This window comes from Nesoenas mayeri (genome assembly GCF_963082525.1).
Source record: "Nesoenas mayeri genome assembly, chromosome: 8".
Classification (NCBI taxonomy): domain Eukaryota; kingdom Metazoa; phylum Chordata; class Aves; order Columbiformes; family Columbidae; genus Nesoenas; species Nesoenas mayeri.
Genome location: NC_137554.1, coordinates 6,967,110 through 7,035,991, shown reverse-complemented (window position 1 = coordinate 7,035,991; position 68,882 = coordinate 6,967,110). Strand labels below are relative to the sequence as shown.

The 68,882-nt window shown below is 39.0% G+C and overlaps 1 protein-coding gene across 1 annotated transcript; it reads left to right on the top strand.

Moving 5' to 3' along the window:
- Window positions 1-25,018: 25,018 nt before the first annotated feature.
- LOC308043093 (vitellogenin-1-like) lies at window positions 25,019-66,768 on the top strand (the record flags this gene model as incomplete). The annotated part of the gene is made up of 35 exons (XM_080348973.1): window positions 25,019-25,058; window positions 25,372-25,392; window positions 25,618-25,769; window positions 28,398-28,649; window positions 30,797-30,958; window positions 31,647-31,798; window positions 34,487-34,637; window positions 34,738-34,895; window positions 35,009-35,174; window positions 36,233-36,355; window positions 38,016-38,234; window positions 40,286-40,503; window positions 40,589-40,686; window positions 43,680-43,804; window positions 43,891-43,992; window positions 44,078-44,197; window positions 44,443-44,632; window positions 44,721-44,814; window positions 44,927-45,112; window positions 50,155-50,299; window positions 51,848-52,067; window positions 52,944-53,113; window positions 53,749-54,663; window positions 54,750-54,803; window positions 55,634-55,810; window positions 56,773-56,979; window positions 57,771-57,913; window positions 58,417-58,555; window positions 59,746-59,881; window positions 60,577-60,763; window positions 61,197-61,294; window positions 61,912-62,006; window positions 62,110-62,269; window positions 63,473-63,634; window positions 66,650-66,768. 35 exons carry the CDS (start codon window positions 25,019-25,021, stop codon window positions 66,766-66,768), a joined length of 5,856 nt encoding a protein of 1,951 aa, XP_080205099.1.
- Between the last annotated feature and the right edge of the window lie 2,114 nt (window positions 66,769-68,882).

The window sequence follows — 68,882 nt, the reverse complement described above, 5'->3', positions numbered from 1 at the left end:
ATGCTGCAGCTTCTGTAAAGGTTTGGATCACTTGTTGGGAGCATTTGCCAGGCACCTGTCCATGAGCTGGGAATCAGCAGAGTAGGGGCTTCTTTTTTTTCCTGACAAATCTCAGCTACTGCAAGCAAAACATCATAGGGGCAAGAAGGGCCTGAATGTGTCTCCCTTTGGAAGTGCACTGAGCCAGGAGGTGGAAGTCTGTGCTCTGACAGCTCCTTCCAAGAATTATTTTCCTCTTCCCCTCACTCCTCCCCATTTATATTGTCCAGCTGCTAGGGCTGAGCAGGAAAAGAGCAGGAAGAGCGAGACAACAGAGACCAGAAGTCAGGACCCACCCTGGTACTGTCCCAGCTGAGCAGCTTTACTGCCTGTCAAGTGCTCCAGCTTTCCTATCTGCAAAGATGTGTCAGGGAAGGGACAAGCAAATCTCTCCTTCTCTCATTATGTTAGGAGAGTCAAATTAACACCGTGGTGGTTGTGAGGTACTCTGCCCTGGTGGTGATAGGTGTTCACTGGCCTCTCGCTTTGAACGATGACAGGCAGAGGGCTTGGGTACCACTCGGGCACTGTGTTGCTGCAGATCCCCATGTAACCTGCTCCACTCTGTGCAAAGGCATAGGCAGAGCTGGAGGTGCCTGCACAGCTTGGGGCCAGGCAGGGAGACATCTGGAATTGCAAGAGAGAGACCGAGAGCAGATTTGGGGGTCTTGTTTTTGGTGTTTGCTTTAAAGAGCTCATTGATGTGCCTTGAACCTCTATAAGACCCGACCCTAAATATTGATCTAGAAAGTGTTAGATTTATTTTGGCAATATGAGCTCCATTCCCAGGATGTTAAGTAACATAGATCTTCAAAGCCAGAAGGAATTAAAAGCTTCACCTCCCGTGTAATGAAAAACTAAGAACCTTATTTGAAAATGTCTACCTCAAGCTTGTAGCTTGTGATGAGATATTGCAAGACTCTTAAAATTCCAGGGTCTCAAGAATTCTTGCCCATTCAGCCCCTTTCCCTTTCTCGAGTCTGCTGCAGTTCTTGAATAAAAAGCTCCTGAAAAAAATGTATGTAAATGCAGGGAATTTTACAACATGCTTGCAAGGCAGGCAAATGGGTTAGGCCTTTGAGGAAGCATGAATAGGTTAGGATTATAATTCATTGTAATGTCATGGCAAGCTGCAATTTCAAAGGCATAAGTCCTCCATTTTGTAGCCAATAAAAAATTTAAAGGGACAAAAACCCAATTTGCTTTATAATCAATAAAATGTACGACTTCTTTATCTTATTAGAGGAGGCTGTCGGTTGCAGTCAACCATTGTCAACAGACCATTTGATCTATCAGTGAAACAAATCATTACAAGGAACACAGTGCTGCTGCTGTGGCTTTTGTGGTGTTTTTAATGAGGACTGGCAATACTTCTCTTCCATTACAGGATGCAAAAGTGAATTTATTGGAGTCACACCCAGGCTTAAAGTAGGATAGTGGGGTTTAAAAATAATTAACTGTGCTGTTCCAAATAACTCAATAGATTAAGGAACCGTTCAAAATAAAGCAAGTCCCTGTCTCTACGAGTGGTATTTAAATCAAAGGTGGTTTTACATGCAGGTCTGCTTCAGCCTAACCTTGGGACTGTACAGGATTAAAGAACACACTTGCCTACTGTAAAGTGGGCTAATCAGGGGGAATTAAGAGTCTGGGCACTGATAGGAAAAGAGACAGGAAGGAGGAGAAAATATGACAGTGGGAGGGGATTTGGGCTGTTGGGCAGGTGTTTCCCACCATGGTTGTGGCAGTCTCCATACACAGTGACCCTGAGGCTCATGCTGGCACCCAGCACCATTGCATCCCTGAGGCGTGTAAGATGGACACCTCCTTGCCATGCGTGCACTGCTGGCTCAGGCCTTCCACACCTGTTCTCTACTTTCATGTCCCCTTGGATATTGAGCCCTATAGTAAGATGATGAAAATGACACAGGGCAGGCTGAAGCCATGGCTGTGGTTTCTTTAGACATGTTTCCCCACTAGGAGCCCCCCAACCCCATGGCATCACTCCTGTAGTGCTATGACTTCTCACCCAACAGCTGCTGACACTTGAGGGTCAGGACGGGATTTCCTTTCTCCCAGCCCGCAGGGAAAATGTGCAACCTCGAGAGGAGGCATACCCAGGGATTAAATTTGATCTGAGGCTGAGATGATAAACGTGGGACTAAAGCTCCTGTGAAAGGCATCTTCCTAACTCAAAGGTGATGCTAATGGAAGACATACCCTTAGGTCACATAATTCCTGAAATAAACTACAGAGTGGCCCAGTAAGTCAAGGAGAACCGATTTGCAGCTCCTCCTCCACTGCAGACTGTGTCTTAGGCACTTAGCTCATAAGAAAAATATCTCATCCACCTGGCAAAATACACAGGGCTGGGAACAGCAGCACCTCTGCTGTGTCTCGTCTATTGTTTGTACTTTGGGATGGGGGTGCAGTTGGCAGAACAGGTAACTCTGCCCCTGGGAAAGGGTTGTCCTGGGAAGTGGCTGTGAGCAGTCAGCCTTGCCCTGGCCGCGTTTCCCTGAGGAGCTGGGTTTGGGAGTCCCCTCTGTGTTTTTTGGAGCTGCTTTAGAAGCTGCTTGAAACTGGATGGGACCCAGAATCGTCAACAATCTGAGTAGCCTCTTGCAGTCCTGCTGTGAACTGATTATCACATCTAACAAAATAATTTGCTGGAACAAATAACACTTCAGGCTCTGTTGTTTCAGGTGAAACTTAGTCCTACTAAGTATAAATTTATAATAACAGCCACAGCATTATGAGTTTCCCAACAGTCAGGCTTAATTCATATGCGTATTTCAGACCCTTATGGGGACACTCTCATCTTTGTACACTGGGATTTGGGGATTTACACACATAATTCCCATTAACACTAATAGGAGTTACAGTATGCACATATATTCCCCTCTTGATGCAGAGATTTCCCCCTGAGGATAATAACTACGTTTTAAATTCTCCTTCCATGACGATTTGCTGTGATATTACATATGCTTAGACATAAACCCTGACTCCTTCCAGGAGGGATGCACCTCTCAGCCCTCCGGCTGCACAGCCCCCTGGGCTGTCCCTGGGCTGCCGTCCCCTGAACGACATGAACGTGCTCACAACAGATGCTGCTAATAATTTAAACACAGAAAGGGCCTCTTTGCCTCTACCCCAGCGATAAAATCCGTGTTTGCAGCCGCCCCTTCCCTGCTGCCGCCCGGGCCGGAGCGGCGGGACCGGCAGCGGAGCCCGAGTGCCACCTGCCGGGGACTCGCTCGGCAGGGGCAGCGGCTGGCACAGCTGGACACCGCTGGACACAGCGGGTCCCGGCGGAAAATCTCAGCCGGAGCTGAATGGGGAGGCAGAAAGGGCATAAGGTTTGGACCCAATGGAGTCATAGGCACAAAAAATCGTACAAGTATACGGTGGTGGTGGTCACATCAGAGCATGTGACATTCGGCAGGAGAGGGAGAAGGAAATAAATATTTCCCTTTAAGTCCATGCAGAATTAATGCCTCTGGGGGAAGAAAAAAAAAATAAAATGAGGACAAGGTTTCTTAGGGTGGTTAGCTGAAAAGGGGAAAGAAAATGAGAACTGACTTCATTCTGTTTCCTGTCATTTGTTTTTTCGCAGCCATTAAGAGCACTGCTGAAAAACTTCTATAAGGCACTTCACTTAAGCAGGATTTAACCTGATGTTTAAATGAGCTGCCCAATCAAGGCCTGGAGGGTGCTAGAATATCCTCTCTGGAAGTGTACTTATTATACTCTGTTGCATTTGCAATGTTTTGCAAATGCCTGCTTGTCTAACGAGATCTACTCACATAACATGCATAACAGCAACAGGGAAAAAAGGTCATAAATATTGTACTGTGCCTGACCCAAACCTATTCATTGTGTCCCGTTCCCTTTTAGTGAGTGTGAAGTTGACCCTGTTGAAATTAATGGGTTGATGTTTTTACAAAGCATGTGCGACAGATAAATAAGATTGCATAGAGGTTGACAGGGCAGTTGCTTTTGAGAGAAATTTTTGAGTTTAGTACTTTGATGCTGATAGCTTCTATGATATTCAATGTACTGGTAGCCATAGTGCTTCTCTGACAGGCCGACTATGTTGTTAGAGTCGGAGTAGGCTGGTCACCAGCTTGCACAGTGTAGAAGAGCTGAAGGCAGAGTCTCGCTGATCCAGACAGCCGCATGTTTTGCCTAAAGCTGAGATGCTGACATAGCCCCTGTATTTCTCTGGTTGCTGAAGTAGTCTTAACTACAATTATTCCACAAATTCAGAACTGTGATTCTGGTGTATGTATGAGTTACTAATAGGAATTTGCCATCATGCTGTACGTACAAGGCAGGACGCACATTTATCTAACAGAATGTCGAATGCCCAAATCACCTTTTTAATAGCTGTATTTTAGCCTATACTGGACTATAAAGCCACAACTGTTTTGTCAGTTTTTTTCCAGCTCCTTCACAGATCTATCCTCATAGAACTACCAAGTGGTACACGTAAATAATGTGTCTCCAATGCACACACATGCACACCACAGTTTCATCCCTTCTCCATACATTAAGCTTCAGTGCCTTACGCAAGCTAAGAATTTAGCCTTCTGTGAGTTTCCGTATCTGCAAACAGAAAAATCTTTGTTAATAAATCTCTTCTATATGCTGTGAAATGCTGGAGGATCTCCCAGCTCATTGCAATTATGTGTATTTTAGATCAGAGAGGTGATGGCTCATGCTTGGAGGCTCTGCAGAGAGTGTTGCATGTTATGCTAGCGACACAGCTTTGGCTACAGGCCCTGATCCGGAGCCAGTTGCAATCAAATAGTCAAAGGTCATGTCTACACAGCATAAAGAAATTGTAATTGTAGCTTGTCCTAGAATTACCCTTGGTAGTTTAAGCCAGCTAGCATGAGAAATAATAGCACACGCAAATGTATAGTTGAGAGCTACCAAAATACAGAAGTCTCTAATGTGTATTGTTGGTGCCTCCTGGAACCCATCTCCATACACAGGCAGGAACACACCAAGTCCATGTCATGTTTGTGCCCGGCACCAGGCCTTCAGTGCGCCCTGACACCTCCGTTCCCAACGTGGCAGCCCTGGCCTGAGGGTGACAGGACCTCCAGCCACCACCCTGCTCCCAGGACGATGTGGCCAGGAACTGCCTCTTCCCTGCCCCGGCTCCTTCTGCAATCCCCCATGGAACACACCAGGCTATGTGTGCCAGGACAAGTGTCCCAGCTGCCCCTTGTCCCCAGATCTGGATAAGGTTATCCACATATCAGCTAAAAAAGGCCAGCTGCTGGAAAGCAAGGATTTCAGCATGGTGCCAGCTGCCATTAGAATGGAGAAAACTCTAAGATTCATAACCTGGAGAAGGGCAAAAACTTAAGAATGTGAATGAATTTTCAGAACAAGCGACAAGAGGTACTTTAGAAGAATAAAACTTATATTATTTGTATATATCTATATTTCTGTGTATAAATATACATACATATATACTTGTTTTATAAAAATTAGTATATAGGTATCTGCATACACATGAGCTTAAAAAGCACAGATATAAATTAATATTTACACATATAGCCATGTAAAGGTATACATGTAACAAATTTAGATGTCTCTATAAATCCTTTGCAGTATTTGCATGATTTTTTTAGCTACCCTCCCTATTTTAGGATTTTTAGCATGTACCTTCTGTTAACAATATGGGAGCTCTTCTTGCAGTAGTGAGAAGCAGAAAGAAAAAGTTGGTGAACTGGAGTTCTCTCATTCCAGTGTCTAAACTTTTCATCTTAGAGGAAAGTTACTTACTACTATCTCTCCAAGTTACTGTTCAGAGTGTATTTTATTGTAATTTTTTAATACAATGGCAACGGCTTTTTATACCATTATGCAAAATTAAGGGTATCTGGTACTACTATTTAAAAAAATAAAGATCATACATTTTTCCTACACCTGCCTTAGAAATGAAGTGGTTTTCTATGAACAAAGTCACTGATGATTTTAGCTCAATATCTGTGAATGCTGTTGGGTCACTCTGAAATTTAGGAGAGGAAGAGAAAGCAAGGAAAATAAAGAAGTAGAAGAAAACAAAGGAGGAAGAAGCTTTACATTGCTGGCCTTTCTTAAAGGCGGACTTCCAGCAAATCACTTTGACCCGTCTCCTGTCTACCTGTCAAAATGATTATTTGTTCTTTCACAGTGCCTAGAACAATTGCAGGGTAAGGGTTTGTTTACTCTTTTGCGTCATATTGAAATCATTTACTTTTATAATTGTGGCCAGCTGGAAAAGAGGAGTTAGGGAAGAACATAGGCTCAAAAATTAAGCGAACTGGAGAGAAGATGAAGGATTTTAAGACAGGGCACCAACCAGTTTTAATGCTTGAGCTCACATAACAATCTCTTACTGAACACTGAAGACTACCATATAAATTCTGTAGCTGGAAAGTAAATTTCTGGTTTAATCTAATGTCTGTTTCTCACTACAACAGTAATAAGCATGAGCAGATATGGTTATATTTTACTCACACTTTTATCAGAATAAAAAACTTGCAGAAGGGGAAGGGTTACTATCTTTAGTCCCTGATGTAGGACATGTATCTATTTAGTAAGCATGGGAATAGCTCATTTAAATTATCTGTTCTCTGCTCTTAGCCATTTTGTCTGTTGAGTCCTATGTAAAACCTTGTGAAGCAAAACATAATACCCTTCCTGATTTTTAAAATGAACAAGAGGTTTTTGGCAAAATCTTCTTTCCATTTCCCAGAGGTTTGTGGGGCTTTTTTTTAAAGCCACTGTTTTTTTTTTATTATTCTGAGTGTGCTACTATTGTTTTTATCTTGTTGCATTGTTTTTTAGCAGAAACATGTTTTAAGAACAATAACACAACATCTAAGAGTAATAACCCTACAGCCTCACGTAGGCACTGCTGTTCTTACTCACAAAGCCACACGTCCTGTCTGTGAGAGTAACTAAAAGACAATACCTAAGAATGAGCTGCAGAAAATAACAAGCATATAGGATATTTTCTCAGTATTACCACCGGGAGCATTGGGTCTGTTGTGATCCCAGTGTGATAGCTCTGTATTAGCTTTAATGGCTATTTGTTTCAGAAACTTTCCAATTAGTCATGTAAATTTTTCAATAGCCGGGACGCTTAACAACACATTCAGTAAAGAGGAATCTCCTTTTGTTTTGAAACTCTTACTTGCACTTTAATTTGATTTGCCCCAGTTTTCTTATTATAATATGAAATGAGCAATTGTTTCCACTTGCTACCTAATCTTTCCATAATTAAAAAGTAATTGAGCTGGTTTATGGCTTTAATTTATAGGAAAAACAAAATTCCCCCATAATATACTTACAAGCATTTTACCCAGAGAACTTTTTTCACAAATTCCTATGCAAATACAGGTATAGCTGTGACATATGTTTGAACACCTTTCTACGATGCTCCTTTAATTTAACCAGAATTACATGCTCACTAGGGTCCAGCATCAATACTAAATTATGTCAAATGAATCTTTCAAGATATTTTCTAAGTGTTCGTTCATATTTGGGTTGATTTTCCTTTTCCTCGACTCAGAAAGGAGGACTTCATAGCTCATGTGCATGCAATGCTGCCTGTCAGTATCCCCCTCCTTCTAGCTCCTGACACGTTCCAATTTCTGGTCAGACCCTTCAAAAAGAATCACAAAAGTCTGTGTAAATACTTCATTTACTTTATTCACAGAACAAGTATTGAGAAAACTAAAGCTATGTGCCCTTATTGACTGGGCTTCAGTGAAATCAGAGTAAAAATTCATGTACCAGATGATTTTCAGACAGCCGCTACCGCAGAACATTTCACTGATGGATGTCACCAAACAGGAGGTCACACCACAGCATATGCACTCGATTGTGCTGTGGAGTGACTTCATTTGTATGCAGCAAGGGCGGTGAAGCATGGGGCAGCCTCTGGAGGGAACAGTCAATCCTGCAAACATTTATGGCACCGCAGACTAGTCCGGGGAAGTTTACCTTGCCCTTGTGCATGTAAGATGTTTCGTCAATCAAGGTTATCTGGTCAGAGCTTTCCTGGAGTCTCAACACTAGCGGTTCATGGAGCAAAGGGGTGGAGGGACATCAGAGAGAGTCTTTATAGTGTGTATTGTGGAATATTTTTCAGAAAAGCCACTGAACCAAGACAGAATTTCTGACCTCAGTTTCCAGGGCTTGCTTTGGATAAACGAGAAAGCTTAAGACTTTCTGTGCATTGCCACTGCTTAAGAACAGGATGCAGAACTTCACTTTCCATTATGTGGAGTAAGGTCATCTCTTTAATGCTGTCTGGTGTACACGGGACCCTGATCTCAGCTGGGGTCTATAGACATTATTTTGTAACACGTTCAATAATTAACATGTAATCAAAATCTTATTGAATGTCTGTCTGAATAAATTACTTGAGGATAAGAAAGGAGAGCTAGATTAATGTCTGTACTGCAGCTTTGGTAGAGGTGAAATCTGAGCCTGGGATTTCCACAACCCAGAGCTTGTTCCTGTTCCATTTTGTGTAAGGCCCCATCAATACTTGTTCTTCTGTCTTCAGTTTTAGCAGTGCTGCTTAAGTCCCTGTGAATCAAAACCTTTTTTTTTTGCAAGTTCTTCTTATTTTATTTTTTTAAAGACTCAGAAAATACATGAAATCACACTTTTAAAAATGACCAAAAATCAAACACTTTTATTTAATCCTAAGCAATTTTTGTTTCATTTGTGTATAACTGGGGGGGGGTTGGGGTGGAGAAGGTTCAGGTAGACATCAAATTACTTGGAGATTTTTAAGAAATGTCAGTGGTGAATCAGAAAAATCAATTATTTCCACAGATCTTTTCTTAGCTCTTTATTCATAGAACCTGCATATCTGTCATTCCTTTCCCTGTTTCTTTCATTTTTTACTTATATCTGCTCCTCTTCTCCCAAGATCATTTGTAAGAAGAGGAATTTTAGTGTTGTATTTTCAGATGTACTGCTTTTTATCTTAAAATCTGCAAACAAATAGAAGCATTTGGTATCTCCTGTATCTCAATGAGGTCAAATGCTTCAGAACTGAAGCCACAGCAGCTTCTCTTACAAACAATTTTAATGACAAGGGTGGGCTACTCAGTTGCATCTTTCTTTGTTATTTTCCTGAGAAAGAGTTAATTAAGGTTTATTGGGTTTTAACAACAAAAATATGAGGTTTTTTTCTAATGAAAGACATTCTGACTTTTATCTTTATTTTTTTTTGTAATAAGCAGTATTTTGTTTTTCCTATATGGAGTGATATAACCAGCCATACCACATGCCATGAAACTGAGCAAGAAATTAGTTTCTAATGAAAAGACTTAGCAGCATACACAAGGAAATACAGAAAAAGAGTGAAAACAATTTTGAAAAATCATAAGGAGACAACTTGTGCGTGTATATATATATATATATGTCTCTTTTTTTAAGACGCCCTACCCCACAGGCTTAAAATAGTACATATCCGGTAGAAATGAGCTGAAAATCAGCCCCTCATTTTAAAATTGACCTCTTATGTGATGACACTAGTGATGTTTTGCTGAGTATGTAAATGCGCTCAGGTGTTCACAAAGTCACAGGTTACTCCTGTGTGAAGCCTGATCCAGCACAGCCCGGGGTGTGCAGAGCAGCAACGTCCCAGTGCAGGAGCGTTTTGTGGGTGTGTGGGTACAGGTGGCAGCATCCAGAGACAGCAAATTTGGCTGGAGAGGAGCCACAACAGCAAAAGGCTCATGCGTCTGTGTGCTTATGTGGAGACTCTGAGCCAAAAAAGAAGCTGGTAAAGGCAGCGGCTGTGCTTAAGGACAGGTGGCTTTCAAGAGAGTCAGCAGCAGCTAGAAGGACTAGCCAGAGATAAGTTCCACCAGTGACTCAAAGCCAGGCAGTACACCATGCTTTGATTAGTTTACCTCCACAACATCTCTGGCTTCGCTAGTTAGACTGAAGCCCACATTCACAGCTTCCATTTTCTGTGTATGAGTTTTGTAGGCACACAGTTACACTTACTCTGGGTATTTGGATGTCTGCCTGCCCAACGTTGTGTGTTTATTTCTCATTTGGGAATAGAAGCACTGGGTTTGCTCATGGAAAGAAGTGAATGAACTCATTTGCAGGTGCAATCTTAATGTATTCTTAAACTGCTGGCTTCTTCGCCTTTCCTAGTTCAGTTTTATAGTGCTGTTTCAGAGTTGGTTTTTCTGTATGTTTTTTGTTTTTCCTTTAAAATAAGTAGTCCAAAATGTCTCTTAACTGAGAACTCTTTGATCTCCCAGAATCTTTTTAAATGGACTTGCCTGACTCTTAACCATGTCAGGGAGAGGCAAAGAGCAGAGAAGAACAACGCACAAGGATCATTTGACCATTGGCATTTGGTTCTGAACCTCAGAGTAAACGTCTATATTCTTTGTTCTTTCTAGTAAAGTAGCTTTCCAATCATGTAAAGTACAGCATGCCAGGAAACTTTGTAACAGTTAATTCATTTTTGTGCAGTTCTCAACTGCCAGAAGTCGAGGGAGCAAACGAGAACATAGTGTAAGCCACAGTTCACATGGCTGTGCTGCCGACCACGAAGACTGTTGATTGATGCAGTGCGAGTTTACCCTCCAGGACACAGCTGAGGTTATTGGTGGGACAAGGAGCTGAAGATTGTGTTGCAGCTATTGGCTTCATTCATGAATTGTTAATGTAGAAGAATAAAAGAATTCACTCAAGGCAATCAATTTCCCTTTAAAAATACAACAATTCACCCCAAAAGAGTGAAAGAAGGCTTAAATGATAAATTGCAGGAATATTACTTTCACATTTGACACCCATTAGCCCTGTTTTATATTGGGAAAATAGTATCATTAAGCAAAGTAGACAGTGCTTTACAACTATTAGCTTATGAAAAGATTCAGCTACTACATAAAGATAACTGTTATTAAATAGGAACATTTTGCAAAGACTTTAAAGAATAAGAAGAAAAGTTGTCTTTGGTAGTGTAGGTCTTTTTCTACATGCTTTCACAAAAAAAAATCCATGTCTCACATCTTTAAACAGAACAATCAGAGCCATTTTAGTTGAGAGGCACTTAATAGGAAGCTAGATTCCCTTAGTAATAAATGCATATACCTATATAAACTGAAGGAAGTTGCTGTCCTACTCAGAAAGCACAGGAGTGAAGTAATTAGTTTGTGCTGAATTCCAGTGAAATGGTGCTAACTATTGTTCTGTCCCAGGGGGAGCCACAGAACCGATGTGGGGTGGTCAGTGTCCAGTCACCCAGGGTTAAGGATCAAGCTAAAGAGTGCCTCCTTCATCCTTGCCAGCTGTTTCACACACAAGCTGAAACCACTTTCACCAGCAACTTTCATCCCATAGTCCTTTTCCAACACAGATCATAAACACTCACTCAATCTTATAATACACTATCTCGTAAGCTGTTAAACAAAAAATATGTGAACAAGTTTCAAAAGCCCTGCCAAACAAACCTTCCTCTTACTGTCCAGAAACTGCTGTCCTTTCTATCTCCGTGTCTAATTTGAGGCAGATAAAACCAACTTCTCACCATGCTTTATCCGTCTGTAACGTGTCTTCCCACCACATTATAACCCAAGTGTCCTTTAGAGAAGGAAGACCATAAGGCTGATAGAGAGGGGGCAGTTTATTTTCTAACTGATGCCCTATCCATCCCATGTGCCAAGTTATGTTCTAAAGCAAGGCGCAGTAGTATCGCAGATGCAGGAATTTGTGAAAGGATGGGATAAGTAGAGTGTTGAGGACTGCATGGAACATGAAACACAAGAACGAGCAGAAGATAGTTCAGAGGAAGGGTTAATTTTTGCACTGAGTACTGCCTGGGGAAAAAAAAAAAAAGGAGGCATAGAGCTCTCATCCTTGCTGTTTCTTATGCTTTGTACCTGCATTCTCAACTGTGGATACTTGACTATATAATCAAGTTTTTTTTTCCCCTTAATCATTACAACTATATTTGGGTTCTTTTCGAGGTGAAAAAAAAAAAAACAAAACATTTTCTAATTCCCTGAGTACTTTCTGTTTGAGCTAGTGCCAGGCTACAAAGTGGAAATGGCTTTGCATAAGCACTGACCCCTACTGACACTAAGCAAAAAAAACAACCTGGAAAACCCTTGTCACTGTCTTGTAAATGTGGACAAGGAAATGACTTTCATACAGCATATGTGATTCACATGAGCTTTTGCCTCTATTTTACCAGCACCCTGACTTGTCTTTCAGTAACATTAGATCAACCATCACTCGCAACTGCTCTTTACCATCTGCCCACCAGAATATCTTCACCAGCTCATTTTCTTCCATCGGTTCTTCCTTCTTTCTGTTTTCCCTCCTCTCTCTGGTTCTTTTTCTTCTTTGCCAGCCTTTCTGATCTTCGGCAAGCAAGAGCTGTCTGCCCCAAGCATCACAACAAAGCTAAGTGTGGAAGAAAATCTGTGGACTCAATCTCACATCTGAGGTAAGCTCCAACAACCAGGAGAGGCTGGGAAGAGACAACAATATTTGTTTTTGTTATTGATCAGTATTTCTAATATAGGGATACCTCAGTCTCTCAGTCAAGATAGATATTTCTTTGAGGTAGATGCAGAGTCTTTACCTAGTGAAAGATTTTCCCTGCCTCAAAACTTTTATAGTCCAATAGGCATGACATACTATCCACATCTTGTATTAAGAGTGATTTGCTCCAAGAGCAACATGGAACCATAAATTGAAACCAGTTCTTCTTAGGCTATATCCACTGCTTCAACCACAAAACTGAGTTTTCTGACCCCTGCAGGCTATTTAGCAGTTGGAACTCAGAAATATTTCACAGTGTCTTTTTCTTAGTACCTGTAAATTGGGTCTTACTGAAGCCAAAAGGGTTGTTTCATTCTAGTGATGTTTGTAACTTTGCTGTGTTTTGTCATGTTTGAATTTAAGCTTATATACCACTACAGTTTTCTGTGCTAGATAAGAATGCCCTTTTTCCTCAGTACCAAGCTATTCAAAATGTTCAAAAAATCATGTCAAGAAGTGCACTCCTTTTTAAACTGTACTGCACCAAGTAACTCCAACATACTTTCCTTACCTCCTTTTCGTGCCTGCATTACAAGAATTAGTGAATCACATGTTACAATTGATGACAGGTATTTTCAAGCATGTCACTGTTTTCTATGGAGCTTTGTACTAGAGCTTCTTGGTAATCAGGAAAGGTGCTACTTGGACTTTCAGATGCTTGTCATATGCATATCTAAGTGATCCAATTTGTATCTCTGTATATTACAGTTATGCTTAATGTCACCATTCTACCTCATGTATCTCATTCTGGCCACTTATCAAGTGAATGAGCAGCACTTTTTCCCACAGCCTCTCATTCATACAGCTGTGCTGTAAATTCAAACTCTTGCCCACATCATTTTCTCCTACACCTTGCCCAAGTTTTACTCAAGTTATCCATAGATCCTTCTATTCTTCCCAGATCAAGGGCATATATTATATTTGCAGTTGCTGTTTGATTGGCAGCAAGGATACTATTAGGTGCTAAACAATCTGAAAAAGTAGGTCACATAAATTTACAGAGTGTAGTTTGCTGAATACCTGTGGAAATTTACATATCGTATGGGTTTCTTCAGAGCATCCTTTGCCCACGTCCTGCTTTAGAATGATGTTGCAGATGCAAATGTTCTTCTAGCAAAAAAATGCTTCATACTTTCTACAGGACTGTCCTGATGCTGGAGCTAGTGCTGCTTGAAATTTGAGCATGAGCAGGGAAGCGAGTATAAATGGAAGCTAATGACTTGAGGGCCAAGAATATAATAAAGATCATGGAAACAGATACCAAAAAAAAGTACAGAAAAATATGTGATTTCAGACTTAATTTATGCATCTCTTTGACAAATATACTTAAATGGAAGTCAGGTCTAACTCTGTCATGTCATTTTCTGAATACTTCTATAGTCCTCACAGGGCATTGATATGAGCAATATACAGGACCAAACTAAGCCCCAGCCTGACACCACTGATGTAACTGCACATTATCAGGTTAGGCAGAGGTAACATTGTGCAAAAATCTATAGCCTGTGTTACAGGGGCCCCCAGTTTAGGTACCATAATGGTCTCTTTTGGCCCGTGAATCTTTGAAAAGATCATTCCACTTTTTAAAGAAGACTCTTAAGTATCTTAAGGTCATTGCACTGGGTTACAATTGCAGCTATAAAATGACCAGTAAAAAAACCAAAAACATTCCTTTTCTCTTTTCTGAAGCATGCTTCTTATGTTGCAGACACTGCTTCTCTCACTCATTGTAGTGACATCCCTTATTGCCCAGTATTGTACTAACCCTGTCTGGTCTATTGTATTGTGATAACATTCCTTTGCCCATTGTATTAGGTTAGCACCTCCTTGGCTATAATAAGTATGAAAAAAAATTCAAGGTTTAACTTGCCAAATGGAACTTTTCAGTGACTTATTAAAAGAACCCCTGCAGTATTACAAAATGCAGGTTTTCTGTCATCTAACTAAAAGATCCCTTTAGAAACCTTCATTTTTTTATGTGTGTAAAGACAATTTCTTCTAGTGAAACTCTTTGATTCTTCCCTGAATGAAATCAAGTGTTCTGAAACTTTCTGAGGTACCCCAAAGGCTCACTTCTATACTGCGGAACGTGAAAGACTATGAACCTCTCTCACATCATCGTCACAGAGGCACTTTGCAGTGTGCTCCTGGCAGCAATCATTCATTACATATTGCAGGCCTTCATAAAAAAAAAAAAAAAGAGAGAGAAAGTCAGGGAAAAGAAAAATGTGAACTGTGTCTTTCTTGATCATGACAACTTTGGGGAAGCAAAGCTGGAGAGAAAGCAGTTGTCAGAGATCATTAATGAGGTTAAGATAAACTGTTGCTGGAGAGTTCTTACCTAATGAAATAGAGTAAGAAGCAGAAATGTGGAGAGAAATGGCTTCCATGTTAACCTTCCTCAAGCAGATAGACCCTAAGTGTTGTTGTCTCTTGTACTTCACAAGCAAACAATAACATTTATTTGTAGGAGTGGAGCTCATGAGTCAGCATTATTTTCTCTCCTCTTACCTTCCTGCTTCGAGCACCATCGTCCCACCACAGCACTTGAATTACTGGTGCAAAGTAGTTGCTGGAAGTGAATCGGGTCCTTGGACTGTCTTCTTACATGTTTGCTCTTCCTGTCTTTCTCTTTATCACTTGTGTTGTAATGCTGAGGTGAAGCCGGGCTTCTATTTCCCTTTTAGCATCTCTATGGCAGCTATTAACACACATGGCAATTAGCACAGCATGCAGACGAGGAAGACAGACAACATTTTATACAAATACCTCTGCTTTGGTTTTGGGAGGTTGTTCGGTTGTTTACTGTGGGGGTCTTTTTGCTCATCTGTTTGTTAGCAATGTGTATGGTAAACACATGACCAGTTTTGTGAGCAGTTTGGGAAGACGGAGCCTCACACACATTTGTGTGAGTGTATAAAGGCAGGAAGTGAAGGGCCAAGGTCAATGTCAAACTTGGTGTTGCAGTGGAGTAGTCAGGGCACCAGAGGAGGAGGCAGTAGCACCTAAAGGATGGCATAAATGGAGCTCCCCTTCCACTCTCTGGACAGATGAGTACTTCTCTCTCTCCAGTTTTATCCAATCTTCTTCATAGTTAGTACAGTTTAAGTCCCTGTGGAGCCATGTAAATTAGTGAGAGGTTTAGAGAACTGCAGCATGGGCTGTTCAAGAGATCAAGGAACCATCTGAGGGGCATTGTTGTACTACGCTTCTCATTCAGCTTTGAGTCTGGGACAGAGTCACCACATCTATAGTCCCACAAAGCAAGAGACAGCCTGAAAATGGTGAGAGATGTTAGAATAACTTTTCTAGATAAGAAAGAAAAGCCAACTGGGAAAAACAGAATATATTAAAGTCAGGGGTCTTCCAGAAGTGCAAGACTAAGAAAAAGAAAATACCTGAAGCTCTCTTATACTGTTCTGAAGGATCAGGGAGGGATCAAAGAGAAAAAAGTGGTTTTTTGGTTCCTTTTTTCCTGCATTGTACACTTGCTCCTGGCTTCAGATAAGAGACTGAAGTAGACACCTTTTTCCAGCCTTCTCATCTGAAGAATTTTAAATGGGCTTCAAAATGGAAAATTAGAATGTTTTATCTATCTATCTGTCTGTCTGTCTATCCATCTATCTATCTATCTTTTTTTATTGTGTAACCTCAAATTATTCTCATTTGTTTCCAGACTAGTTTTTGCTGTGTGTTTATTGAAATTGATTAAAACCTCTCCCTTGTTTACAAGGGCAAATCCAAATATTTTTTCCCCAATGCAGAGAGCCAAAAATAAACTACTTAATGCTGAGGTAACGAAATGGACAAAACATCACCCATGTGATTCAGTTGAAATTCCTTTTTTGCTCGTGTTATTTCAATCTGCCTATTGAGAATACCTAAGAGTCTCTCCGTAAAAACAATAGATTTCCAATTAAGTATCATTAGTGGGACACAAACACCTATTCTGGGTCAAAGATCTTACAGGGGTCCAGAGGAAAATGAGTGACAGCGAGGGCAAAGCGCTATGATGAGAAATCGAACGTCTCCCTCCCTGGGAAGTCTGGTTTCTCTTCCCTCACTCCAGATCAATTTGAAGCTGTTGTCAGCTCCTTGTGAGCCTCACGCTCTCTAGCACAGTACCAACACCTTGTCTCTCAGGGTCAGAAAGTACCATCCTAAAAACCTGGCTGCTTCCATTAACCTGCCCTTTCCAGTTCCTGAAAGTCTTCTCCTCACCCCTTGTACCACATGGCACTGCAGGCAGCTCAGGTCGGCTGCTGTGCCTATTCTTCCCCCTGTTTCTGAAGAAGCACGATGCCTCCTTTTGCCTCTGGTAGTGGTCCTCGGCACCTTATTTCTCACAACCAGGTGTCCGTGAGCTCAGTCCATGTCCATTTTGAGGATGTGCCCACAGAACTCACCCTTCCTGTGGGGAAGAGGCAATTTGCCCATTAAATGGCAAGAAAATCCCGAGTGCTGCAACTTCAGGATGAAAAGACAGACTGCTTCAAGGCCATCACTAGACTGCTCCTTGGAGTCAATGTCTGTAGAAATATCTTTAATGGTCTTAATTTCAATAAGCTTTGACCTGCTCCTTCAGTAGTTATCTTCCTCGGTGCTAAGGTTGACTCACATATGTGTGGTTCCATGTGTACTGTAGACAGTTCTATAACTTTAGAGCCTATTAACCACTCACTAACTTAAAGCCTATGGTAGTTTTATTTTGTGAAAGCTTTGTGAGGCTTGAGCTGATAGCCTGTTTGCTTGTTGTTTCTTTTTTCTTGTTTCCCAGGTGACTGGCCTGGATTTTCAAACTGTATTGTGCAACTGGTTTCTTTTCCATGCTTCATTAAGACAGAGCATTTGTTACCCTCTCTTCAGACATTGCCTAGGTCTTGGTACATGTGCTGCTGTCACTCCCTTTTATCTTTTTCTATACATTTCCCAGCATGTTGGGTGATTGGAAATTTATGGATGGAGCTGCTGATGTGCTTTCATGTAGAGCATATTTTCTTTTACAGCAGTATGTCTCATATTTTAATTTCCCTTTGTTGTTACCAGCAGTTACTTTTATGCCTGGAAGATGAGCTGTTCCCATACTCCTCCATAGCTTCTCCTAGCAACATTTCTTTGTAGATGGGTTGGTGAGGAGAACTGAAAGGTTATAGGGCTGCTACCTTCCAGAAAGGTACTGAATTATTTAGTATCAACACTTCTACCTAAAAAGATAGCATCTTTTGACTCCAAGTTCAACTGTGGCGCTGCCATCATGTGTTAGAACAATGGCTCGAGCACACTGCTGCTATGGAAAGCCCAGGAGCTGTTTGGAGAGCCTAAACATGGGCAGTTTTAAAAAAAATCCTTAATGCTTATGAGTAATAGTTACACTGAGAAAAAGATTTGAGCTTTATAAACAAACAAATCTTGTGTTAAGAGTCTTGACTGTGCTAATAGGCAGTTCTACTTTAACTCCGTATGAGATGGCAGCCACAGGCACCTGTGCTGAAGAGTAGATGCCTGTGGTGGTGAGACCAAGAATGCAGGTGGTATAGGATGTTTTTATAACTAGTTGGGAATTAAAATAAAACAAATATGTATATGTTATATGCAGATTTGGCATCAACAACCCTTTTGCAGGAGGCACTGCGAGCACATCATAAAAAAATTGCCATTTCAGTAAAAGACCCATGATTGTCTGTAATCCTGCACAAAGATACTTATCTATTCTCAGAGGAACAAGAACTTTTAAAAACGTTCCGAGAGGCATCCATGATAGAGGAGCCCTATTCGTATTTAGAACTATTTTATTTCTTGAGTGTTTGCACTGAAGTTACAGTGGTTACTCAAAGAGCAAATTAGTGTCAGTATATACTAGATATAGCTCCAGTTAAACTCCATGAATAGATACCATTAACTTCAGTGCAGGGCAGTGAGTGCAGTGAGCCAGAGTCTGCCTTTTACTTTTGCCTATATTCATGCTAAAAAGCCTTCAAAATAGAATTTGAGCAGTTAAACATTAAGACCGCACATACCACACTGGAGAATGACATTTGTAGTGTTCTGGCCATATTAAATTCTTCCTACAGCAAATGGCAATCTTTCTCATAAGACTGTTAGAATTGTTCTCAGTTAAATGGGTAAGAAATTTTCTGCAAGATGGGAGAAAATGCAGCTGTGTAAGAGTGTAAGACACAAGTCAGCTGAAAATTGCAGGCCTGGTTCTTCATCCAGATCCTGCATCTCCTGGATAGAGGGTTTTGATCAACATTCATTCTTTATATTAGGGGGAATAAATTAATTTTTCATAGTCTTAAGCAAAGGTGTGTTCAAGAATTAGTTTGTCCTCCGATGTCTATGGGAAGATGTCAAATCATAACACTGTAGTGGGTCTGCACTTCCTTGATAAGCAGATATGAACTTCAGTGGTCCATTTAGTATTATAAAATGTAATTCTCTTATAAAGAAAATGGGATTATGGTTAATACATGCTGTAGTGGGAATAATCATGTAGCAACTTTCTTTCACAGTGATGAAACATACGGTGCTCGATTTATTACTGAACTAACTTTCGCAGCAACTTGAAAAACAGTATTAAAACAAAAAACATGTTATTTTTATATTATTAGATCTTTTAATCTTTGGAAGTCACAGTCATTGATTAAATACTGATAGGTGATTTTGTGGGGCTTTTTTTTTTAATTTTCTTTTTTTATTTTTTTGAGTAAAGTCAATGTCTTTTGTTTGAACTGGCAGACTGGCAGAGTGTTATCTATTCCTTCCTTGGGAATAATACACTGCTTATCTTATCTGACCCATGACCTAATGTCACAGTGACCCAGTGCTGTGAAACTAAGGTATCACACACCTCGTATATTCTGTACCAAGAGAAAGTTCATGCTGAGCTTCCTCCTTATCCAATACCATAAACTTAGCTGATACTCTGACACTAGAAAGTGGTGATCTGGATCCATCATGTACTTGCAGTGGTTCTGTACTATAAGGGAATAAGTCACTAAGATGAAGGTCTATGGTGTAGTAAAATGATCATTGTTGTGACTGATAATATTGGCTTCTGAGGAAAAAAGTCAGTGCTTCCCCGTCATTCATAAAGAATCTTGCACATTTTGGGTGGAACCACAAAATAAGTAACAATTTTGAGAATTTGTTATATATTTGTATGAGTCCACACTTAAAAATGTATATAATAAGTCCAATTCTTTTATTTGGAGTGTCTGAAGTTTTGCAGCCCTAATACACTTGGTCTGATGTAAAGAAAACAAACAAACAAACCCACACACCAAAAAGCCCCAAACAAACAACTTGATAATTTTCTTCTTGATAACGTTCCTCCAAGAATAGATAAGTATCTTTGTGCAGGATTACAGATGATCATGGATCTTTTTCTGAAATGGAAACTTTTTAGTGTTCTCACAGTGCCTCCTGCAAAAGGACTGTTGATGCCAAGTCTGGTGTGCTCCTTCTTCCTACAGTCTATCCTAATGCACATGGGATGGCCTGGAATCATCTTCCCTTCCTGCAGCATTACCCACACTTCATGCAGTCAGACTACATCGGAATACACATTATAAATTCATGGAATCAGAGAATCATTTTGCTTGGAAAAGACTCTTAAGATCACTGAGTCCAAGCATAACCTAACTCTGGCATTAAACCGTGCCCCTAAGAGCCTCATCTATAGGTCTTTTAAACACTTCCAGGGATGGTGACTCCACCGCTTCCCTGGGCCGCCTGTTCCAGTGCTTCACAACCCTTTCCCTGAAGAATTTTTTCCTAATATCCAGTCTGAACCTTCCCTGGGGCAACTCGAGGCCATTTCTTCTCGTCTTAAAAGTACACAAGTACTTTTTCCCTCTGGATAAGTTACTAGCAGTGATAGTTCTAACCAAGCATGCAATTAGGAGGAGTAGCTCAGCCTGTAGGAGAACATTTAATGCAGCACACAGAGCTCTCAGGTGTCCTATATGTGCAGTCACGATTTCATCTCTGAAGGGACTGAGGTGGAGACATGACCAGGCTAAATTTCAGGGCTACCTGATTTCCCGTTTGTACCAACGCCACAGCAGCTAATCACTCTGTGACCATGAAGTCTAAGTTAGGGTTATGATGAACTTGGAGAAGTTATCTTCTAGTGCAATAGAATTACATAGTAAACACCAGTCCTCAGATATGACGTGACTCAAATCTCAGATGGCAAGCTGTCTAACATTTAACCCTGCTAAATGACTTGGGAAATAATATATACTGAAAGGGAGTTAAAATCCTGAAGCTACTTAATCAGTATGCTGGCTGGTGAGCCAATGATGATAGTCATGACGGTGGACTGTTAGGCTTCAGAATATGTATTCTGTGTTTGAAGGAAAATAAAACCCTTTGAACATCTCAGTAAAGCTAAGATGTATCAGAACAATCTACTTTCAGATTGAGAATGTCAGAGATGGATTACACACACTTCCTCTCTTTCTCTTAAATTCATTCTTTTCTCTGGAAATAATGGGCAAATCCATACCAGGCATTAGGAACAGTCCAACTGACCACCAAAATACACAAAGGTGACTTTGGCTTAAGAGCATACATTAAGGAAAAACAAATTTATTGAAACAAAACTCTACAGCTATACCATAAGTCTAGACCAATGGCATCTTTCAAAACTTGCATACTCCAAAAGTTAGACAACATACAAATAGCATTTCTACATATTTCATTTTGCAAACCTGGAATTCAATTCCCACGATTATCACTACATTGGTGGTGTGCCAGCATCAAACTGGAATAACAGCAGGGAATTGGGCCTGTTATTTTCTTTCTAGTAAACGGAATGGAAGTCCAAAAAAACAAAAAACACCTTTTAAAAGCAAACTAATGTAACAAAATCCCTTTGTGAATGTACAAGAATGAGCATATGGCAATTTAGCCCAACCCAGAACACATTCTTATTCATTAGACAATGTCCAGAGTCTCTGGAGAGAATATCAAACATTATCTTGGAGGCTATGCTACAATAGCAAATGCTGAGTATTTTGAGGGAAAAAAAAAAATCAAGGAGTGAATGTTAAATATGAAATAGGTGTGATTTTTTTTCATATATATATATATAATTAATTAAGTAAGATTTCTTCGTCTTTATAAATGAGGAAAACTGAAGGCTAAAAATCACTTAGCTTAGCCAACTGATCATATCTATTTTAACCTGCTATGGTTGCTTGGGAGCTGTTTTGCTAATCCCTTCTTTGTCGTTAGGCTATATATTAGCAGGATGGAAATTGCATCACTGCACCATAATTCAACAATATGAATATAGAACAAGGAGAGTGCAGAGCTATAGGCAGCAGTACAACAGCAGATAATAAGACTCTGTTACTCAAGCAGAATGTGTTATGTAAAGACAATTGCAGTGTAGAAGCAATAGCTCTAATCAGGTTAATTAGGCTGTATTCATGTTTCATTTATGGTGCAAGTGCCCTGTAAATTCAAAGCAGTCTATCTCATCTTACTGCACTCCTTGTACAGCCGTCATGCTCTCTGTAACACTCAACATCATCTATTTTCTCCCTTAAAATAAAAAAATCCCATGATATTTCTCATCTCTTTTTAAGAATTCCTTTTCTTCATTGTCTATGGCTTAAAAAAAAAAAAAGAAAAAAGAAAAAAGAAAGAATATACTGGTGGTGTATAAAGCTCAAGCAAAGCACATATTAAAGTTCCTTCCTCTGCAAACAAATGAGGCACTTTTGTTGCTTGTGGAGGGCCTGTTTAATTGCACTTTATTTATTTTTCATGTATTTTCTTACTCACTAACACAACATGTTGAATGTTTAAGAAAAATCATATTGGCTTTCAAAAGTGTGGCTCTCAACTTTCCTCCTTTTAACGGTTTCTTTACAGTGATAGATTGCCTGTTTGTTCCCTCAGAGCTAGCTGGAAGGACGTCTGCTTTGGAGAAAGGATTAGAGCCCAGGGCTGTGACCCTCAAACTCTAGCTGTGTCTTCTCTCCACTTACTGAATTTATTAGGTTGTCCCTTCAAAGTAATAATGGGCACAACAATTCTGAGATCACTTTCTCCTCACTCCCAAGAAAATAAGCCTGGGTAGAGAGGAGTTATTAAAAAAAGAGAGAACATGCCACAGATGAAGAGAACATGGCAGCCCGCGCAATTTATCATGTGGTTATTTTAGCTGGCTATCTAGCAATCACCTGTCTACATGCTGATTGTGAGCTTAGAATCAGTGTTCCCCTTTAAAAAAAGAAATCCAGTATTTTCACTACCAAGCTAGCACAAATCTATTCATGTTACACTTTAATTATAAAGCCTGTTATGAAACTTGAAAAATGTTACAGCTCCAATTTCATATGTAGGTGTCCCTTAGACATTATTTTAGCATACGCTTAATAACAATGCTTAAATTCATAGTCTAGCTTATGTAGTTCTGTAAATTAGATATAAACATTCTTGTATGTTCTGTCCTGTGGAAATGTGGCTAGTTGAGCATGACAGCACAATATTGCTGCAGAGGTCAAGCTACAGCACTGACGAGCGACGCTATAACAGCTGGGTGACCCAAGTAGGAGAGTTTGGCATGGTATTGCTTACAGTGCTACACTGCTGCTGTGTGTTTACTTCCATTCTGGCTGCAAAAAATGTGACTGTTGGTAAAGCATTTCTAACTACATTTGACAGTGCTTATATACCAGATGAGGGATGGCATTGAATTTCACAGGGCCCTCAAGCATGGTGCGTCTTGTCATATCTCACACCAATTAATACCCTAGAAAAAAACAGCACTTAATTTTTCACCATCTGAACACACAGTGAACCAACACCCTAGTTATGAATCCCTTGTAATGGTTCACCTGTCTATCAATATTTTAAAATATTTTACTAGACACGCACTTCATTTCAAGGAAGACCTGACTGCTCAGCCAATTGTGGATTTTTCCCTTTATGAAAGAAAGCTGCAACATTAAAATTGTCAAGATTTCTGGAGGAATTGGTAGTGAAGGTGCCCAAACATCCCTCATTTGACTTTTGCTTCTCCCCTGCTTGTCCATCCAGCACAGCTGCAAGGAACTGGGTCAGAGCAGAGGGACCACTCAGCTGCATCCCCACCTCCAGCTCAGGTGTACTGGCACCACAATAATAAACTTCACTATTCCTCAGTCAGGTGGCATCACTCCAAATAAATGAAGTAATGGTGTAAAGGGACCTTCAGTAAATATATTCTCAGGCCCAATGGCAGAGGCTTCAGGACCTGAACTCAGGTTTCACCCTTCTTCTCCCTGATGAATAGCAACAGCCAAGAAAACCTTGTTCTCCTCCTGATGGACAAAGTCTAGCTGCCTGCCTATGTGCATTATTCGCAAGTATGTTGTACCTTTCATAGCCCTAAGGAAATACTAGATATACATTCCTGAGCTTTCCTTCCTGCCCCTTCAGTAATCCTTGTACCCAGGTGTTTTTTTCATGATATTTAATTTACCATTTGACCGAAAGACAAGCTTAAATTCAAAGTAAATGTTAAACGCTTGCAAACAAAGTATACGTAACTGAGGTTATGGAGCAAACTCACTCTTGCCTTAGTTTTGCTGAGGATTGTTCTAAATGTTATTACTACAAGTGGGAATCTCTGAATCTATTTTCCCAAGAGTAGCAGCAGCCAAAGCTCCATGAGAACCCATGGTGAAGGACTCAATGTTCCCAGGTCACATATTAATTTCCCTCCTGTTTTCATAGTAGAAACATTGACCATTAGTCCAAAGCTAACGTGAAGGTCAGACTGCCAAGCTTTGTCTTTGCAGATGCGAGTAACAAGATATGCTTGGAAAGACAACCATGGTAGATACCATGGAAAGACAGTTTATCATGGCGTGTCTATGAACTCTAAGGTATCTCAGTCCTAATTGTGTGAAATTAGTCACAAATTCTTCTCTAAAAGTAGAGTTTCAATGTGACAGAGCAAGGTATGTCTCCAAAGCTGTGACCGTTAGCAAGAGCAAATTATCAGGAGACTGAATACATGATTGGAGAAAAGATTAATTATTTCAGTTATGATTGAGGAACTATTTTAATTTCATTTTAAATTTTAATTATTCTTTTAATATATAACTACAATGTAAAAAAAAAAAAAATAATAAACAGCAGAAAACCAGCAAACAAGATATTTTGAAAATGAAATCTCTATTTCACATAGGAAGTCAGTTGAAATCATGAGGTCATTTGAAGTTGTCAACATTCATGACCTCAGAAATGTTTATTTTTCGATTGATCAATACGCATTCTAAAATATGTCTATTTGTCAAACTGACATTCCAAAAGAAACATGTGATAGCACAGTCCTTTATAAAAGAGAACCTGGCATGTTCACCTTTACTTTATCCCCATCATGAGGGGCTTGATATTAGCCCTGGTTTTAACCTTGGTGGGTAAGTAACTTATCTGCTTTGAAGAATTTAAAATAACAGAATCAGGAAAAGGTTTCAGAATCTAAATATAGTTCACTTACAAACATGAGCTTCAATATTTTATAGAAAAAATTATTTAATGACAAATTTTTTGTTGTTTAGCGGAAAAGGGCTTTTGGCTATGTACTGAACTAGAAGTAAAGTTAATTAGAAAGAGTTATGCCATATGTACGAGATGAGATATAGCTTTTCATACTAAAATACATTAACATTTGGTTGCTTTTTTTTTTTTTGCTTTGTCATTTCATTACTCTTTTTTTTCCTTCTCTTTCAGGGAGCCAGCATCTTAATTACCGTAAGTAATTTTCCTATCAGCTAATATAATTATAATGAGTGAAATTCAAAATAGAATCTGAAAAGTATATCAATGTTTAATATAATTTTACAACAGCTAATTTTGTTCAGGTGCAATACAAAAATTAACAAATTCATCTTTTTTTGTTCCACACATTCTAATACAGGTACTTTAATATGTTCTGTACAGTCTGTACAATGTTTTATGGGAACCATTTCTTTGCAGAACCTGATTTCAGTGAAAACAAGGTTTATACATTTAATTATGAAAGCACGCTTCTCAGTGGACTTCCAGAGAAAGGACTTGCAAGAGCTGGAATAAGAATAAAAAGTAAAGTGGAAATTAGTGGTATTGGGCCAAAACTTTGTCTTATTAGGGTAAGAAAATGTATTCAGTTTGAAAGGTAAAATTCTCTTCATACTTAACTTCTTTTTTAAGCTTTTGGGAATAATTAAGTTTCATCATGTGTTGTGCTTACTCAGGGAGAATGTAACTAACACTATTATTTTTTATGCAGCACCCTAAATTCTATTTGCACTTTGCCAGGTAATTCTCAGCTCAAGCCAGCCTTGGGCTTGAAGGATTTCTTCTGCTTTGTGGTCAGGGAGACAATGGAATGTAATTTGAAATGCACAATAATTTATTTCTGGATCAATCCAATTGTTCCAAACTGTACAACCTAGGATTATTTAATCAACTGATTTCGTAACCAGCAAATGAAATGCAATAAAACATGTAACAGTAGCTGGCTGTGATTCAATATTTAGCATAATTAATGTCATCTGGTGGCTTCTTTTTCTGCAGAGTCCCAAATGACATTCTTTGTCATCCTCAATTGTATATTTTTACTGCATGCTGAGTAATTACTAAGAGTTCTGATTATGTGGAAAACACTTTCGGCTTTAACAGAAGCTTATACATGCTTCTAATGAATGTGTTGAAACGCACCCCTCAATTGCTTTACACAAACTCCACTTAGTCTTCTGTATATATGGAAGAAAAATGATCTTTTTAAAAGCTTTTATTTCACAAATTGAAAACTGCAGATTAAAAAGACTGGTGACTGTCTGATAAACGCTTGTAAATGCTGTAGCCTCCCAGCCCGAATGAGCCTTCTGTTCCTAGGTATTTTTCTAAGTTCAAATTATAATAGATCCAGACAGGAAATACTGCTTTTCCATGACCTTTGCAAATGGCTGGACTTTTTTTTGCAAAAAACAAGGAAATAAGACCCACACGTCTGCAATGGTGAGTAGAAGGCTTCCCTGGCAGAGAGGAGGCAGAAACAGTCTTGTCTTCGCCCCACAACCTACCCCATTCCTGCTCAAACAGCTCTCGGTGTGCCAGGGTGAGGCTTCCTCTAAAACTGACCACTGTTCCCTAAAACCTTCCAACCCCGTTTCACCTGCTCTCGTGCACTTGAGGAAAAGTTTCATTCTCAAAATTAAGTACAGAAAGAATTTCAGGCAAGAAAAATGAGAGAAAATAATAATAAAAAAATCATAATATTTGGGGGCAAGTTCTAAGCAAAAGGTAACGATACATTTATTCCCTTCTGCTCTGGGTAAAGCTTATTTTGCTGCTGTTATATTTAAATTAGGCAGTTCGGAGGGATTGTTCAGGGAATTAATCTTTCATCTGTAGCCTACTAGTTCGCATTCAGCCCAAGCAAATAGCTGTGTTCCCTGGGCGGCTTCCAGCTGACAATTTTTTCCTCGCAAACCCACAAGTAAGAATTGCCAGCTGTGTTCAAAACCCAGCACACAGCCAAAGTCCTGCCTGGGCCCTGAGGGCTGGGGAAAACTACCTCATCCTGACCCTGCAGAGCAGTCCCAAACCTGCCCATATGCGATATGCCAGAAGCATGTCCAAGAGGCAGCATGAGGGATTTGCTCTCTTAACAGCCTCCTCTGTAAGCTTCAGTTACTGGGGTTGGCAGTGATCTCCATCAACACAAATAAATATGAAAGTGCAGTCTCCAGCGATTTGCTGTATGAGGTTTTAGTTTGTGTGGCTTTCTGAGACATTAATCCGCATCTTGCATCACATCGCCAGCCTGAGGTGTCAGAGAAAAGTCTCTTTAAATTGTCAAAACATATAGAAGGGGAAGGTCCTCTGAGAAACTAAGCTAAACATGCCCCATTCCCATGGGGTAGAAACCATTCGAGTTATGCAGAGTTTAGCACAACTTTCTACTTGCTTGGATGTGGCCCAGGTTGATGCTGGAGTGCGAAGAGCAGAGTGGGGCTGGGGGCAGTGCCCAAGCCTTCAGCTCCGCAGCAAAACGTGGCGGGAAGGACAATATTTCTAATCCGCTCTCCACTGCTCTAACTAATTATGACTCTCTGGCTGGCCCAGCAGCCACGTTGTTATTAGTTTCTGACTGCTGTCTGTGCTCTGCGGCCCCAGCGAGGGAGACGACAGAGTTCACAACAGGAGTTAATGATGCTTTATGCAACATTAACTTTCTCTTGCAATTTCCTGCAGATCTTCCATACTACGTTTGTGTAGCAACCTGCTCCATGCGGCTCTTCTCTGGCTCATTTCTCCATACAAGTCAACCTTTGGCAATATGGATTATTTACAAAACAGAACAAAGGGCAGTGACTGTGGAAATATCAGCATCATTTGCATTACTCTCTTTCCTTTTCTATATGGAAATATGTTTATCAATACTAGCTATGTTAAATGACAACTTTAAAGTTTTCCCTTTGTAAAGGCTTTTCGTTATTTAAACATGTGTTTTTGATGTGAGTAAAGCTCTAGATCAAACTCATTTTCACCAGGGACCACATCAGCCTCATGGTAGCCTTCAAAGGGCTTGATGTAATTTTAGGACTGTATAAATGCAGGGGTAGTTACATTTGGCCCTTTGAAGGCAACTATGAGGCTGATGTGGCCTGTGGTGAAAATGAGTTTGACACCCCTGCTGTAGATGCTTAGATGCATTGAAAAAAAGTTACCTGAAAAAATAAAAGAGGAATTATAATCCTTCTTTGTTCTAGATTCACTCTATCGAAGCAGCGGAGTATAATGGTGTCTGGCCTACAAGCCCATTCTCTCGATCACTCAAACTGACTCAGGTATTAACTGGGCAACTGAGTAATCCCATCAAGTTTGAGTACAGCAATGGCCATGTTGGAAACCTTATGACTCCTGACTCTGTCTCGGATGACAGTCTGAACATCTACAGAGGGATTCTGAATGTGCTGGAGCTAAGTATAAAGAAGATGCAGCATTCATACAGCTTACAGGAGGTGAGCTTTTTGTTTTGGCCATCGTGGTCACTTTGTAAATAAATAAGCCTTGTCTTCGGATTCATCTACTGCATTTTCTGAATTCGTTCTTGACATAGACTTCATTAAAAAGGAACACTTAAGCTTGGGAAATCATGATTAAGTTGTTCTCATGGGACAACATTTGATGGAGCTGTAGCTAAACAGGACAATAGAAGAGCAGGTTTTTAATCTGGCTGATCAAAATATTTCAGAAAATGCATTTGCAGGGTTAGACCCTTAGAAAATCTGGATTGTGATTCTAGAGAAAGTAAACTCTTGTGAAAGCTGGAGCCTACATAAAATTTGAATACTCTATTAAAAAAGCTTAAACATACAGCACAAGAGTAAAGGTGAAATAACAGTAATTTGACTTTTTTTTACCAACCATTTATACTTTAATCTCTTTTAACTCCTCTTCTAGGAGAAAAACCATATATATGCCATGACATTACTGTAATAGCTTTGACAGTTGCAGTTGATGCTCTATTGGAATTTCCACTGTTTTTCAGGTTTTAATATCTTAGTCAAGGTAAATCATCTGATATTACTATTCACCACAGAAATTGCAATGTGTTTAGTTTTTGCAAAACCATATTTACATTGATTAGACTGCATTTGATTCAGAGACCAGCAAAAACTTTGAAATTATTATACTTTCATATTATTTTATTGAAAATGCAGACCAGAGTAACTTTAATTTAAAAAATATATATATTTTTTTACGTAAGTAGAGCTGTTTCTGGGAAAGGAATTACAGGATTTAATATTTTCACACTGTTTGTTGCACATAAAAGCCTGGGTGGTGGTGTCGCATATTCTGCAGCTCTATTTTCTCATATCTTGTTTTACATCTTCTTTCTAATTCAGTTAGCAATATGTCCTACTCTCGCTGCTGAGCAATATAAGTGACTTCACCTCCTAGAATAATTTCCTAGATTCCTTTGCCTTTCTCAGACAACAGCTGATTAATGACAATCTCAAGTCACTCTGTAAAGGAATATAAACATGACTAGTCCTCAAATCTGAGCTGCATGGAGGTTTAAAGGACTAACCTGGGAAAGTCTACATCATATGATGCAGGGTGTCGGGTAAGGGTGTCTGACCCGGCCATGGGCTGCACACAGCTGGGAAGTCCAGCTAGGCAGGAGGCTACTTCATCCCACCGAGCCCAGTGGGCTGGACATTCCCATCGAAAGTCTAGATGTGTCCACCACAGCCTGCAGTCTGCGGAGGAGCCCCACACCTGTATTTGCAGAGTATGAGGCTTTCAGAAAGCTTGAGCAATTCCTTTTTCTAGCCATTACCACAGTGTCTTCAGGAACACTGTTAAGCTAAAGATGAAGTGGGTATGTCTTGCCTCCCAACCACCACATGACCATTTTGCTGTTCTGACATAGCCCAGAGCTGCTCTCTGGAGTGGCTATGCTATCAATAACAATAATAAAATCATGAAAATAACCCTTCCTCCTAAAATGCAATCAAATATTTTCCTCTCCAAAAATCTCCTCACTGACTGAGGAGATTTAAGAGCTCTTATAAATATATATGCTTGAAATATTATTGAAGATCTGAGCTAAAACTGCAAACTCAAGAAAACCCACAATCAAAACTCTGCTATCCTGATATTCTTTTTAATTATTGCTATTCACATTGTGACAGATCATCTGATACTGCAAGGCCTGTTCTGTAGGCATTTATAAGCTGTCTATAAAAGCAAATTTTAAGGGCAGAATGTCACCTCCTACCTTAAAATACTTCGCCTGATCAAATTATTTTGGCACTTTTTATTACTATTCCTCAAATCATATTTCATAATCGACAGCTCTAACTGGGAATTGTTACTCACCTTTTCTGAGGCTCCAAATATTATCTCAGTGAAACTCTTGAGAATTTTAGTTCTCTCAGTGAAACACTGATTTGCCTCACTGAAAACCTCTACATTTAAAAAGTGATGAAAGTAACAGTCATCACATTTATTTATTTTTTTTCTGGAGATTACCATAAATTAAAAATAATTTCTATCAGGAATTTTGAAAATACAGAAAAAAAGAGGAAAGCTTATGTGGGGAACTGGTGAAACTTTGTGTAAGGGTGAACTTCTCTGATCACATTCTCATTTTTGACAGCCTGGGATCGGAGGTATTTGTAACACAACATATGCAATCCAGGAAAACAAGAGAGCAAACTTAGTCTATGTGACCAAATCCAAGGACCTGAACAGCTGTGAAGAGAAAGTTCAAATGGTAACAGGTTCAGCATACACTCAACCATGCCAGACCTGCCAGCAAGTAAGTTGGAGTGATATTATGTATACATATTTTATATTCATATACAAGGAGTCATTTGGCATCCATGTTACCTATTGCTTTGTTACGTTTTAAATGAGAGAAAAGTTGGATCTTCTGTAACTAGTTATCAGTATTCTCCTTCTGCATGAAAATCAGATCCACAGAGCCACAGAGGTCTGTACTGCAGACTGTCATGTGCTGCAGACACACTCCAACTAGCTTAAACTAGCTGGCTTGGAAACTATTCATTATCAACATGACTTAATTTACCTATTCTGTTAAGGAAAAAGATAGTCACAATGTCCAGTTACTGCAATTTGAGGTAGGTACTGCTGCATCTTATTATAATCCTGTCTTTGAAATAAGAAATCGTGTGGCTTATACTGCTGCTCTCCTCAGAAAAATATATCTCCTTCTCGAGGGAATAACCAATTACTTATATTTGGGAAAGGGAAAAACCAGCTAACACTTCTTAGCAGTAAAAGTAGTGGAGCCAGGCAGCATGCATGACCTCTCCTGTGGAAGTGTGCACGCAGAATTCACATAAAGTGCCCATATGGACAATGAACAAAACAGCTTTGGAAAATAAGTGGGTTGAAGTCGGTGATGTAATAGTTTCTAGTCACAAAATTTAGAAGTTCAATGACTTTCTGTTTTCTTTCTTGCTTTGCTTTTCTGTATCATACAGAGAAACAAGAATTCCCAGGCAACTGCTACTTACAATTACAAAATTAAATATGCACGTGATGAAGCTGTAATTACACAAGCTGATGTTGAGGAAATCCACCAGTTTGCACCCTTCCATGAGATAACAGGAGGAAATGCAATCGTAGAAGCAAGGTAGTGTACATATGCCTTTAATTCAGCAACTAACTCAGCATCTCAGTAATCTGGTCAAACTTCATAACTGAAAGAAATCCTTTACTTCCACAGCCTATTGTTTGCCAGTATTTAATTACAGAAAATCCCAAACAGTTCATAAAAACAACCTTCACTGTTAGTTGTAAATCTGAAACATGCACATCACTATCCAAATTTTGTTAGCTCGACTTGGCAGGGTTTGACTATTATATTTCTCAGGGATATTTGATTTATGTTATAAAAGCCAAAACAAATGTAATTCCATCTGAAAAAATGTAAACTAATATATCTGCAGTACAATACTTTGAAAGACAGTTACTCACTGAGAGAGAGTTCCCTGGAAAATAATAATGCAGTAAGAAACCCGGGAGACTAGTTCACAAGAAACCTAGATAGGACTTTGGATTCTGATACACTTCCTAAGTACAGTGGGTTGCTTGCACATCTCTCATCCAAACAGTTTCTTGGTAGGAAATTGGGTTTTATTGCAAAAATATTGGGCTCAAAGCATATAAAATGTATTTGTTTTTCCCCAGAAAATTTTGCATATTTCTTAAACAAGTTTGGGGCAAAATGAGAATATGGTTGTGTAAGAAATGAAATCCCTGCTTATTTTTAGCTCAAGCCCTCAAACCTTCAGTGACTGAAATTTTTTTTATATGCTTCAGAATCACCTATTGAAAAATTTTCAGTTACCTGCTTTAGTGACAGACTCTATAGACAGGGACGCCCTACTGAAGAGAGAGGCTTTCTGCATAAATGCCATTGTACAGAAGATATACCTGAGTCCCACTCCAGCTGCTGTAATCTCGCATTGCTCCATTACCTTCTGCAAGAATCTATTGGTATAATACACAGTTTTGGAAACTGCAACATCAGAAAGTTCATGTCAATAAATCACTGATGAACTTCATTAATATGATGAACATGTTCAGTCTGGATAAGAAGAAAAATAGTAAAGGTGAAAGTGGCTTTACTGTCTCATGCAACCAAGGTGTTGAGAGTGACCACTAGTCTGAAGCCAATGGAATTTTCTGATTTAATCTCTCTTCTTGCAAGCATGAGTAAGCTGTCTTCTTTACTGTTCTTCCTCAGGTATTGTGCTCCCAGTGCCTTTACTTTTCCCCATTTTCTCTTGCATTGCCCAGCAGATGGGGTCAAATATAAGACAGCTGATAAGATCTCAATATGTCACCCAAGCCTTCAGAAGTTATTTCTACAATGCACTTTCTGTGAGAAAAGAGGGGAAAAAAAATTAACATCAAGGATTTAAAATATTTGGAGCTGAGTTTTCAGACCTGTTCAGCATAAGCCTCTTGCAGCACCTTTCAAATCCAAGAGAGGTTTTACTATTGTTTCTCCATTTTAATCCTATCTTTAGTATTCATTTGCTCTTCTCTTCAGAGTATAACATTTTCCCATCTATTCTAGGCAGATATATCTCTTCCCAGAATGATGGAGATGAAGACATAATAGATTCATCATGTTCTGGAAGGGGGAGTTAAATCTGCCCACGTGTACCTGATGTTACACTTTCTGACCCAAATGCCCTTTCAATAATATTGTATAAAATTTCAAGAGCCAAAAAAAATCTCTGCTGATTCTGTAGCGATTTCTATTCAGCTTCCAAGTGACATGTCTGCAAAGCAGTTACATGCTGTTTTCCGCAGCAGTTCTCTGCAATCCATATGGAAGGAGTGGATAGAAATTATACAGAAGATCATCATAGAGATTCCAAAATAAACACATCAATTTTCTACAGGGATTTTGAGATACTGTGCAGTACAACAAGATCGCTTTTGTAATGTTTTTAGTTGTTCAGTACAAATGCCTAACTTTATTATAGTGTCCTAAACAGACCTATTTTAAACATAATTGATGGAACAGGATGCATCTCTATAGCTGAAAATGTAACAAAGATAGAAAATATTTACAAAGAGAGTCTCTCTTTGGAATTATCCTTAATAACAAGGATGAAGGTTTGGTACTCTTTGAAAAGTTTCAAAAAACTTGAGTATTTTTCCAAAGACTAATCCTGAATTTATCTGGCCCTTTTTGTTTGGGAAATACAATTTGAAACTTCATGAGGATCTTTTATATCTGCACTACCCAGGACATTCATCTTGCCAGGCAAAATGGGGAGAGCATTGTAATAGAGCAAGTAAAAAGATTGTAGCATTTCCTATTGTATCTAACAATTTTCAATTCCTTTTGAAGCTTCCAGGAGCCACAGACATGTAAGAGCTTTTATGAACTTCTTAAAAGTTTTAAATTAAGTGATGAATTCTAAAAGAAAGTTTCCCATTGGTTATTTTTCTCTAATCCTTAAATTACTCCCTAAGACACAACACACAGTTCCTGTGATCTTCGGGCAACAGCCTCTCACCTCCCACTTCTTCCCTGAATTCTCAAGCCATGCTATTCCCAAAGGAAAGCAAAGGCTGGCTCTGATCTGAGACTTGCTGTGTAAGCACACGTCTTCTCACAGTACAGTTCTGAGCATCATGTCCAAATGTATCTCTTTGCAAACACCTTTGCCCCTCAATAACAAAAGCCTTCAGAAACAATTGAAGTCACATTTTGATGGAGCGAGGCAGAAACGCTGCCCTCTGTTCAGTTTGTACCCTGCATCTTGTGATGTTATCTTCCTGGATTCCTCCATTCCAGGCAGAAACTTGCTTTGACTGATGTGCAAAAGGACATGGCAGAGGTCCCACCAAAAGAATTCCAGAATCGTGGGTCACTTCAGTATCAGTTTGGCAGTGAATTGCTTCAGCTTCCTGTCCACTTATTCAGAATAAAAAATGTGGAAAGCCAGGTAAACGTCAGCCACTGGACAGACTCTTTGTTGGAGGCTGGAATTCATTGCGTGTGGAAAACAACATGTGTGAGCTTTGTACATTTTAATCTTCCTGTAGATAGAGGAAAGCCTGCAAGACCTAGTAGAGACCTCAACTGAACAGCTCCCCAGTGACACACCAGCAAAAGTCCTCAAGCTTTTGCACCTCTTCCGTGCAGCAAATGAGGAGAATTATGAGTCAGTGTGGAAGCAGTTCTCCAGTCGGCCAGTGTACAGGTACAAGCAATACAAGTGGTGGTTCTTCTGCTGATAAACTCTGTTGGAGACCATCTGGAATGACTATGTTCAAATGCGTATCTGGAAAATGGTCTTTGCCTTTCCCATTACAGGCGCTACATTTTGGATATAATTCCTGCAGTTGCCAGTCACCGTGCACTCAGGTTCTTGAGACATAAAATGGAAAGACAAGAAATCACCAACTGGGAAGCGGCTCAGACGGTGCTGGTGGCTCTGCACTCAAGCACACCAACTCAGGACGTGATGGAGCAAGCAATGGTACGATTCTGTAAACACTCTAAAATTGCTCTTTACTAATTTTAACATCTCTCATATTTATTCCTTTGACAAGATTGCAAAGGCTTTGAAAATGTAAAGGTTTTATATCCCCTAGTGAGGCTGAAAAGAGTTTATTTCCTGACTGTCTTAAGGAGAGGAGAATGCAAATCAAAAGGGCAAAAATGAATCCAGAATGAAACAGGAAAGACTAAACTACCTCTCAGTGACAGAGGTTATTGCTGCAAACAGTGGTTTCTAGTCTCCCTTTGTCTAAATGTACTTTACTGTTACATCAGATTAGATCTCTGAGTGTCTACAAAGACTAGGCAGTAAGAAATACATATTTGTTATATCCTGTGTTCGTGACCTAGCAGGATGGATATAAATCAGAGCAAATCTATCAAAATCAAGGGAATTATGTCAGTGTGGAGCCCACGTAGGAGAAGGTCTGCTGGTTTTTCAGTTTTTTTCCTCTTCTGCAGCGTCTAATTCAAGCCTCAGATGCAGGAACTGCCTACCCTAGGTAGAGACCACAAATGTCAGACTAGAGTTTTGCCCTTTCTAAAAGCCATGACAGTCCAGCTGTTACTGTTCAGCAATGCTCTGCTTCTCACTCAAGGAAGCAGTGGGCTGGTGCCTCCTCTCAGCTCCTACATTTATACAAAATATTCCTCTCTGCCCAAAGTACTAAGGTCTTTTCACAATGTACCTTGAGTTTTCTGTACCTATAGGTGAGGGAATTATAAAACAATGACGAATGTTTCTTGACTAAAGTGTGTTTTTCCATCCCATAACTGGGTGATTTCCTCCCTTTGGATTATAGACGATGCCAAACTTAAATCTGAAACACTATAAAAGCAACAGATCTGCCTTCCAGATGTTACCTGAAATTACATTAAGGTTGCATTGTCAAATACAGTCATACCCACTGATTAACTATAGATCTAGCAATACGAAAATATCAAAAGCCTGTTTTTGCCTTGCATTTGGCAGAAACGTATTTTTTAAAGTTGTTGCTCTTCATTAATGGTGGTAATGAATAACTGCTTTCTTCCCAGCTCATCGTGAAAAAACATTGCCCACGTTCAAGTTCCGTACTTGGGAAGGTTTGCCACCTCAGCTACGCGTCACTGTGCCACAAACAGTGCTCTTCATCAGACTCCTGCTCTGAATGTCTCCAGGTAACCACATTGTTATTTATTGTTTAAAAGAAAAATTAAGCCTTGAGTTCTTTCCTTATTATTCAGAAACCTGTATTTCACTTCACTACAGTGTTTCCTTTGGGGAAAGGAACTCCAGTTGGTTAAATACAGCGTTTTTCTCTTTAGATTAATGCACAAAAGAGAATGAGAGGAAGAAGAATATAATTCATAGCACTTTCTATCTGAGTATCTCTGAGTGTTTTATTGCTAATTATTAATGAAGCCGCATGGCACTACTCTGAAGCACTTTAAATATAGATACTTATATACCGTTATAAATAAACTAAGTGACACAAAAGCCCAGGTTTTTGCCCAAAGTCATGTAGTTCAACCATTTCTCAGCTAGAAGCAGAACCCAGTCATTCACATAGACTATTAGCTCTTAATAATGGTAATAACCTTCCTGTTTTGCACTGCTTTTAGTCAGCAGGCCTGAAAATTAAATAGGCGGTAAATAACATTTCCCCATTCTACAGGTGCATGTCACGATTTATAGAGGTTGACCACTCAGCCAGTAATAGAGAGGGAAAGAGAAATAGATGTTTTCAGTCTTTGACACTGGTCAGTCCACCATCCCCAGTAAAAGCAGAGTGTTCCCAATACATTGTGTACCTGCTGTAGTTGTTTTCCTGTAGTACATGGGCATGGCCAACATTCCTACATTGTGTCTCCTGTATTATAATCACCACCAATGTGCTTAAGCTCATTAAATCTGAGAAGCCCAGTGCCATGGAATGGGAATTCTTTCCCAAAGCAAATGATTGTATTGGCTTATTCAATACATTTCAAATATCCATTCATTCAATTAGCAATATCAAATGGACTGTTTTTACAACATCAGTGGATCTCAAATGCGGTATTTTAAAGCACGGGAACTTTATTGAAAGTATTCTATAACATCTCAGGGTTTCTTTTTCAGAACCATTATGTAGCATTGAAAGCATTTTTCCATCAGGATTTAGTTCTCATAGTCAGCCTTCAGACCACTATTTGTAATCCTGCTACGTAAATGTAAGTGTGATTCAGTTGCTTATGATGAAGGCTGTAAAATGACCTGATGATTGCATTGCCAGCTGTTAATCCACACTGAAAGGAGGCTGACACAGCTGAAGTTAAGGGTACCCCCACTAGTCATAGAATTGTAGAATCATAGAAGAGTTTGGGTTGGAAGGGACCTTCAAAAGTCATCTAGTCCAGCTCCCCTGCAATGCACAGGGACATTACAGTCAGATCTTAAGGAATCTTATTTAAGGGTCTGAAGAATTTAGCAGTATCTGCATTTTCACCCCTGTCTTCAAATATTAGACAGAGATACTCAGATAGCATTATTGCAGGGGTCCCAGGTCACCCTGAAAGGTAATGGAAACTAGCTCCTAGCCATTACTTTTTCCTTTAGAAATCTTACCTGATAACTTTAAGGCATAGCGCTGAAGAAGCTGTTCATTGCAGCTTTCTTGGCTATGCTTGTTCTATGAATAAAATGTCCTATTCATGAGGTCAAAAACAATTTGAAAATATTTAAAATAAGTGATTTGAACAAACTGAAATTATCAAAGTCAAGCCTCAGAATAGGCTGGGGGATGGCATAGAGATAAGAGCTGGAATTGAACTCAACAGAAGATTTGTTTTCTATTTTCAGCTACTTCATGGCTTTGCAGGAGAGGCATTGAGCAAGTCTAACACAGAAGAAATTTGCCTGGCTTTGAAAGCTCTTGGGAATGTAGGACATCCAGCCAGCATCAAGCACATCAAGAAATGTTTGCCAGGATACGCAGCCAGTGCCTCAGATCTGCCACTCAATGTCCAAGCAACTGCTGTAATGGCCCTGAAAAACATAGGCCTGAAAGATCCCAAAATGGTAAGGAAACAAAGCTGCCTCCTTTGCACTGATGATAACCCAACACAAGGCTGCTAATCAATGATGCGTGATGAGGGGGAAGCATACCTTTATTTTATTTTTTTTTTCAAATATAGCTGTAATATGATTTGGTTTGGTTTTTAAATACTTAACCATTCCTTAGTTGGCATGTCTTATTCCTTTTGACATTAACCTCTAGTATTTCCAACTGCAACAAAAATCCCATTAAAAGGATGCAGTCATTACCCTGTTGTAAACAAACCAGTATTTCCTTTGCAAACATTTATTTTCCAAGGACATTAGACAAAAAGCTAAATTATTGACCAAAATGTGTTTAGTGCTACTTCAGCTTTGGTATGTGAGAGAATCAGAAAACAAGGTTTTTAGAGAATTGACATTTAATACTGAGTGTCACATCTAATCGTAATTCAGGGCCAGATCTTATTGTAGAAAGATACTAGAGGTTTGCATCCTAATTACAAATTTACAGACATTGTGTGGGTCTAAGTCATAAACAGAACATTTACTAAATGTGACTTTTGCCCCTGAACAAGATAATTATCAAATATCACACACAATGGTTACACAGGCATACTCTCATCCACCACAGACATCACTTTACAATCATTTTCACCTTAAAGCAATGTGCTTCTAAAAGGAAACCTTGCATTTTCAAGATTTTTTTCCTGATGTGGATTTTTTTTTGTTTTATATAAGACTTAATATAAAAAAGTAGAATAAAAGCTTTCATTAACTGTTTTTCTACTAATCTGTATCAGTTTTTCCATTACACTCATTTTTTGCATGAGTCCCAGTTATAGTGCACATACTCATCCACAGACAACAGTGTGCCAGGGTAGGCTTTTAAGCAAAAGAATAAAGAAACAATTTACTAGAGTGCAGGAGCTAGATGGGGAATAGCAGAGTGGGAGGAAAGAAAGGCAAGGAGTCAGGGTATTTTCCATGGAAGAAAAAAGCCAATTTGGTATTTGACAACAATGCTGTGTCTCTGATTGCCCTTTGGCGTGGCTTTCCATATGTGACCCAAGATCACATGTTTTGTATGCATTTCTTTTGGAGAAAATCTGGACCGAGTTAATTATTTTGGCCGGATTTTTCATTGTTCAAAATCCAGTTTCATGCCTGGTTTGCAGCTAGCTACAAACCCATATTTGCATTAAACAGACTTAATACATGGTCTGTCTTTTTTATTGTTTAATTTGAAAAGGTAGTTACATTTAGAAAGTGGCTACTGCATCCTTGTCACCACTTTTACCTTGGTATTTGATAACCAACATATGCAAAACCAATATACAAAAAGCATATAAACATGTAAAACCAATCCGCATATTTCCAAAGTCTGTTGAAGTTTTCTGGATAAGACTTTTACTTAGCAAGTGAGGACACATGCTGTCCCATGCAGGTAAGGGTTGTGCAGGGGGCTGCCAGAACAGTGTTCTACCATCCACTTCCATTTTTAAGTTTGAAACAAGGGCTTTGGTGCAGCTCATGGAAACTGGAAAGGTTCCAGTATAAAATTAGTCTGGATACTGAATATTACCAGGGTCAAACACATTGGTCACAAGAAGTACCATGGAAATTACATTTGTTGCATAAACATTCAGTTTTAAACCGCCTACATGACATAGAGATTTTTGGGAGAAAACTAGTTTTTATTCTAACAGAAAGAGCTCCAGGAGATCAAGTGATTAGAAATAAGGCCTGCCTTTATGGGCAGGGATAAGTGATCACTGGAACCACTTCTCAGGTATGTGATGGATCCATGAGATCTCTTTTACCCGGAGTGGTTATGCTACAGATATATTTTTTTGCTATAGCTCAAAAAGAGATAATATATTTGATGTAGAAGTTATCGAACAAAGTTCCTTGGCTTTGATTGTGGGGGAAGCCAGACTACATTGTTGCCATAATAAATAAATAATACAATTTTTTTACTGTGCTAGTGGTGAAGAGATCATTCACCAGTGATGAATGGTCATGACCAAAATGTTCAAACGTACTATAAATTTGAATGTATCAATTATTTCCAGGTCCAGGCTATCACCTTTGAGATTTTCTTGAATCACAAAATCCATCCTCGAGTCCGGATGTTAGCTGCCATGGTTTTGCTTGAAACCAAGCCAGGTCTTCCAATACTGATGACATTAGTTGATGCTGTGCTGAAGGAACCTAGCATGCAAGTGGCAAGTTTTGTCTACTCTCACCTGAGGGCCCTGGGTAGGAGTATGGCTCCAGATCTTCAAGTGACGTAAGGAAAATCCAGATCCCTTCCTTGGATTAAAAATCTTTTGCAAACTAATTGAGGTGTTAATGTGCCCGTTGAATTTTTTCAGGGCTTCTGCCTGCAGAATGGCTGTCAGAGCATTAAGTCCCAAGTTTGACAGATCTGGATATCACTTCAGCAAGGTTTTCCGCTTCAGTATGTTTAAAGGTAAGATTCGGAAGATTTTGTAAAGAAATATATACAGGTCAATGTCTGAAAAAAAATGTGCAGTGTAAGAGCCCAATTCTCCTAGCCAGCTGGTTAGCTGTTCCTCCATATTCTCGTATGTTCGGTGAAAAAAACAATCTCAGGCTCACCATTTGGAGAGTGTGTAGATCCCTGTGTGTTTTGCATTGTACATTGCCAGCATGAAATTACCAGAGGGCTTGTGGGGCTCTAACCCTCCATTTTCATTATCCGGTGAGGCACATGCTCCTGTATCAAATGCTGTAGTCTCAGTGGTGCTTAACAATTTCATACCATTGTTCAACACCAAACAAACAGAAGGGTCCTAAATTACTGCTGAAGTGGATTAATTTCTGGTAGTGCTGAACACCTGCAACTCTTTCTGAATTGCAATGTGATGCTAAATACTCTTCACCCCAACAGTAGTGCCTAATGAGACAGTAAACCCTGAAAACTTTCAAATGTGACAATTTGTTGCACCCATGAACAGCTAACTCAGGCTTAAAGTCTAAAGACTTTCTCATACCTTCCTATCAGGATCCATTACTGCTGGAGACTGACCAGTTACTTCAGTGGTTGTTGCACATAAAAATGTAGTCAGAGCGGGGAGGACCAAATTAGAGGACAGCTCTTGCTGGGCCAAATTCTATCTATTTCCATTTTCTATATATGTATTTTTCTCAGTTGAGACTTTTTTAAGCAGCTCCCCTATGTAAATAACCATGACAGCCTCAGTGACTTGGCATATGTAGCTGGCAGACTATGAGATTATATCCACAAACACAGTCTCCTCACACATGTTGTTTATCTAGGAGGACTTGGATGTTTTTAGCACTTCTGGTACATGCAAAAATTACTTTCAAAGTAATCAATAGAAAAAGAGACTCTGAAACATCTGAAATCCACAGTGCTAAGTGTACTATACTTTTGCCTTGGTTTTGGATGGAGGGAGTGGTTTGAAAGACTTTTGTAGATCTTATTGTTGCCTTGCCCATTCAATGATTTTTACATGACTATTTAATCTGTTCTATAATAATAGTAAATATAACACATACCACAACAAACACAGCAATATATGATACACATGCTTGGTGCCTCAGAGATGGAGAATGCCCGAAGAAATACAGTCGCTAATATGCACTGTGTGAACTTTTGTACCATTCAAAATGCATTCAAGGAGAGATACATTTTCCAGTAATACATAGATATATGTTTTGAGTTTTAGGTACTCATTTTCTCTTCTTATTTTTTGTTTCAAAATGAAGCTATCTGAATTTTCACACAGTGAGAACACAGGGTTCAGTATGTATGAGGGTAGCTGACAGAGAGTTATGTGAAATGGATTACTTTGTTCTGGCTGTAGCCTGGAGACACAGTACATGAGTGAATCACTGTTACTTCTTGGTGAAGACCAGTGTCAGAAATTTGGTTGCCATGCATATGTAATGTTTAAACCTCTCATCCTGAAGAATAAGGAACAAGATCCTTTCTTACACATGTTAATCTTAGATTTGAATAACTTGACTAGCTAAATGAAGTCAATCCCCTATTACACTGGGATGAAGGTGGGAGAAGGTTCCATCTCCCAGCTTTCTGAGCTGATTTGTCACCACTAGCCACAGGTGAACTGTTTCAGCGAGCCCATTCAGGAAGAGTTACCATAGTGACGGCTATAATGCAGTACCTATTTCCTTCCTAAAAACAAAAATGTGCCCTCAGCATTAGAGATCCTGGTGGTGCTAGATGCTGAATTTTTAATGACAGGCAATAATGTCAGCTGAATCTGTCTCTAATCTGGAATCTGTCACACATGGCCACCACAAATAGTGCTTCATGCTCTACACACTGCTACTGAAATCAGAAGAGCGACCTCAGCTCTGCTCAATGCAAAGACTGAGAGAATCTGATTTCCAATATGCACAGATACTTATAATTATTTGTTCTAGCGTTCATAGGTACCAAAGATTACTTTCTTTGACCACTAATTTTTCTTTCCCTCCTCCTTGGGGCAAGACATTTAGTTAGATACATGCAGGTGCCCTCACACTCTCACAATGAAGTGGATACTGTGCCTCATCTGACTGTCAGCAGGATTCTTCATTGGTAAATATTTTTGTAGAGCCTTAGCACTATGTAATGCCTGAGATATGGAAAATATCTCTGCTCTCTTCAAGTCAGCGAATTCTGTATAATGATTTAATCATTTATGAGCAACATTTCCTATTAAGTACCAGTAAGTACTATGATGTCTACATATCATGTCAGACTTGTTTCTCTTGAAACCTGAGGAAACTTAGAAAAGCTGTGGAATTACTTTAACTCAGAAAACAGGACTGTATAGACCTGTGCCAGGATCGGGAGGAACACATAATTGTGATCTGCACTGATTATCTGTATCTAAGAACATTACAGATGATACATCTAAAGCAGAGAAAATAGACTCAAATTGTGTTTGCTCAAAGTTCACTCAGTAGTTAACAAGTCCTTAACAATTAGTGCATTTCACGTTAGGAGTTACATCATTTGGAACCAAATGTACTAAATTGCATCTGAGTCATTTGAGGCAAATCTGCACCTTACCATCTGTCGTTATAGGACATCTATATAACTTCCCTTAAACAATTAGTAAAGAATGGCAGATCTGTTTTCAAGTTGCCCTCAATGATGCCTCACAAAAGCATTTGATAAGATGATGTTATAGTATGTGACTAGATGTAAATGATACAGCATAAGCAATTGGAAAAATAGCATAGCCACAATGCAATGAGCAGAGGCTTGTAATTTTACCCATTAATAGTTCAAAAATGCAGAATATTCTTTTTATTACTGGTTTATAACATCAGTTTTATAGCTGAATTTTCTGGCCTTTCTCATATCATGCTGTATCAGTTGAATTATGCAATTAGCAAATTGATACAATCTGCACACTGTGGCTTTAAAAAACTACCTGTGTTTTACTGCTTATTTCTCTCCAGAGTTCCTTATGAGCGGACTGGCAGCTAAATATTTGGTATTGAATAATGCAGGCAGCTTAATTCCAGCAATGGCAATGTCCCAGCTGCAGACACGTTTCCTTGGAAGAGTGGCTGATCCCTTGGAGGTAATTGGGTCTACCTGCAGTTTGCCCTCTCGTCCCTTCTTACAACCATCATCCAACTGGCATTTACACTTTACTGCTTCCCATAGGTGGGAATAACTGTTGAAGGACTGCAGGAGATGTTTGCTAAAGGTTACTCTCCTGATGAGGACTGGGAGGCTGGCTACAACTTCAAGGAAATCCTGAAAACGGTAAATTCTTGGGAAAAGAAAATCTCTGAAGTACTGCTTCCCTAAATGTTATGGAGAATCAGGCTTTCTTCATCTTCTCGTGCAGCTCTCTGACTGGAAGTCATTCTCCAGTGACAAACCTTTTGCATCGGCTTACTTGAAGATGTTTGGCCAAGAGGTGTTCTTTGGTGGACTGGACAAAACTGCCATCCAAAATGCATTGCAGGTATCATTTCAAAACACAATCCCCCAAGCTTCAAAAGCTTTATAGTACTGGTTTTTTCACACATTCTCTCCCCCTTTTTAATTCATTAATTCAAGAGAGTTTTTGTCCTTAGTATTAATCAAGGCAAATAAAGTCAAGCTTTGATCAGGATTAGCTATAATAATTGCTGGCAAACTTTCCCCTGAGGCACAGAACATGATATTCAAGTTCTGCTTATTTAGACAAGTTGAACTCTGTATTTGCAGGCATGGTACGGACCTGATGAAAAAAGCCCTTCGATAAGGAGAATAATCAGTAACCTTCAAAGTGGTGTAGGGAGGCAATGGACCAAGGCTTTACTGTCCTCTGAGATCCGTCGTATCGTGCCCACCTGCACTGGGTTCCCAACAGAGACCAGCTTCTATTATTCTTCTGTCACAAAAGTGGCAGGAAACGGTAATGTATTTCAAGACTTGAGCAATATAAGCATGCTTGTCAGGACTGGGAGGGATTTTTAATACTTTTTTTGCTTTCTTTGTAATAGTTCAAGCACAGATTACACCTTCTCCAAAGTCTGATTTCAAATTGACTGAGTTGCTAAATGCCAACATTAGGTTGCGATCCAAACTGAGTCTAAGGTAAATATTTAGTATAAAATAAAATAATCATATTTCCAAGTGATAGAGGCCATCAAAATTAAACAGCTCTTTGCTGTCTGAATGTATTTTTACCCTCCTTCTATGTTTTCAGCATGGCTAAGGAGTTGACCTTTGTAATGGGGATCAACACACAGATGGTCCAGGCAGGACTGGAAGCACACACCAAAATGAATGCTCATGTACCTGTGAATGTTGTTGCCGCTGTCCATATGAAGGAAAAAAATATCAAAATTGAAATTCCACCATGTAAAGATGAGACTAACATACTTAGTGTAAGGTAAGACATGGCTCTTATCATCTTCTTATGTAGCAATGCAGAGTCTTCCCACATAAAATAGAGCGTTTGCTTAGGGATCTTGTCTTTCACTGACAGCTTGGGTAACTGGCAATGATTGATGCAGTTTATTTATTTGAAACTAAGTGACATGTACCAAAGGTTTGCTTGAAAATATGTGTTACTTTCTGTGGTCTTCACCTGAAAATCCTCTTTAGGACCACTTCTCACTTCTTGAGATCCATAAGCTATCTAAAACACACATGGCATAAAATTTCAATCCCAATGCATATATTTCGACTGGAGACACTAGGTAAGATATAAGCCCCTGAATTCTATCACTTATAACAGATAACGCATATATATTTGCATTTGATGCCTTGAAGCATAGAAGATTTGGTGTTTCTTGTATTTTTACCTTGTTTCCCTGTGGCTGCCATTTGGTTTTCTTGCGTCTTAGATCTACTTGATTTATTATCAATGCATTCAATTACAATATACTGTGGAAAACTGTTGTAGCCAGATGCCAAACAAAAGAAAACAGATGGAAATACAAGTACAAAAAGAGGGAAGAAATAGAAAGAGTATGTCCAAGGAATCAAAGCAGTAGACCAAAGCTTAGAAAACATTCATACACACACACATGAAAAAATACTGAGAAAGACAAGCTGAAAATTTGTCACAAAGGAAAAAGCGTCACTGACAACAGAAATCAGCTATCATACAATGCACAGGAATGTTAACAAGTTTCTGGTCTAGGAATAGAGCCGTAACAAAAGAGCTCAGTTGCTTGATCCAGCTGCAATTAGCATTCATGGCTGCAGGCCCAGAGAAGCTCTGCAGGTCTCCTCAGTTTAGCCACCAGTTAGGCTAATCATTATTCAACTTTGCCCTTCAATGGTCACAGACCATCCTAGTAGGCATTTGACATCACAACCTCCTCCTTAAGACAATTCCTCCACTCCATCAAATGTTACTGTAATCAGGTTCTCCATGCAGAAGGAGGGTTTTGGCAGTTCATAGAGCATCGGTGAGCTGTATGTGAGCTGCTGGGGCACCACAACCCAAAGGTTTTATTCAGTTTCTTGTGAAGAGCAGGGCAATCTGCTACCAAGGTCATCAGGGACAGTAGGCACCTGCTCTCACAGTTGAAGAGGGTGAGGCAGGTGTTAATGAATACAATAAAGATGATGAACTGAAATCAAAATATGGGACACTGATATGGAGTTCAGAGCCCCAGGCAGAGCTGGAAATGTTAGCAGAAGGGTCCTCCCTGCAAAGCAACACAAAAAATATTTTCCTCCTTTGACTTAGAGGGAAATAAAATTCTACACGAAAAGGGTTAAATGCATTGCCAGAAAGCATAAAGCAAGTCGGTATCAGAGGCAGGGGATTATAGTAGAAGAGTCCATGAGTTCCAGTCCAAGCCCTGCTCTACACCCTGCAGCATTATCATTTATAAAGTGAAGTAGTCCGTTGGAAATAGCTCTATAATGCCAAGTGTATGAGAAAGCTAATACTCACTAGCTAACTTTTAGCACCATCAATTTTTTCTCCAAAAAGCATTCCCATTCACTGTTACAAAACAGAGCACAGAGCAATGAAATAGCAATGAGTGCAAGTGAAGGCAAAGCAATAACTAGAGAATGTAACATTGAACCACATCACTGAGGAGGTCAAAGACCAAGCAAAGTACAAAGAGAAACAAGCAGGCATGATAGAGAAAGAATACTTATATTCTATATAGAATGAGTCAAAAATTTTAGTCTCCCTTACTTTTGCATAGATCCACCAAAGAATAAAGAACCAATTGAATTCAGTATTTTAGAGAAATTCTGAGTCCTTTCCTTGTTAGCTTTAAATGGCCCATTTAAAGAAATGGTTCTAGAAAGCTTTGCTCTTTCACTTGTTTGTGAGCTCTGTTCAAAACATTTTAGTATTAGGTACTTTGTTGTGATGGTCAGTGGGTTACTTTCTATAGTACCTGTCATTAAAGCTAGTCAGGATGTGATATTATTTTCCCCTTCATATTTCACACACAGACTCAAGAAGCAAACAGTTTTCAATAGCATTAAGTTCAGTTATATCCTACACACTATACAGGTTATAACCTGTCACAGCTGTGGGATTTATATAAATTTTCAGGAGCCAAAAAGAAACTCAGGTGAGCAATTGCAGACTCTAAAGAAAAAAATAATGAAATCTTTCTTGATAGAAAGAATGCATTCCCAAGACAAATCAGCACAGTGCACACTTGACTTTCTTTATAGCAAAAATCAGAGCAAAATAATTAACCATACCACGGAGAGAATATATAGCATGTGTCTCAATTCAATCCTATCAAAGTTTAATTTAATTAAAAATAATAGTTATTTTTAAAGCTCTTTTAACATAATTATTTGCTATACTACAGATGGCTATTAAACATACTTTTAAACAAAATTTGAAGGAAGAAGTAAAAATCAAATAAATTTCAGAGAAAAATTAGAGCCCTGTGATTAAAGTATAAACATGGAGAGCTGCCAGAGAATGCACTTTGCAAATATATATCACATATTGATAATGACAGCATACTAAAGTATATGCATAATCTTGAATAGAGCTTCTGTCATAGGGCTTTTTTTGCTTATTTTAACTGTAGGATAAGCAGAAATTGCTTGACATGGGCATCTTATTTATAAGATGAATTATAAAATTACGACACTGTATACAACATGTATACAGCAAGTGTAGCAGAAAATACAGAAGAGCCAGTGTATACTGTGAGCTCGCAAGGCAGCGCGGGGTGTTTGGGAACAGAGAAGGGACATGACTGGCACTCCAAGTCTGTTTTTATGACGCCTTTGCACCAAGGTCAGAAGGATGATACATAAGAAAGGCAAAATTTTTCATTTCACCACAGTGGAAAGAGAGGTAAGATCTGGTTTGAGTATTGTCTCTTGCTTCTCATTTATTTAGATACAATGTCATGCTGTGCTTTGAAACCTGGGAAAATAGTTTTTCGTTGATTTTCTTTGTTTTAAACAGACATTGAGCTCTTCTGTCCCCATGTTAGGGATGTATGTAAGGCCACACTCACTGAAATATCAGTGGACTCAACACAGCTGAATTGCTTGTCCCTTACCCCTGCAGAGAATTTGGCTTACACTATAGCACAGCTTCTTCTCTCATCCAAAAAATACACTAATACATATTGGAAAATCTCCCTTTTATTTTTTCTCCCTTGTGTGGGATCAGAGAGAACAGATTCTTTCATACCATAGCTTTAGGCCTTCTTTGTGACTGTTTTTCTTGTTAAAGCACCAGAGCTGGCTCTTGTAGCCTATTTTTACTGTGTCGTGTGATTTTGCAGACATTGACATGTGTCACCTGTGATGCAGCTACATTTGTCGGCTCTCTGTGCTCAACAGGAAGAAATCGATCCTCCGCTTTCATTAGGTGGCAGGAGTAGACTATTGGCATAAAAAATACTAAAAAATATGGAAAAGAAACCCTAGGGCTTTCTGCTTGGAGACCCAGCCTGCAGTTCAGTGGTCATTTGAATTATTGAATAGGATTAAAATAAAAAACTATTTCCCTTTTTGTCCCTTTACCCAGATGAGCCATCTGAAATGCAAGTTGATTTGTATTTTCTTTTATCTCTTCAGCTTGTTAGGGAGAATATTTTATTTCAGATTTCATTCTTCGAGGTTCTCCTATCACCCAGCATGGAGCGTTGCTGTCATGTCCTTATCTAAAAAAAAAAAAATAGAAAGAAAAAGAGAGAGATGGAAAAGAAAACAAAGCCCACAGGTGACACACGTTTTATTGAGGTGTTCCACATGAAGTGCAATTGTGTGCTTTACAGTTCACACAGCGCAGTAGGAGCCTTCAAGAGGAAGAGAGGACTATCAAATGAATACAAATTCATCTTTCAAATAGATTGGAATTGCTCAGGCTAGTACAGTGTGGACCATATTAGAACAGAGCCCATTTTTCAGATGATCTTTCCATTCACTGTCACAAAGGCCACCTCCATTGGCAGACCACAAAAGCCCCAGGGCAAGCAGATCAGCTTCATACTTGAGAAACAGTACATGGGGAATTTTGAGCTGGATGTTAGCGCTGATAAATGGCTAATAAGGTAGAGACCGCACAATGCTAATAGCTGAGGGAAATAGATTTTCAACTGTCAAAAGTATTCAGTATTCAAGATGTTTCTCTGACGCAAGACAAAACTCAAAGTTATCACAGCCTTGTAACAACTTCTATGAAGAAGTTGGGGTGCAGAGCCAGGGGATCAGGACATTTAGGTGTGAGAATATCCATCGTGTGCTGCACCTTATAGCACTCATCCTGGATCCTAACTAATATGCTTAGAGTCCACGATGCTGGAAACAATTTACTGAACACATTTATGCAAATAGGCTCTTAAGCTTCCTACACATCTCTCTGTGATGTCTTGCCAAGCCATGAGTACCAGTCAATTTAGATCAAGCTGGACACACTTACTTTGGTGATTTCAGGCTCCATTCTTTAATTCTACTTTAAAAAACATTGCACAAGAAACAGCATTCCGTAACCACCAGTGGCCAGGTTAGTTTTTTGAAGTTATGATGGTATTTTCCCAAATATAATGTCAAAGGAAATTATAATTAAGTGTAGTTGTAAAGACACAGAAGATGAGTTTAAAAATTTAAAAGTTCAGAAGATCAAAATAGGAGACTCACAAAATTAATAACATAATCCACAATGAGTTTTCTAAGTAAGCGGACTGTTCTTCAAGGTATTAGGCATACAAAGACACCATCAACTGCAATGCTTTTAACCTGTATGCGTGATTCTAAAAGCCCAGCTGAGCTATCTGCCCCTGATACTAGTCCATGTCTTTATTCGCTCTTAGCAATCCTTGAAAATACAACTAAGAGGAAAGATGCTGTAAATATCTATAAAGCAATTTGCAAGGTATGATACTTGTTGCTGAGTACATGCTACAAGGCATTATTCAGGTATTTTCTTCAACAGTGCTTTATTGATACAGATTTACTCTAATGTTTATTCTACAGGTCTAAGACATTTGCTGTTACACGAAATATTGGAGATTTGGCTTCTAGTAAGATGACTCCAGTTCTTCTACCTGAAGCAGTTCCTGACATAATGAAGATGTCCTTCGATTCAGATTCTGCATCAGGGGAGACTGATAATATCAGGGTAAATGATGTAGTGTCTGACTATTCTTTTCTGGGCTTTTAGTCAGTGGGAGACCATTTATTTTCTCCTTAGAAAAATGAACAATACATCTCTGACCAATGCTGCTTCACTCAAAATAAGTCAGGTTCAATCTAATAACACAAATAGCCCTATAGTAACATTATTTTAAAATCTGGAGTGTAATTCATCAGACTTGCAACACTTTCAAAAGCAAAAGCATTTTCTTTAGTAATTAATTTTACAGTGCCATCTACAGGATAGCCCCATGATCTTTAAAATACTTTACAACCATTATGCAAGCATCACATTCCTGGGGCAGCCACAAGTGTTCCATGACACACTCCATTGCTCAACTTGTACAGCCAAATTTAATGCCTATAAGCATCCCGATCCAAAGTTGGATGGCAGTTTGTGTGTCAAGTCAAATGACTTGCTAAGCTACAGTTTTCCGTAAAGGCCAGTAGGGACTTTCTGTGATGGGCAGAGTTGTGAACGCATCACTGTGACAATTCATTCAGTGAACGACTGACAGGGGTGAGGAATATGCTATTCTGTTCTGGTTTCATTGTTGTTCTGCGACTCCGACAGGTTTTCAGGTAAGAGGCGAACAGAGGGTGAGTACTGTACTTCCCTGTGGAGAAGTCAATAGGCAAACGTACTGTCGTTGAGAACAAGCAAAGTTCTTCTGCTTCTGCCTCTGCACTTCCCTTCCTAAAAACCCTTTAGTTAGTCTTAAATAAACAGCAACTGAAAAATGCCACTAACTGGAGAATTTCCCAGTGTCATTAGAATTTCCTTGGGAAATAAAATAATAGCACTAAAATTCCAGTTTTTCAGTGGGGTTCATACAAGTCTGTAAGCTTGTGAAACATGATAAACTGAGTAAAAAATTAATTTCAAACCTGTATTACAGGTGAAATGAAAGCTTATGATTATGTGTCTTTAGCTATTTGCTTCATTGCTCCAGGAAATCACAGTTTTCATTTCATGGATTTGATTCTAATTTTAATTAATTTTAATTTGTTCTTCTGCGAGCATTGCTTAGCACATGTAAATTACATCGTTTTGAGTGGAAATTTCTAACATCTGATATGCTTTGAGCACCTAGTTAATGAAGTCTCTCATTCATGTCAGACCTCAACTGAGACAGAATTTTCATGGATGTAGGTAAGGTTCTTTGACCCAATCGTAAATGAAAGAAAAGGGTTCCAGTCAGTCTAGAGCACACTCAGATTTATCAAGAACCTGATAACATTGTCTAATACCCCAGGAAAACAAAATTAAATAATTATAATTAATTTGTGATATAATTTTCCATGCTTATAGCCTGAAGCTCTTTTTATACTAGGTAGTCAGATCAAGCCATTCAGTTGTTAATTTTGTCCAACTGAAAACCAAGTTGTCCTATGTCAGGGCCTTGCTATCTCAAATAAATGGGTTAATTCCTCCTGCAGAACACATGTAACTATTACCGAAACAGGACTCATAACATACAATTATTCCTCTTACTGTTGTCTAGTTTAACTTTACATTTGTATTATCTAATAGGACAGACAGCCTGCAGAAGATGTTTCCTCAGGAAATTCCTTTCCCTTTGGACACTCTCCTTCCCAGAAAGAGCCATTTGTTCAGTCCATGTGCTTCAATGCAAGTACATTTGGCGTTCAAGTGTGCATTCAGAGGAAAAGCGTACATGCAGCATTTATCAAAAATGTGCCTTTATATTACCTAGTTGGAGAGCATGCCCTCAGAATGAGCTTCAAGCCAGGTAAATACCACTGTGCACAAAAACGAAAATAACGGGTGGGTAGGGATGTGCGTATATATATACCTACATATTTGTATATGTGCATATAGGTCTTTTGTATCTTAACTACTACTAAAACTACCATTAGACCTCCCAGCCCTGCCAGTATTGTCAACAGACTACATCTGTGGCAGGAATTCATTTCTCCCCCATTTATCTGAGCAGGGGTTTCCCAGCTCTCCCAGCAATGCCACTCAGCATGGCCAGCGTCAAGCAGAGCTGATCTGTGCCTGCGGAGCGTGTCTGATGCATCCTGAATCATTGGATTTGGGATGCAAGCACAGAGCAATTGGACATGGGCAACAGATCTGATGCAGTGTCCTGTAGCTACACTTTAAAAACCCGGACTCTTAAAGGGAATTATGGATTAGCCCTGCCAGGATCTGGTCCTTAATGTCTTAATCCATGATCATAAGGAGTAAAAGCACAGCAGGCTATTGAATCTAGGTCTCCTAAGTATCAAACTAATGGCCTAACCATTGGACCATTCTTTACAATTCAAACATTGAGCCTCAATTATTCTCTGATGTCTAATTCTCTAATTCCCATTGAGTTATCTAGTTAAGCAATCACATTCACTTGACTTAAACCTGCTGATCAGTCTGTTTATTACTTGAAAATAATCTAGTATGATGCTAATATTTTAATATTTCATTAGTGTGTGCTTTAGTTATTAGAGAAATTTTTTTGCGAAGTTACTCAATGCCAAAAATGATCAATGAACATTTAGACTTTCATTTAGAGAAGAATGGATAAATAAACTGTAGCAAAAAAATGGCATATTCTATTATTCAGTTGCTAATACTAACATTCATACTACTTGTCATGCAATTTCAGTAGACACAGAGGCACCAATTGAAAAAATACAAATCACAATTCAAGCAGGAGACCAAGCTCCTACTAAAATGGTACGTTTAGTAACATTTGAAGATCCAGCAGCACAAGTGTCTTCCACCAAAGAAATGATTAAAAGAGTGAAGAAAATCCTTGATGATACTGATAATCAGGTACTTCTGTAAAAATCTGCTTCTAGATTTGCAGGAGATATTACATTAAACTTAGTTATATTTCTTTTACTAAGTAACCTATTTTGATTAGATAGTATGTAAAAATTGGAAAATAAGGACAGGCTTTTGGGTACATAGGTTCTTCTGCAGGTCTTCTATTTGCATTTGTCTCTTTTGCAAGTGAAGGATGTTAGAAAAAGTGGGCTGGTTTTGTAAGTTTTTCTGTAAATTTCTTTAAGACATAAAATCAGTTTTTTGTGCCCAAAATGTAATCTGTTCTTTCCAGCTGCGGCAACTGTAGCAAAAAGATCTGACACCTCCCTATACAACTTGCTCTGAGTCACAGCTGCAGCACTGTCATTACCAACGTTAGTTATGTGTAATTGTATGATCAACAATTTCTATACATGTTCATTATGACAAAAAGATTTAGGGTATTGTTCTGCTTATGTGTGCTTTTAACACATTATTATGAATTTGCCTTATTGTAATGTATTACAAGAGTGCTATCAAGCATACATTTTGTCTTCTAAGGCAGCAGAGAGATTCACAGCTCTCTGTATCTGATTTTACTTAAAGCCATCTGCAGGAATACAGAAAAATAATTTTGTTTTTCCAATGACACCATTGACTAGGGGACAAGGAAATCCAGAAGCTCATCGTCCAGTGCCAGCAGCGCCAGTAGAAGTGCCAAGAGTGCAACGAGCAGCCCCTCCAGCAGCAACTCTGACAACAGGGCATCACAGGGAAGAAGTCAGATAAATCTGAAAACAAGACAGTCCAAAGCCAAAGAAAAGAAATTCTACCCCTTTGGGGACAGCAGTAGTAGCAGCAGCAGTAGCAGTAGTAGTAGCAGCAGTAGTAGTGATAGTAGCAGCAGCAAAAGCAGTAGTAGTAGTAGCAGCAGCAAAAGCAGTAGTAGCAGCAGCAAAAGCAGTAGTAGTAGTAGCAGCAGCAAAAGCAGTAGTAGCAGCAGCAAAAGCAGTAGCAGCAGCAGCAAAAGCAGTAGTAGTAGTAGCAGCAGCAAAAGCAGTAGCAGCAGCAGCAAAAGCAGTAGCAGCAGCAGCAAAAGCAGTAGTAGTAGTAGCAAAAGCAGTAGTAGTAGCAGCAAAAGCAGTAGTAGTAGTAGTGGTAGCAGCAAAAGCAGTAGCAGCAGCAGCAAAAGCAGTAGCAGTAGCAGCAGCAGCAAAAGCAGTAGTAGTAGCAGCAAAAGCAGGAGCAGCAGCAGCAAGGGCAGCAGCAGTAGTAGCAGCAAAAGCAAGAGTAGCAGCAGCAGTAGCAAAGCATCTGGTCTAAAGCATAAGGCTAAGAAGCAGTCCAAGACCACATCATTGCCACATGCCATAGCTGCTGAAGGAGAGAGAAGCGTCCGTGAGCAGAAGCATAAAACACAGAGTAGCAGCAGCAGCAGTACCAGCAGTGGCACCAGCAGCAGCAGCGGAAGCGTTAGTGTTTTGCTTCGCCAGAGCAAATACAAGAGAAAAGCTGAGCAGAAACATGTCAAGTCCCAGTCTAACAGTCGAAGTAGTAATGACGTTTCTACAGAATGGGTAAATTTTTCTAATGCTTTGACTTCTGCTAGGAGGTGATCCTTACTGAGCTATATGTAATAACTTCTTTTGGAATTTTGTAGGTACATCACCTTCCAAAAGTATACCAGCTCCGTTTCAGGTCTGCTCACGTCCATTGGGTAGGTCGTCAATTCATTGCACATTCCTGTGGTGGCTACAGTTGATATCATCAAACATATTACTGAAGGGCTTGGTTTGGTTTATTTCACTTGAGCATTCCATAATGTCCAATATCAGCATTGATGATGGCCAAAATAAGCATATTTATTATTAAAATACCAACTAATGTGCTACGGCCTTCTGTTGCAGCACTTGCAATCCTCAAATTTTAGTCAGGACACCTTTGGGCTAAAGGCTGTGCAATGCAGCCAAAGCTAAGATAACAAAGACCATGGGGGAATTATAAATAAATAAACAGGAATAGCTGTGTCCACAGTTTTGGGGCAATCATGGTAAAATCATCATGTATGTGGACTGTATCAGAAACCAATTCAGTATGATTTATGACACAGAGGTATTTTAAGTGAATGTTAGAAGGATGATAATGTGGTGGCTTTTGTAGGCATTACCTGTAAAGTTATTATGTATCCTGCTTATGAAAGAGGAAGATGATTTACAGTGTTTTAAGTTGTAATCTCTTTTTTAATTTCTAAACAATATGGATGTGTTTGACCATTTATTGCCAGTTTTTATTTTCTGTAACATTAGAGGTGGACAATGTGATGTTGCCATTTACAATCACTGTCTACACAGCTTTCTTATCAGTGGAGAAGTCCAGCTGCATCCAAGGCACAACATATTTAATGCTTGCATTATGATAAAAAAAATAACACCCTAGATATCTCTAAACCTGTTACCTCTAGAGGGAGGCTGAAAACTCTGATTTTGCTGTCCACACTGTAAAACTAGAGACCATGCCATAGCTTTGTAAACTGTTTGTGTTTCACAGCATCCAGATCGGAAGATATCAAGCAGCTCATCGTCATCTTCCTCAGAGTCGCAAAGCAGCCACAGCAACAGCAGCAGCAGGAGCAGCAGCCACCACCACAGAGAAAACACTGGTCACAACTCAAGGAAAAGCCACGTCAGCGTCCACCACAGCCATGGCTCCAGCCTGGCCCGCGAGGTACCGGTGGTGTGGGACACACGAGACACGTTCTGCTGGCTGCAGAGCAGGGACTGTAGCTCTGGGGGCATCTCACCAGCTGAGGGGTGGGATTAGGCTCAGGAAGGACCCTGCAAGTCAAGTTTGTAAATGGAAAGTCAAAAATCCGTTGAGATATTTTTGCCCCATGAAAATATCTTTTTCCAAGTTCCCTTGGCTTCGGGGCTTTGTTTGCTGGTTTATTCGGTATAGTTCCATCATTTCTAAAGGCGTTTGCAGTTTATGAAAGCCTTGGAAGGCTTGGAAAGATTTGGAAATTATAAAAACTGAAGGAATTTTTTTTTTAAACTTAAGTCCACCTAATTATTTTTAGGTGTGGACGGAGGTCATGAGTGCACGCAGAGTATAACTAAAATCAGAGTCTCCATGGTCATTACTGATTGATAAATGTAGAGTCCCATTAGGCACAGATCATTTTTATCTTTATTACACACTTAGTATTCTGTAATTGTACTAAGGTATCTACATAACAATAGAACAAAGAGCTCTGCAAATGCACACAATGTCTATGGGAACTCTGCTACTGAGAAGGATTTCAAAATAATCAATTGGATTGAAAGAGCTGCAGTATACTAAAATATATTGTCAATGTGTACACTGCTGTGAAGATATCTAGTACATATTGTAGGCAGCTATTTGAAATATTAAAATAACGCACAAAATCTTACCAAGTGCATAAAGATAGTTTGGAAGAATCTTCACCAAAACAATCACATCTTTGAAAATTCCTGGTGGTAATGAAATAACCAAGATTCCAACCAAACTTATTCTCAGATATTTGGTATATAGAAATAGGTATCGCAAACTAAACTGATGAAGGATGAGGGCTGTTTCCTGCTATCAGCGCATATAAACTGGACTGTAGGGTCTCCAGTGAATACACAGAAATACTTAAGCACAGATGGTTGGGGGTTGTTTTTCAGCACAACTTCCTGGGAGACATAATTCCACCTGGCATTACGATTGTGGCGCAGGCAGTAAGAAGTGACAACAGAAATCAAGGTTATCAAGCTACAGCATATGTTCGTTCTAATGCTGCCAAAGTTGATGTGCAACTAGTTGTGGTTCAGCTGGCTGAAACCAATTGGAAAGCGTGTGCTGATGCTGTAATACTGCCTCTGAAAGCACAGGTAAGCACACAGGCAGCATTGCCAAGAGAGACAGCTAAAAAGCCCAGTTTTTAAAATAAGCACAGAGCACCTGCTTATTAGGAGAACCAAACAGGAGAAGCATACATATTTTGACACGTTTCAGAAAGTTTGAGAAATTTCTGTAAGTGCTTGCATCTTTCACCATTCTTTTGAATTAAAAAAGAAAAAAAAATCAGCCACGTCAAAATCTGGCAAAAGGAGATATTGACTTTCAAGATGCATCAAAATATGACCAGTAAAAGTAGCATAAATATTTGAAAAATTGACTGCTTCATTACTAGCTATTTATTATTTGCTCCACTATGAGTTTGCTTGCCTGGGAATCTAGCTGTTTTTCTCTGTATAATTCATTTCAGAAGACTTATAACTCAAATGCATTTGAAATGTTGTATTTCTTAGGATTTATATGAAAAGCTGCAAAAAAGTAAAGTTGGGTTGATGCCTGACAGAGCATCATAAACAAAGGAACAGGTCTTTACTTATCTTTTTTTTGTGTCTCCTGCTGCTGCGCTTCCTATGTGCCTTTTAATGCAAGAGGTCTTTGCGTAACAATTTATAGACCTCTGCTTTTTGCTGCTGCAATTAACAAATTCAGCCTGTTATTTCACTATTCTTTATAGAAGATGAATTGATTATGAATCCCAAGGTGTGCGATCATAAAAAAAATCAACATGAAGTTGCAGGAAAGAAGAAAAACTCGCATTTTGGAGTGGTTAAGTGGGTTCTGTGGTTCTTTTCTGTTACTGGGGTGACTGTTTCTGTTTTTAAAGGCCAGACTGAGATGGGGCAAGGAGTGCCAGGACTACAGGATAGCAGCCATGGCTACCACAGGCCAACTGGCAAAGAAGCCAGCCGTGCAGCTGAAGGTCCAGTGGGGAAAACTTCCATCCTGGATAAAAAAGACAAGCACAAAGTATGTAACTTGCTTTTTCCTAAGTTGTTATGTTGCACTGCTTACACTAGTTTGATTCAGTTCCTTCAGTGTTTTTATAAAGCAAAGTTTTCAACCCAAGTTAAATAGAAAACACACAATGGCACGAAAGTATTTAGCGAATGTGTTCCACTTCCTTTACATGTTTCTTGGTAAAAGATATCCCCCAAATGTTTAAAAACTTGAGAAGTTTAATTTTATTTTCCATATTAAATGATTTGATATTTCAGTTCAAAATGCTTTTTAATTTTTTTTTAATGCTCTTCGATTCAGTCTTAAAAAACACCCAAGTAAAATGAGCAAAATAAAACCAATGCATTTCCTCTGGATAAAATCAACCATTTAATTCAACACAAAGTATTATTTCCTTGACTATTCAGTTTTTCCATTGTCACCCTGATTTTTCAGAACTTCCGGTCGTCCTCCTCCTCCTATATCTGCTTTTGCTCATGTACTTGATTTTGTCACATCTTATTTATCTCTAGATTCATGCAATACGTTCCTGGTGCAGCACTCGTGTTGGGCTTCTCAGAAGCACATCAGAGAAATCCATCTCATGAATTTATAGTAAGGGCAGTCGCAACATCTCCACGAACAATTGATACAGTAATTAAAGCTCCTGGGGTACGTGTCAATTTTTATTTTCCTTACCTCAAATGGATTTTCAACTAATAACATTTTGATACTTAAAAAAAATATATAAATAAAAGCATTCCTTTTTAGAGAAGCTGCTATAGGCATGAGTACATTACATGGGTCTTGAAATACATACAAGAGTGTTCTTGATATTGTGCTGCTTTTGTGCAATGTAACAATAAGCTGAAAAATCAGACTCTCTAGTCAAATACCTTATTTCCATTCTGAGGACAGCTGTTAGACCAAAATTGCCCCAAGTAGACTGCTCTGCACTTACACCTTTATCCATTTTACCTAGTGTGACTAGTTCCGTGGGATGTATAGGGGTCTCAGAGCAGATAATGGAGGCCTTGAGAAGACCTTGCAGTCCATTGCAAGCACATACAGCATCTGTGTGTGTTGGCACTCAAATGCCACATGTGCAGCGACCATACTTGACGAGACAGGTCCGAGAATGTTATGACAGCCACAAAGACAACTGGGCCTTAACCAAACCAGGACAGATAGTTACATTCTCAGAGTAGCTCACACAGGCTGAATGTGCAGAATCCCACTGATTAATTGGTCCTTGGACACCAAACTCCTATGCACAGCTTTGAAAAATTTTCCCTATAGATCTCTGGCAAATTAATAACAGCTAGCTATTCACACACAGTTACACTAGTGTGTCTTTAACCTTCCATAGTGCTTCAGTATTGCAGTATCTTTAATATATCTGAAAAAGTAGGCAAACTAGGCATTCATTTGATTCTCTTTGTAAGTATAATTTTAGCTACATTGAGGGATCTTACCCCAAAGCTCATCGTGCCAGTTTTCAGCCTGTAATGTGTGCTGTTCATTTTTCCAGACATATCCATCAATTTACGCAGTTACTTAACTTGTTGCCTTATTTTTTAAGAAGTTGTTACTTATTTACCACTTAAACTTCATCTACATCAGTTACTTTCCAATGTCCTCGACAATTTCTCAAGAAGTCAAGAAATGTGACTGTAAAACAATGATTCCTCAAAAAAGCTTGAGGTTTGAATGCATCCTGGGGTGACTAACACAACAACTGCAGTAGTATAAATACATCTTCAAGGTTTCTTTTCACTGGAGTATTTTTTTTTTGTTTGCAGTCATGTATTGAGCAATATTGTTTGATTTATCTTAACGTATCTTAATTTTTGCTTTTTCAGGTAACACTTTACTGTCAGGCACTCCGAATGCCTTTCACTCTGCCTTTAGGCCCAACTCCACCTTATGAGATTCAAGATATCACTGCCTGGAATTTATTTCCTCAAATAGCTTCACAAATAGCACAAGAAGATCAATGTAAATATTACTTATATGCCTGATTCATGAATAAGCAATGTTTGGAGATCCATCCACTGCCATGACTGGGCCTTTTCTTTCCTTGTAATTGTTTTCTAAGGAAGCAGAGTGTCTCTAACCCTGCCTTCTCAGCAGCTTGTTCTTTCACTTAAAAGAATGTTTGTTGGCAGGTGAATGAAGATATTCAAACTGCTGTAAATATTCAGAATTCAGGAACCACTCCTGACTGCAAAGAGTAGAGGTTGTCTTTTGCTTCATCTAAGAATGTGCCTTCTCTGCATTGAGAGGCATCAAGTGATGGGTACAAGACAGATAGTGTATTTTCTGCCCTGTTTATTTTCTTCAAAAAGGAGTTGTGAGTTTTAGCTGGTTGGTGCATAGCACTTCTGTGGGATATGTGAACTAATTTTTATAATGTTCTCAAGAACCTGGTACATTTTAGTCCTTGTTAGCTTGAGTTTTGTGTTTAGCATGTGATCAAAATCAATACCAGTGTAGTCTATAAGTGGTAGTTGTTCTGTGGTGTCATCCTGTCCTTACAGACTGACAGGATTGAAAGCATCTGCCAAGGAAATGTTGAAGTTTCTTTCCTGTTTGCTGGGTAGTTCAATCTTACAGAGGTGGCCTTCTATACTTCGCAGGAGCTTGCATGCCATTGTCACATCTGCCATTTCCTTTCTGGTTTTGTTTTGCAGCCACATGTGAAGTCAGTGAGGGAGATTTCAAAACATTCGATCATGTGAGCCGTACATATTTTTTCAATAAAAGCTGCAACCTGATAGTGGCCCAAGACTGTACTGAACACCCAAAATTCATCATTACTACAAGAAAGGTTGATCCTCGGGCTTTCTCAAGAGAGGTTCACATAAGCACAACCTCAGTGTAAGTGTGGTTTATCCTGAGGGCTCAGGAGTTACGTATAAAATTTCAGAGAGTTAGTCTAGGGAGGGCAGATGTCTAGCTCCTAAGTGAAACTAGTTTGCAATCAGATATTTGGGGAAATACAGGGTTTCAAATGGAATCCTCATCCGAGACTCATTGGTTTAGCTGCTCTTGTCTTCCATTTCACAGCCACCATTATCTGATAACCTCAATAAGTCCCCACCCTGTTTTTTCTTTAAAGATTTAATCTCCAAGACCGAAGTCCAAATTAATTTTGCATTTTGGAAAGAAAACAGCTCATTCATTCATTCAAAATCCAGATGTTCAAATTGGCTCTCTGCTAGCTTTGATCACAATATCTCCGCTTTTCATATTTTTAATTAACCACTAGATTTTTTTGTTTGTTTGTTTATTTCTTTGTTTTTCCCCGAAGGAACATCAAAATCCGTCCTGTGGCAAATTCATCTCTCCTTGTAGCATGCAATGAAGAACCAGTATTATCAGACAGTGGAGTTTCTGAGTATGAGAAAGGTAAGCTGTGACATCCACTTTTCCAGGACTGACCTGAAAATTAAATAAGTTCAAGACTCTCTTTTTATAAATTTCTCAGAGACATTTCAATGTAAAGAAAACACAAGCAAGATTAATTCATAGAAAAAATAGAGACTTTATTTTCTTAATGTTTGGATTTACTTACGTTCTTGTGTTTTCTATAGTATATACACTCATACTTTCCCCCAGCACAACTGACAAGTAGATAAAGCCCTTTCATATATGTGTATATATATATGTATATGTTATGTCCAAGTTGGTGATTGTTCAGGAGCAAAGTGCTTCTTGCAGTCACAATTACATGCTTTGGGTCTGGTATTTAACTGAAGCACCATCAACGATATTTTTATTTCAAGATTTAGAAGACTGGATACAAAAGTCAATTCCAACTATATGGAACAGCAGTAGAATATTTTTATAAATAGATAATTTATTCTGGTTTTGCTTTCTCTCTCCACAAAACAAAACAAATCCAATTGTAGCAGCGAAGTGTTCCTTCCGAAGAAAAAATGCATTATGGTTTATTTTGTGCTACTTAATTTCTCCACTAATTTGAAATTAAGCAGATCACCTTACGATTCACTGTCTTTTTACAGACAATGTTAGAATTTATAAAAATGAAACAACAGTTATCGTGGAAGCTCCAACGCATGGGCTGAAGAATGTGACTTTCGATGGTGTGATCCTTAAGGTATTGGGCTTACTTTCAAGGTTACTCCTTTTTCTGTTTAGTGCCTTTGCAATGTAACAGACCAACACCTGAGCACTCACTACAAAGGTGTGCTATTTTACAGGTTACCGTGGCTTCATGGATGAGAGGAAAGACCTGTGGAGTTTGTGGAAATAATGACAGAGAAACACACAATGAACTCCTAATGCCAAATCATAAACTGGCACACAGCTGTTCTGCTTTTGTTCATTCATGGGTATTGCTAGAAGAAACCTGTTCTGATGGTGAGTAGATCTGAAAACAATTTATGCTTGGGGAGAATACAACTTCACTTTTCCTCTGCCCGTAGCTAGGAAATATTTTTCTTAAAAGCAGCAGAAATCTTCTACTTAGAAAAGACAATAGCAATATAGATCCATTTTAATTTCATTAACCGCTGTTTAAAACATTGCCTGTGAACACAGAGAATATATGCTAGAGCAAAGTCTTTATCTCATGTGTAGCTCAGTGCTAAATAGTTGATTCTACTGTAATTTCCTACACTGAGTAGCTTTTTTCTTGGAGAGGGAAATCAGGCCTAATCTTCCTCCCACCAAAGTAAGTGTGATTTTTACTACTGAATCAAAGCATTTTCAGTTGTTATCTGCAGACTTATTTTAATTAAACAAGTTGCAGGCTATAAATTCTGTGTCAGATTTTAAGTTTATGTAAATTTTCAGAGTGCACAAAATTTCGTTTTTGTTCTGCACCATCTGAGGTTTCAGTCTCAGGGAAATATTTACAAATATTCCTAAAGTAAAAGAGCTTCCTCTCTCATGTAGCTGGAAAAATAATTAATGATGGTTTCCCATAACATCAGTACAGTTTTGTTCTGTAGGTCTCCATTTACCTTGGACCTGAGACAACTTTATTGAAGTTAATGGTTGTTTTCTCCTTGACTTCAGTGGCAGTCGAATTGTACTTATCTGCGTGTCAGGAAACAGAGTCATAGCTGAGATCCTGTTAAGTTACATTATACCTTTCTAGTGAGATAATTGGAGCATTATAAAAATCATCCAATACAAAAATTATCCTTGATGTTATAATATAAATGCTGCCTTTTTTTTTTTTTAATTCATTCACTACAGTTGACATTTTTCCTAATGCAATGAAGTAGCCATTGTGCTTGTAGTATCTAATCTTAATAGCTTTCAGACATGAGAGGTTATTTTCTGTGTATTATGTAGTTCAAAAAAAAAACTGGGTATACATGATTCCATTTGGGTTATATTGTGCAATTAGATTTTAAAAATAGGTCCCTTTTCAGACTCTTTCCTCTATCACCCAACTTATTATCATTCTATCTTGATAACTTTGCTACTGTGAAAATGGTTTGTCAGGCACCTGTGTTTTAATAAAAGCTGTAGAGGAAATATGTACCTTTATTATTGCGGGGATCGATTGGGATTTATTTCTACAATTTTAACTACCTTTCCTTTTCCTCTTAGGGTGCAAGTTGCAGCGCAGTTATGTGAAGCTGAATCGAAATCCTACTATTGATGGAGAGGAATCTACATGCTACTCTGTTGACCCAGTACTGAAATGTATGAAAGACTGTACTCCAATAGAAAAAACTTCAGTTAAGGTTGGCTTCCACTGTTTCCCAAAAGGTACGATATTTTTCTCTCCCCGTGTCACCGTACCACAGGAGCTCTGTCAGAGCACTCAAAAGAACAAAACACAGCACAGCCACGCACAGCCCTGTATTGCTCTGGCTCCTCTCTGAGCTGCTGCTTTTAATCCCAGTAGTATTTGCTATAACCACTGACAGTACTGGCCAGCTAAAAGCTAGTTTGGATGATGGCAGGTAGCATCATCTGAGAAAAACATTTGAGGTGGTAAAAGGGGCAGCACCGATCGATAAAATGTTTTTCACATTTTCAGGATCTCCATGAAGTTGAGATAAGCAACAATGAGTCCTTTTATGCACATTACAGCCTGCAATTTTGGGTAGACCAGGGTAAGCAAGGCAATTGAAAGTCAGTCAAGTAGCGTGACATGACTGCTGTGATTAGGCTGCCATGCTATGCCACTGTGCAATACATCAGCAAAAAACACATTGCTGAAATGTTCTCTAGATTGTTCCAAAAAAATAGTTTGTATTTGAAGTTATTTTATACACATACCCTTGTGTCCCAGACTTTTAAAAATACAGGGCCTTTTTCTCCTTTCACTTATACCAATTTGTCACAGACACAATGCATTGTCTAACACAGGTTCACACTGAAGTTATATAAGCATGAGAGGAGAATCTAACCTGGAGCCTACAGATATTTCTGGTGCAGTCTTTCCTAAATCTTTCTAGTGAATTATACAGTACATATATACCTCAGAGGGAAACCTACCATTAGGGAGTATCTACTGAAGTGGCCTGTTCTCTGTGTTCAGCATTGTTGGCCAAATCCATTGTAAACTGGGATAATCCAGTGTAGTTTCACTGAAGCAAATGGATCCCTGTGTTGAGTAACACTGGAGAGAAACAAGAGTATTTTATGGCTGATTTTAAACAACATCTATGTAGAACTTTGTACTTTGCTCATGTTATTAATGTGCTGAATCAGCCCATAAAAGCAATGGGCATCTTTCTATAATAGTCAACCATCTACAACAGCCTATTCAACAAGCAGCACAGTGAGAGTGCTAATAGTTTTCTGATGGCTCCCTGAGATGTGAATAGATGCATCCTTTTATGAAAAGAAAAACCCACCCTCAACAAAAAAAGCCTTCCAAAACCTTGTCATATCCATGTTTCACAGATTTCTTTTGTGTGTCCAAGTCTGTATCTCTGAAATGTCATCACCTCGGGCCACTCACTGCCTCAGAATATTAGGCTATAACAAAGCTGTCTCATTCTCTCACAAAAATGTGTGAGAAAAGAGGAAAATCAGAAAAAAAAGATATGTTAGTTGTCGCAGGCAGTGATGCTTTTACAGCAACTGCAGGTTTCTCTGGTTCATTTACTGAAGCAGAGACTGGGAAGTCTGCTAGCAGTACTCCTAATCAAGGGGTTTTTTATTTATTTATCCTGAGGAGGGAAGGGGCGGGGGGTAAGGGGGGAAGAGGGAGAGGAGGAGAAGAATGAAGGGAAAAGATGCCATTTGTGTTTTTTTTAGCAAGATGATTCGTTTTCCTGGGCTAAGGATTAATAGAAATACAAGTCCAGTCCTTAAAAATAGTTCTTGTTCTTCTTTTTTCTTTGTTTGATGGCTTGGAGAAGCAGCATAAACAAAAGCCACATCTTTCTCAAGCTGAGAACATTTATTTGCATACACTGGACAAAGTACCTGTTCTTAGCTCTTTATTTGAGAGCTTAAATATAATAGTCCGCTGTTTCAAAAGAGAGGGACTCCATCACTGTCACCAGTGATGCAAAGATAAATGAAGTACAAGGATGCAGAATTTCCCCTGTTATCCTCAAATTGGTGAGCCTGTAGTCTTAGGATCTTGACTGAGGCAGACATCACTCTAAGTCTAAGTACACATATCGGTTTACATCTCAAACATGCCACAAACCCTACCTATAGGGATCATAGTTACTCAGCCATGATCCAGTTTGCCAAGGCAACTGCTTCCTATATGGATACGGACGTGATCAGACCCACAACATGCCCAAGAGCAAGAGATATAACAAGAATTAATATATATATATATATATATAAAACAGAAACCAGACATTTTACAACATTTCTCATTTCATAGCTTGAAAATATTACATATTTTTAAAAAGCATCTCCAGCACCTTTCTGGGAAATATTTATTACCCAGTTTACTGTGCAAAATCTGTGCTTTAAATTGGACAGTAATTTAGCCAAGGAAAGTGTTACCATTGCAGGAGATAAGTGACTGATGCAACCTGAATCCACACAGCAGTCTCCAGCTTTCCCTGTGATGAGAGATGGCGTGTTATAAATATATTGTCCAACTGAGGGATAAAACAAAGGGAAGTAAAATTATGAAATCTTTACCCATTCTCATTATACAAACTTAATCTAAATGGATGTCCTAATATTCTTCCTGATGCAATGATAAACCTCCAACTAGCTAAGAATATTTATTGGGAGGATGAATATCATTATTCCATTTAGATTATTTCAGCATTAAGGGATACGGCTTATTCAAGCTGCTGTTGATAAAGCAGTGTGGTAAGGTTAATACTGCAACTGACAATGCTCTGCCAGATTTCACAATATATGGGAAACTTTAATTAGAAGTTTATGAACCTCTGAAAATTCTCCAAAGGGCTTATCCTTCAGAATGAACTTCGACAAATAGTCTGCTGAAATACACAGTGATAGGCAGCACTAACATAAAAAGAGATTGCTGATGTGTACTGGTATGTGGTGGTCTTACTTTGAAGGTGGCTACCTCCAGCACTTTTACAGGCTCCTGCTTGTTGTCTTTGTGCTTCATGAAATGTTATTCATTTTGTTTTTAGGGAAGTATTATAGTAATTATATCATGGATGAAAATCCTGCTCCAAGTCAATGAGCCAGTTAGATGTCAGTTGTGGGGGCAGGATTTCGTTCTTTACTTGATGAGGGAGTTGGCAGCCATCAAAACAGTATTTCCTTGAAATGTGTTAATTTGCTTGATGTTAGTTAACAATGGCTTTGCCTTTCTGACAGATACTGCTGTAAGCCTGCTGGAATGGCAGAGAAGCAGCGATAAGAAATCTGCATCTGAGGATGTTGTTCAGAGTGTGGATGCTGACATTGATTGTACCTGCACTGGTGACTGTAGTTAAGCTAAACACTTTAGTGTTGTGCTATAGACATACTACATAAATAATTGAATAGCTGGACAGATAAGAAAGGAAGGTAATAGCTGTAGTAAAATATTAAGAAACGTGCTTGAAGAAAATAAGTCTACTGCATTGTACCTGAAGTCAAATGCATTATGTACAGTCTGCACTGCTTAATAAATAAGTTGTTCATTAAATAAGTATTCATGTGGTCTGTCTCTTTATTTTGCACTATCAACAAAACAATCAGACCAACTATCATATTATCCAGAAATTCTGCTTCCTTTTATCTGAAATATAATTACCGCAGTCCTCTCTGAAAATTATGTTCACTAGGTGATGAAAGGAAAACATGATTATGGCTACTGCTAACATTCCATTGTGCAAAGAATTTCATATTTAGCATACTAAAGACACAGTAAGCATTTGTTTTCTTTTATGTTTTCCGGTAAAGAGAAAAGTCTGTTCTTGGAACCGTTCTGCAAAAAAATACATTTTACTCCCAGCAAGACCATTAGCCTTAGTACATTTTACAAAGGAATGAATTGGGCTGCTAGACTCCCACTGTAGCTTTCCAGAGAGCTATAGTGTGTGAGACAGTCCCCATTTTCATTTAAATTTCAATGGATGTGCTGTTACTTCATGAGCTAAAAGTATGAACGGGAACTCTTTTTTTGCTACCCTCTCCTATTGTATATCTATGAAAATGATGCCTTCAAAAACTTCAGGGAACAATAATACATTAGGTAGCATTCCAAATACTCCCAAAAAAGTAATATATAGAAAAATATCTAAGATCAATAGCATCATAAAGCTAAAACAAAGTACAAGCAGGACAGTTAGACTGTATTTAACCAGTGAGGTGTCAATCTGCTAGCTTGCACCTAGGCCTATGCAGAAAGTCAATTCCCTCCCACTCCAGGGGACCGGGAATAGGTGGCACCTTCAAACCCTGAGCAACAGCACAATATCTCTTCACCTTGTACATGAATCAGCTGTGCAGTGAGCTGTGATACATTTTCCGTAACAGGCAATAGCAGCAGCCAGCATGTTCTTCCAAGAGAAGACTTAGCATGGGCAAGGTACTTCTGAACCCAAATGCTGCCAGGAAACCATCATTAAGGAAAATACTTTTCATTCTAACGAAAAACTGAGCTATCAGAAAGACTATGGAAGACTAAATAGCTGAATGATTACAGAATAACATTTCTCAGTGCTTTTCTTTCAAGAGCAGAAACATGAGCAATGCATAGTACTCCTCTCACTCTCCTCCAAGTTGAAAAGACTTGAAAAGACTCAGTTTTGTCTTGGTGTGCTGCAATTACTTCATTACTTCCAAAAGAATGTAAGCCTTTATGACTTTGTTTAAATCAGGGCTCAGTGGGCTGAGCCCTGATGCCTCGTGCACAACCTGTGGTAAGTATGTTTGCCTCTGCCCCCAAGCCCCTGTCCTGAGGACAACATACAGAGGGTAAAAAGGGGTTTTTTAGAGATCGAAATGTCAACCTTTAGGATTTAAATGTTAGCCTTTAGGTTACCTGCCTTTTTCCCTTCCCCCAGCTTGAACTTAGTCTGTGTGTTGTATTTGAGAACCTTCATCTGCCAGTGCTCCATTTAATAGCTTTTTTTCATGCAAGTGTGTTCAAACCAACACCTGTACAAAAGCCGTGTTTTGCTAACCCATCAGAAGTGCTGCACTGCAAAAAAGGGTAACCTCAAACAAGAGGGGAAATGAAGAATATTGCATTCCTCTTTGCCTTAAAATCACACTAATATTACACCTGGAGAGCCCCTTTCTTCACGGTATTGTTTTCACTGTGGCTTATGAGAGATCTGCCATTGATTTTCATAGGATCAGACTGTCATCTTTAATCCAACACCTTTCTTTTTAACCTGCTTGTTTACAAAAGAGAAACTTTTGTCAGTCAACCACTTCAGATAAGACAAAGGTAGTGAGGAGATGTAGTGACATAAGAAAAATGAACTTTCATGCTCAACTACTGGAACAGGAATTTAGCAACAGCAAAGAGCCATTAGGAAGTGCAGTAATTCTGCTCGCAGTAAAACAGAGTCATCTACACAGATGCAAGACACTAATTAACAATGATCAAGCTGGG